At 36.0% G+C, this 69,578-nt stretch overlaps 9 protein-coding genes and 3 non-coding genes across 13 annotated transcripts; 5 read left to right on the plus strand and 7 right to left on the minus strand.

Moving 5' to 3' along the window:
• Positions 1-8,578: 8,578 nt before the first annotated feature.
• On the plus strand, positions 8,579-14,027 carry SULTR3;4 (sulfate transporter 3;4). Its single transcript, XM_086239557.1, has 13 exons — positions 8,579-8,955; positions 9,353-9,401; positions 9,512-9,719; positions 10,420-10,591; positions 11,139-11,204; positions 11,293-11,406; positions 11,514-11,630; positions 11,875-12,001; positions 12,097-12,383; positions 12,535-12,725; positions 12,871-12,956; positions 13,069-13,145; positions 13,242-14,027. The coding sequence occupies exons 1-13, from the start codon at positions 8,623-8,625 to the stop codon at positions 13,383-13,385; spliced, it is 1,971 nt and encodes a 656-aa protein (XP_086095683.1). The 5' UTR covers positions 8,579-8,622; the 3' UTR covers positions 13,386-14,027.
• A 1,170-nt stretch (positions 14,028-15,197) lies between these two features.
• LOC147287185 (structural molecules protein) lies at positions 15,198-17,524 on the minus strand. The gene is made up of 3 exons (XM_086239561.1): positions 16,599-17,524; positions 16,090-16,316; positions 15,198-15,633 (listed from the first exon to the last, which is right to left on the minus strand). Exons 1-3 carry the CDS (start codon positions 16,820-16,822, stop codon positions 15,626-15,628), a joined length of 459 nt encoding a protein of 152 aa, XP_086095687.1. The 5' UTR covers positions 16,823-17,524; the 3' UTR covers positions 15,198-15,625.
• A 2,883-nt stretch (positions 17,525-20,407) lies between these two features.
• Positions 20,408-20,481, plus strand: TRNAR-UCG (transfer RNA arginine (anticodon UCG)). Its single transcript has one exon. It is a non-coding gene; the product is annotated as a tRNA-Arg (tRNA).
• Positions 20,482-20,535: 54 nt separating this feature from the next.
• On the minus strand, positions 20,536-20,609 carry TRNAN-GUU (transfer RNA asparagine (anticodon GUU)). The gene has a single exon. It is a non-coding gene; the product is annotated as a tRNA-Asn (tRNA).
• A 1,800-nt stretch (positions 20,610-22,409) lies between these two features.
• TRNAR-UCG (transfer RNA arginine (anticodon UCG)) lies at positions 22,410-22,483 on the plus strand. The gene has a single exon. It is a non-coding gene; the product is annotated as a tRNA-Arg (tRNA).
• Positions 22,484-22,674: 191 nt separating this feature from the next.
• MFP1 (MAR binding filament-like protein 1) lies at positions 22,675-26,472 on the minus strand. Its single transcript, XM_086242606.1, has 4 exons — positions 26,082-26,472; positions 25,253-25,296; positions 25,006-25,146; positions 22,675-24,612 (listed from the first exon to the last, which is right to left on the minus strand). The coding sequence occupies exons 1-4, from the start codon at positions 26,347-26,349 to the stop codon at positions 22,909-22,911; spliced, it is 2,157 nt and encodes a 718-aa protein (XP_086098732.1). The 5' UTR covers positions 26,350-26,472; the 3' UTR covers positions 22,675-22,908.
• A 3,137-nt stretch (positions 26,473-29,609) lies between these two features.
• LOC147287190 (FCS-Like Zinc finger 10) lies at positions 29,610-32,320 on the minus strand. 2 transcript variants are annotated; one of them, XM_086241304.1, is made up of 3 exons: positions 32,159-32,320; positions 30,053-31,181; positions 29,610-29,970 (listed from the first exon to the last, which is right to left on the minus strand). In XM_086241304.1, exons 2-3 carry the CDS (start codon positions 31,072-31,074, stop codon positions 29,814-29,816), a joined length of 1,179 nt encoding a protein of 392 aa, XP_086097430.1. In that variant the 5' UTR covers positions 31,075-31,181; positions 32,159-32,320; the 3' UTR covers positions 29,610-29,813. The 2 variants fall into 2 exon arrangements, with proteins under 2 accessions (XP_086097430.1, XP_086097431.1); XM_086241305.1 differs by lacking the exon at positions 32,159-32,320 and having other exon boundaries at positions 30,053-31,347.
• A 1,968-nt stretch (positions 32,321-34,288) lies between these two features.
• On the plus strand, positions 34,289-36,368 carry LOC147287191 (uncharacterized). Its single transcript, XM_086240626.1, has one exon. It carries the CDS (start codon positions 35,065-35,067, stop codon positions 36,253-36,255), a length of 1,191 nt encoding a protein of 396 aa, XP_086096752.1. The 5' UTR covers positions 34,289-35,064; the 3' UTR covers positions 36,256-36,368.
• A 391-nt stretch (positions 36,369-36,759) lies between these two features.
• LOC147287192 (Pentatricopeptide repeat (PPR-like) superfamily protein) lies at positions 36,760-40,324 on the minus strand. The gene is made up of 3 exons (XM_086241739.1): positions 39,910-40,324; positions 37,892-39,736; positions 36,760-37,298 (listed from the first exon to the last, which is right to left on the minus strand). Exons 1-3 carry the CDS (start codon positions 40,001-40,003, stop codon positions 37,282-37,284), a joined length of 1,956 nt encoding a protein of 651 aa, XP_086097865.1. The 5' UTR covers positions 40,004-40,324; the 3' UTR covers positions 36,760-37,281.
• A 607-nt stretch (positions 40,325-40,931) lies between these two features.
• Positions 40,932-46,193, minus strand: LOC147287193 (heat shock 70 kDa protein 14-like). The gene is made up of 10 exons (XM_086240459.1): positions 45,972-46,193; positions 44,103-45,290; positions 43,741-43,971; positions 43,536-43,631; positions 43,230-43,436; positions 42,571-42,765; positions 42,338-42,484; positions 42,036-42,185; positions 41,825-41,955; positions 40,932-41,597 (listed from the first exon to the last, which is right to left on the minus strand). Exons 2-10 carry the CDS (start codon positions 45,270-45,272, stop codon positions 41,360-41,362), a joined length of 2,565 nt encoding a protein of 854 aa, XP_086096585.1. The 5' UTR covers positions 45,273-45,290; positions 45,972-46,193; the 3' UTR covers positions 40,932-41,359.
• Positions 46,194-49,511: 3,318 nt separating this feature from the next.
• LOC147287194 (RAD3-like DNA-binding helicase protein) lies at positions 49,512-63,549 on the plus strand. The gene is given in 24 exon segments (XM_086240888.1): positions 49,512-49,643; positions 50,186-50,442; positions 51,396-51,544; positions 52,452-52,533; positions 52,675-52,822; positions 53,071-53,227; positions 53,525-53,808; positions 53,972-54,017; positions 55,832-55,973; positions 56,061-56,215; positions 56,546-56,637; positions 56,718-56,816; positions 56,911-56,979; positions 57,675-57,761; positions 59,083-59,142; positions 59,246-59,367; positions 60,156-60,213; positions 60,284-60,389; positions 60,937-61,035; positions 62,002-62,078; positions 62,180-62,794; positions 62,995-63,140; positions 63,446-63,494; positions 63,496-63,549. Coding segments are annotated over 24 exon segments (3,255 nt in total). The 5' UTR covers positions 49,512-49,541.
• Positions 63,550-67,124: 3,575 nt separating this feature from the next.
• OFP14 (ovate family protein 14) lies at positions 67,125-68,309 on the minus strand. The gene has a single exon (XM_086242271.1). The coding sequence runs from the start codon at positions 68,152-68,154 to the stop codon at positions 67,273-67,275; it is 882 nt and encodes a 293-aa protein (XP_086098397.1). The 5' UTR covers positions 68,155-68,309; the 3' UTR covers positions 67,125-67,272.
• Positions 68,310-69,578: the final 1,269 nt, after the last annotated feature.

The raw sequence follows: 69,578 nt of genomic DNA on the forward strand, positions 1-69,578 counted from the left end.
GTTCGCCTTCTCCTCCCTCTTCCTCTCCCTGCCCTCCATTCTCTGTGAAACCTAACATCAACGCCGGATCAGGTCTAGGCAGACCCGAGCTCCCTCGCCGGTGATCCGCTGATTCTGGTGACGACAAGGTGCTGGACCGGTTGGGTTCTCCTCACCTTTTCCTCTTCTATCTATCCATGGCCTTTTCTTTCCCGGAAAACCCACAGAAACCCAAACGCAGCCCGAAGTCTGATCGTCATCTCCGACGGTGACTTCAAGATTATGGCGGCATCATAGCCGCTCTCCACTTCCAAAATCTTCCTCACGACGTGGTGAGTGTGATGGTGGTCTCCGATTCTCCAACTGACCACCATGGACGACAAATTGACCCCGAGAAGGTCCAAGACTTACCGCCACCGTTCCGGCGATTCTGATGGTGGATTGAAGTGGTTCTGGTCCCATTCTTATCCCCTCGACATTCTCTCTCTACTGGTATACAAATTTTGATTCAATTGCTTTGAATTTCAAAAGCCCTAATTTGAAAACCCTAATTTGAAATTGATTTGTGAAATGTATAGTTTGTGAATATGTTTTCATTGAATTTATTATTAATCAGATATAAATGTAGGTTTTTAATTGATTTATAAGTATATATAGTTTACTTCATTTATTGATTAAATAGTTTCAGTTGTGAAACAGTTTCAGTTCGTGAAATATGAGTTTTAGATGAATTTTGAATGAAATTGTGGTCCTGAAATATGATGAATCAAATTTACAAGTGGAAACAGATCTATGCAGCCACCAGAGGCAGTGACAGCTGTTGTGTACTCATCGCGCGTGAGGTGGTCGGAAATTCCAGATTTGGACGGTGACTACGTTGTCTAGGGTTTCAGTTTCACTAAATTCAATTTCAGTGCATTTAGTGAACTGATTTTGAATTTAATAAATGTACTAAAACTGAATTTAGTCTCTAGTGAAACACTGAATTGATATAATTGTTATTTTTTGTCAAATAAAGGTATAATTATTTTTTTTCGTAGAAAATAATGGTGTAATTATTTTTTTATTCTAGTTAATAATAATGTAAAATTAAATTTTTTTTGTGTAACAAAATTTCTTAAATTCAATTTCACTTATCCACGTCAGCGTGCGTCAGAGCGTATCAGAAGAGTAAAAAATGTATTATAAGTTTTAGAGAGTTTTGAAAGAGTTTCTAGATGAGTAGGGGTTTAGAGAAACTTTTAGGTTGGTTAGGGGGTTTAAAATTACGAACTAAAATATAAGTAAATATACGAATTCTATCTCCCTTTTTTTTTTTTTTTTTTTTATAGATGTCAATTTTTCTGAAACCCGTATATATATTATAAGCAAAGGGTATTGGATGAACCATTAGTAATTAAGCATTTTGCATTTGAACATTCATCTATATTAGTTAAATTGAGATCAACCTTATGAAATATATAAAGTTTGTTGGCCTTGCGAAAAAACTGATTACTTTTTTGACACAATGTGGTAATGCACATGTTCTAGCTAGACAAATTTCCAAGCAAATTTTTGAAAGCTCATTGCCAATGCATAATTGATAATTCTAAACATCTCAATTGCATCAGATGAAAGTGCAGTTTTTCTGTAGCATATATGAAGAAATCACATCATGAAATTATGCCTACTAAATCTACTTTCAAACCTACTTTATTGTCTCCCACACGCTTGCTTGATCTACATGCACATTGAAACAATTTCATATACAATGCAACGTACAATACAAATCCAATCACAATTCTTTTTGCCTAACAATTACTCGAACCACCCAGTGATTTGAGTTACCTATCACTCATTGGGTGCATATAATTGTTTTACTTAATTAATACATGAATTATCTGCTTTGATAGTATGAAAGAGTGAAAGAATTTAATCTAAAATTAATTTCCAATGAATGAAGAAATCCAAAAGTAATGTAAAGCTTCACATTTCTGACATGGGATTATCTCGACCTACTGATATGATAAAATTATATATTTTGATCCAATACTATATATCTGTGTCATGAAGTTTTTCTACCTCGACATCAATCTATAATTCTTCAATTAAGCACTTTCTCTAAAGGCACTTTTTCTCCATATCCTTTACAATATCATATAGAAATACAAATTGGCACTATTCAAACCCAAAAAGATCCTCTTTACCATTGAGATTAGTGATGGAACTATTGATGAGATCATAGTATCATTTTTTTAAGCTACCTTTTGGATACAGTGATCCAGATGGCACCCATACATTGGTAGCCAGCATGCTCTTTTTACTTAGTTAGGCACATTTAATATCTAAATTATGTTATAATTAATTAAGTACGTTCCTAAACAGGCCTAACACTGAAAATCTTCCATATATTAACTGCATGCGAGGATTATAAATGCTTTGATTACAGTTTATAGTAGCATATATAGATTGATTGATGGTACGGTAGGTCTAACTATTGACTCATTTAGTCAAAGAAGATGTGCTAGAACTGTCTTATGAGTTCAATCCTACAAAGCAAGCACCATTGTGTCATTATTTGTTTAGGTTATTACAGAGAAAATTAACCAGAATGCACAAGGGGACATTCTTATAGTCATGGTGGGTAGTCTGGTATGGGGTGCATGTTTGTCTACCCCAATCTTTCCATCCAATCCTTACCAAGCAGCTGCTAAAAAAGTGCACTTAATTTAAATTCTCTGTTTCTTTATGTCCTGAGCATCCCACATCCCCAATTACGACTAGGGATTTGGCAATTGTATTTCTGACTTATTATTTTGTATTTAAATTGAATATTGATTTCGATCTCCTCTAACTCGATTTATATTTTATGACTAACAAAGTAAATTTCTTTATGTCTTTATTTTTTTTTTTTCCACGAATTTCTTTACGTCTTTAATTAGAGCTTTTAGTTCTAGTGAAACAACATTTTACTACTGTAACAGTACGTTTGAAACTTGTCCTTCCACAATTATTGAGGAAAAAAAAAGTTATATATTTTCTCCTTTCTTTTCTTAAATTAGTGCCAATACTTTATACCCTCCTCTCTAGCTTTATTGATCAATGATTTTTTTTCTCCTCTCTTTTGACTTTTCCTGGGTTGATTGAATAAAAATTAAATTCAACCTTTGGCATTTTATATATAGGAAAATGAAATCATCGTTAGGTAATTTCATTCTTTGTGTACGTGGGTTCCAAAAGGTGGTGATCGATTTCTTGTTTTATATCTCTAGCTAATTGAGTAGATTCATCACAGTGATATGAACTTGCATGTCTTATAATCTTATTTCTAATTACCAAAGGGTCTTCTCCCTTTATATATATAGATAATAATTATATAATGGGGACGTGGTCCAATTATGTATGCAAATTATCTATATATACCGGCTCATTCAGGTGCGAACGATTGCACCCATAGCAGAGTACTCGGTGACCACTGCCGAGTGCTCGGTAATGCAAAAATTTCCTGCACCGAGCACTCAGACTTAGTTTATCGGAGTTTATGTTATGGTTTAACACTTCCACAAATGTTATTATATACCCTTAAAACCATGCGGAGGAAGCAGTGCTGCTTGCTTGTTTTAAAAAATCTTCGCTGAGCTCTCAGCGGTTCGCCCGTCCGCACCTGATTGAGGGCTCGTTTGGCACTGCTTCTTAGAAGCACTTTTATTTAGTAGCGCTTTATCATAAACGCTTATATTAAGAAGCACATATAAATTTTTATAAAACTTCTAAGTTGTTCATGCAAAAGCACTTGAAAGTGCTTCTTGAGGAAACACCTGTTAGGTGCTCAACAGGTGCTTCTCAAAAAACCCCTTAAAAGTACTTTTATAACTCAGAAGCACTTTTATTTATTTTTGTCAAACGCTATTAAAAGTGTTTTTACTAATTTGAAAGCGATTTTGATAATTCTAAAAGCAGTACCAAACGGGCCCTGAATATACTATATATATATATATAAGGCTCAATCAAAATATATATTATATATATAAAGGCCTTCTTTATATGTAATTAAGTTCTATTAACTAATAGAGGTACTTATAATTAAGTTAAGGAGTACTGCTAGGGTGCCCTAATTAATAATTTGTGCCCTAATGACATAGCATTGCCACATAAGCTTCAACAAAGACTATTTTATCCTCTCCTCTTATTTAGGTCCTTTGTTTTTCTTTACTTTTAATCTCAACCATACTATTTCATTGTAGTAGACCTAATGGACAAAATAATTTTAAAGAAAAAAAAAAAACACAACTACTCTTCTTTTTCTTTTTCTTTTCCAAACATGAAAAAGTCCCAAGTTTTTCTTCTCTAAAATTTCATCCAACTCAACTCTTTTGAAAACCTCAAATCTTCCAAATTCATCTGACTAAACCCATCTGGCTATCTCTATTTTTATTTCCTTTATTAATGGTTGTCGCTTTTCTTGGTCAGATTTGTTGAGATTATAATATAATCCTTAATTGAAAATTCATCACTTCTATATAGATCTTATCCATGGGGCCAACTTAGTTCTATCAAACCTTTTAGTTGTTCTAGTTGATGAAGAGCAACGATTAGGGGCTGGAGTAATATAAAGAGCTAGCATGAACTAAATTGGAAACTAGATACTCATCCTCTATTCCGATCCTAAATCCCAAACCAATCTCTTGACAGTAGAGATTAATGCTGGTATGGCTCGGACTGTCATGTGTGGCTGAAACTAATCTTTTGGGTTGCTAGTGTCAATGATAAAAGGGAGAGCACGATGAGATTCAATTGGGGAATTGAGGATGAGCTAGTCTATAGTTTTTTCTTTACTCTTTCAAAAATTTATTTTGTCTATTAAATATAGATCTAATGAAATAGTGTAGTTGAGATTAAAATTAATGGAAGACAAAAAATGATTAAGATAATTTTTTATTAATAATAATTTCAATCATTAGATTTTAATTAGGTAAGATAGTCTTTTAACAATAATGATGAGGCATATAAATAATGATGTGTACAAAATAATTTTGCCACATTAGATTAGGACAAAAAAATATTGGGCCCTAATAGAGTACAAAATCTGTTCCTAATTAAGATACTATAAGTTGAATGCTGTGAAGACTTAAGAGTACGTTATAGTTTAGTGCTCTCAGCTTTTTTGTTGTTTCAACATCTTTATATCGGTGAATGATGATGTTACATTAGAATGTAAGTAAAAAGGAAGACGAAAATAGACCAAAGTAGAGAGAAAGTGAGAAGAAAAGATGTATCGTTGATTGTTGAATGTTGATGTTTCGTTATAAGTTAAAAAATAAAGCGAAGAAATATACAAAAAAGCATTGATCAAGTGAAGAGAGAAAAAAGGGCACTAAAAAGAAGGTTGGAAGGGAAATTTGTGGAATCCCTCAATTTGTTTAACTTTGGCATCAATTGGGTGGCCCCGAGGCCCTCGATTGATTAGAGAGAGATTGAAATGAAAATAAAAATATAATCGGATTTGACTTCTTGGCATATTTGATAAATTCAATTTAAACAATTAAACCTGGCCAAAAAAAAATTTGGAGCAATAAAAAATAAAAAATTATGGAACTTCTAATTATATTATAAAACAATGCCATTTTAAGATCATTAATTAAGCGTTTATGATATAAGACGATAACTCTAAAACTAACTGATTAGCAACTTAATACAAAATTAATTATCATTTTAGATCCTCCACATGAGTAATTTATAATTTAAATCACGCGTTCATTTTTTAGCCCTCACTTCAAATATTATCATTACAAAAAAATTAATCAAATTATAAACTATTTAGTTATCTAATTGTGATCAATTAAATATACGAACACTATAATTCGATAAAAACATATAAATGATTGTTATTATAATTAAATGGCTAAAAGACTTCTAATTTAAAAGATACTTAACAAAAATGATCTCTAAAGTGGAGCTTAAAAAATGAAGAGTTGGGATTATGAGAATACATAATATGGTGAGTTCAGAATAGTAGTTAATTTCGTATTAATTTACTAATTAGTTAACTTTAAAGTATTTTTATATGATATAATATTTAAAATTTATATAAAAAAATAATTATATAGAAGTTTGAAACAATGTGGTTTTGATGATAAACACAATATCAACATCAAAACAATGACGAGGAATCCAAATTTAGTACTTAACTCAATGAAAGCTTACTCTTGGAGGCTCGGAGGTAGAACTAGGGGTGATTCGGCTAGGCCGACCACCAGGATATAAATCCTATTTGTTACTTACGCAGTTACACTACGTCTCTGGTTTTACTCTGATGTGACTGTGAGTGAGTCATTGTTCTTTAAAACCTTTAAGCTTTGCACTTTTCTCCTAATTTTAAGCAAATTAATGATAATCAAAGATTACTAAAACAATAGGGTGTGATTCACTTGTCTAATCATCGAAGAATATACACATCATAGTTTATACTATATAGTGGTCACTCATTTACTCGTAGTGTCGATTGACAAAAAAAAAAAAAGTGATTGTGTCAATACCTAAATTAAATCATCATAAACCGAACTTCACTGTCACAGGTTGTAAGCCAAACGAATTAATTAGGCAGCTGCCAAATTTATAGTTAGGGGAGAGAACCATTAACCATCCCTTTAAGATACGTTATAAACCAAACATTACTTAATTATATGAGCAATAACCCAATAATTTACTCACAAAATGTAAATTAGAAAAACCCCATCCTTAAAAGCATTTTTCTTAAAATCATTTTGGCCTCTTCCACAAGAACCCCATGCTCTGTCGTACAACTCGAACCCAATATCATAAGCAAGTTGAAGTCCCGTGTAAACCCAACAATTCAGTTTGTTTGGAATTGGGACAATAATGTCATTTTACTTGTTGCATGTCTAGGCTCAATAATTAGAATCGTTGTAGTTGTTGAGCGTGAATGTGAATTGCAAGCTTATTATGAAGGAATTTGAATATTCAATTCAAAATTAATTGACAATAAATGAATAAATTCAACTGTTCAAAACTTTATATTATGTTATGCAAGACTTTACAATTTGGGTGTGAGATATTACTCTCAACATGAATAAAGATGTCCACATTTTTCATTTTTTATAGGCATCCTCTCTTGATCTTTCCTCCAATAATAGTATATATTTTTTTTTTATCAATTGATGTGTTATTATCTATATCTTGTTAGAGATAAATAAGGTTAAAAATAACTCTAAATTTAAATTAAATAAAACATTGTCATGTGAACAAATTTAGTGACCTCAACAATTCTGTTCAGAACATGGATAATATGGAAATCAAGAGCAATAATATCTTATTAACATCCACACATGAATCATAGACACAATTAGTGTGCAGATTAGAATACACATTCCTAGATATTTTTGTTCATAAATATAACAAAAAGTAATGACCCTACATAACCAGAAATGAATCACAAGAGTATTCCGTAGGGCCCACCATAATGCGTGCTATATATCACTTCACCTGATAGTAATTCTGTAATTGTAGCACACAACATTTTTTTGGATAAATTACGGACAAATGATTTATGTAGTGTTAATTTATTAAAAGGAAATTATAAACTTGAAAATTACTGTGACATCACCAATATACATTCAATTGTACACATAACCTATGCAAATATATTTTGGGTGAAGATCAGAACACTATTTCCTACCACTTTCGTTATACATTATTACATTTTCCCCCGGTAGCTTGTTAACATTTTTCTATGATAACATCTTTTACTCTCTCTTTTATTTTTTTATTAACATCTTTTATAATATTTTTCTTTTTAATTGTGCGTCAGAAAAAAAATAAAAATAAAGCTCACCACATTACATTTAAGTTACTCTCTACACTGAAACTCAAAATAAATAAAAAAATTAATTGTTACTCAACATATATATATATTTTTTTATAACCGAGGATATTCTGGACTAGCTTTCGCACAACAAACTTTAACATAGTTTCAAAACTTACTTAAAAAATCCATTATTTTATTTCTTCAAAAAAAAAAATCACTAGCCTCAACAGAAACCATGGATGGCCCAACTGTTTTTTTTTTTCCTCTTCAATTCAAAGAAATGGTTTTTTTTGTTTGGCCAAAAAGAAATGGTTTAATGTTGAGAGACAATCCCTTTTTTTCGTTCAATTTTGGTGCTACCAAAATTTTTATTAAAATTTGTGTTTTGATATTAATATCTAAGTAGTGTTAGAAATTTTATAATTACACAATTTTGGATTCTAAATAATGTGGCAATATTTTGATGATTTATATGATTCATTCTACTACTTATTTATTCATAACAAGTAAAATATTGACACATGAAATGACAAATAATTTAAAAACCGTAGCATTATAGTACTTTTTTAGATTCTACCTTATTTTAAAGTAAAAGCACAAAGAATATACCAAACTGCCCTCATAAAAAAAAAACAAAAATAAAAACAAAAAAAAGAGAACTATCTAATAATTACCATCTTGACACTTGCCTCCTTCCCTTCCTCTCTTTTCTATTTCAAAACCTCTATAAATTCAAAGCCCACACTGTCATTTTTACTTCAACCTTCATCAGGGGTGGTGGCCTTAACAATATTCTGAGAGAGAGAGAGAGAGAGAGAGAGAGAGAGAGAGAGAGAGAGATGGGTGTGAACTCAAACAGAGTAGAAGACCTTCCACACCACCATGAAACCACTGTGAGAATCCCAACAGAGGCAGCAGCAATGCATGAAATTCATAGGGTCTGCTTGCCACCAAAACAGACCACTCTGCAGAAACTCAAGCACAGACTGGCTGAGATCTTCTTCCCTGAAAACCCACTTCACAGGTTCAAGAACCAAACTTGGTTCACAAAACTGCTTCTGGCTCTTCAATTTTTCTTCCCAATATTCCAGTGGGGTCCTGAGTACAATGTTAGGCTCCTCAAGTCTGATGTCATCTCTGGCCTCACTATTGCTAGCCTAGCAATTCCTCAGGTAAAAATTGATTCATCAATCTCTCTCTCTCCCTCACACTCCCACAAAAAAACAAACAGAGCCTCTAGAAATGGTGTTTTGTCATTTATTGCTGTTCAATGGACAAACAAGTCCAGGTTGTGTGCTTTGCATATATTCCATGTCCCTTGAATCATCATTCAATCCATTTTTAACTGAAATTTTTAATTATATTTATATTCTAATTATTAAATTAAAACTAGTTACATGATTTTTGTCTTTAACCTTCTTGTGAATGTTAAATTAATTAATTCCTTTCCATATGTAATATGATAGTATAGGTTTTATTTTCTTTGTATATACATGATTACAAATTAAAGACAACTCAGAATTTTAGTTAGGTGATACTGATACAAATTGTTTCTTAATAATATTGCAGGGCATCAGTTATGCAAAGCTTGCAAATCTGCCACCAATAGTTGGCCTATGTTAGTATACCAATATCCCACTAATAACTCTGTTTTATAGTTAACATGCATTTAATAATCAACCATAATAGCATAATTAATTATTTTATTTGGGGTTTAATTTCATGCAGACTCAAGCTTTGTGCCCCCACTGATATATTCAGTGCTGGGGAGTTCTAGGCATCTAGCAGTTGGTCCAGTTTCAATAGCATCTTTGGTCATGGGATCAATGTTAACTGAGTCTGTCTCTCCTACTGAAGAGCCAATTCTTTACCTCAAATTGGCTTTCACTGCCACCTGCTTTGCTGGTCTGTTCCAGACCTCTCTGGGTATTCTAAGGTATTAAATTAATTACAATAATTACTCTGTTTGTGAGAAAATGATAGTAACAGCAATTAAGCAATACAGCATACCATATTATGTAAACTTACTGACAAATACAGCTACGTATCATGTGCACTTCATCTTGCACAAGAGTTTTTGACCATTTTTACTTGCTGAAATTTATTTATTTTTTTATAAAATAATTACCTTTTATTGGACAGAGAATAGTCCAGGAAATATTCGACCAACTTAGAGAGATTCTATTACCTTTCATACAAAGTGAGAGCGTTTTTTTTTTTCGCACGTCTCCTTACCAATGATCTCAGTCTAATAATACGTGTACAAAATTTCTTTTTTGTTTTTCTAATTAACCATTCTCGTACATGTGTCCCAGAATGATTTTTTGATAAGAAAGAACCGCTTTTTTTTTTTTTTTTGGCTCTTTATATGTAAGCAGTCGAACAATATCTTTCTCTTTCTCTTGTACGATAAGTTAAATATATGATATGTCATGTGGAACTCATCATATAACAGTAGATATCACTTGTCTTTTATTAGAGCCTGACACATTGCATGGGCGTATGTACCCAACAATTTTTGTGAAAATAAGTAATCAATTTTTGTGCAAATAAATAATCATAAATGGTTGTGGCCGACAAAAAAAAAATCATAGATGGTTGACTTACAAGCAATTCTCTGCCTTGATGATTTACAGGTTAGGCTTTATAATCGATTTTTTGTCAAAGGCAACTCTAGTTGGGTTTATGGCTGGTGCTTCAGTCATTGTAATATTGCAGCAGCTGAAAGGGTTACTTGGGATTGTCCACTTCACAACCAAAATGCAATTTGTCTCTGTTTTGTCCTCTGTTTTTGACCATAGAGGGGAGGTAATGAAGCAACTTGTTCATTTTATTTTATTTTTAATTTTTGGACTGAAATCAAATAACTGTTTGATAGCATTTTGTGGGTACTGTTATTAGTGCTTTGAGAAAAAAAAAATTACTTTGAAAGTATCTAAGAAAGGATAGGATACTTTCTCATTGCTATCAAAAGGTTCCAAATATATATGTAAAATTGGTGGGTATCTAGATAACGCTTTATTGTAGCCAAGCAGGTGTCAACCTTTTTCAATTTTTTATAATTGGAGAATAATCTTGTTTACTTTATGTTCCCAATTGCAAATAGTTGGAGAATAATATCATCGTGTGTTTGGAAGTGTTTATACAGTGTCAAAAGGTTGTTTTGGTGATGTTTGACTAAATAAGCAAAAGTGTCTTTTTGATTTAATGAAAATTTTTATATTTTTTTTTTTCTTGAAAAAAAAAAAAATTTGTTTCGTACAGAAATACTTCCACTTGAAATGTTTTTTTATCAATAAATTTTGGTTTAGAGTTTAGAATTCAAAATTAGTGACATTGCTTTAATGATGTGCAGTGGTCATGGCAAACTATTGTAATGGGCTTCAGCTTCCTGGTGTTTCTATTCACAACAAGACATATTGTAAGCTTCTCTATACTTACTTCATTCACAAGTATTTGTCAATTTCTTCAAATTATATATAATCTTATTCATTTATTTATTTGCACAGAGCAAAAGAAACCCAAAACTCTTTTGGGTTGCTGCAGCTGCTCCATTAACATCAGTCATCATTTCAACACTTCTAGTCTTCCTCCTCAGTTCAAAAGCTCCTCACATCTCAATTGTAAGAACTTATGTCTAAGTTTGGTAATTTGATTTAAATACAAAACGCAATCCTATGAAGATTCTCATTCTATTTCTTCTCTAAATTCAATGTTTATTATGTTACAGATTGGCCATTTGCCAAAGGGTCTTAATCCACCCTCATCAAACATGTTCTACTTTAATGGCCCTTACCTAGCACTTGCTATCAAAACTGGCATTATAACAGGGATCTTGTCACTCACAGTAAGTCACCCAATTCTAGAAAGCCTTCTGTTTTTCTTGCTTGTTAATCTGCAAAAATTACTGCATGAGCCCGTCATTTATGACTTCCTTCTCACAACATGTATGTTGGACCCACTGTTATATAGAGGAAATGAGATCCACATCGTGTATGACGGGTTCATACAAGAATTCCTTGTTAATCTGGGCTCTTACCGAATAGTCCTATCACCTATGGCTACTAATAAACATCTTTCTTGAATTTTAGGAAGGGGTTGCAGTAGGAAGAACATTTGCATCTCTGAAAAACTACCAAGTTGATGGAAACAAAGAAATGATGGCCATTGGGCTCATGAACATTTGTGGTTCTTGCTCTTCGTGCTATGTTACCACAGGTGAAGATCCAATGATCTTTTCTTATTTCTCCTTAAAGCAATGCAAATGCAATGGCTTGAGCAACAGCTAAAAACATGTTCTTTTACTTTTTCAGGTTCATTCTCTAGATCTGCAGTAAACTACAATGCTGGAGCTCAAACAGCAGTTTCAAACATTATCATGGCTTCAGCTGTGCTTGTGACTCTGCTGTTCCTAATGCCTCTGTTCTATTACACCCCCAATGTTATCTTAGCAGCCATCATCATAACAGCTGTGAGCGGACTAATCGATTATCAAGCTGCATGCCAGTTGTGGAAGGTTGACAAGCTCGACTTCGTGGCCTGTTTATGCTCCTTTTTCGGTGTTCTTTTCATTTCCGTCCCACTTGGCCTTGCTATTGCGGTAAGCTTCCTAATTCCTAATCTCTTGTCTTATACTATTGATGTGCTAATTTTTTTATATACATTGGGAGGAATCGAACCCTTAACTTATCCAAATCGTAGATGATGTTTCTCTGTCATGGATCTCTAACATCTTCAACTATACAATTCAGGTTGGAGTATCAGTTTTCAAGATCCTCCTTCATGTCACCAGGCCAAACACTATGGTTCTAGGGAATATTCCAGGAACACAAATTTACCAAAATCTCAGCAGATACAGGGAAGCTCTAAGGATTCCTTCAATTCTCATTCTAGCAGTTGAGGCACCCATCTACTTCGCCAATTCAACTTACCTACAAGAAAGGTTAGTTCAGTCCCCTTCATAGGTATCTCTACTGTACATGTTTACATCTGTCTGTGCTCTATGAGGTGGATACATGTCTTAAACAAGCATAGATTCGAGCATATTCCTGCTCCAGTTATCTGATTTAGGGATTCTGCTACTACAGGATATTGAGATGGGTTCGGGAGGAAGAAGAGAGGATAAAAGCAAACAATGAGAGCACATTAAAATGTATAGTCTTGGACATGACAGGTATGTCACTGTTTGAACTTTGTGGTTTAGTCTTAGAACATTAGCATTAAGTAACAATGTGGTTGCAAGTGTTTTTTCTGCATCTCGCTTACAGTTTTACATCTTCTCTCAGCTGTGACAGCCATCGACACCAGTGGTACCGACATGGTGTACCAACTCAGAAAGATGCTGGATAAAAGATCACTTCAGGTAAGAATCAAAGCGTTGCCTTGAGTTCTGAATTTTCAGTTAGTTAGTGGTGGACATTTTTCTTATCTTGTGCTATGGATGTTGGTTACTTTCTAGCTTGTGTTGGCAAATCCCGTTGGAACTGTGATGGAAAAACTACAACAATCCAAAACTTTGGAGTCATTTGGACCGAACGAACTCTATCTCACAGTCGGAGAAGCTGTAGCCGACATTTCATCACTATGGAAGCCTCAACCATGACTTCCTAAAGGGCTTCAGTAGGACAATGGGATAAGAAGTAGATATATATGACTAACTCTGCATTTCGCAGCAGTCTAGGAAGAGCTCTAGTGAGGCCGCGATGTTTCTTGTGTTTTTCTTTTTGTGGGTAATCCAAGGCAAAGAATCATTTTGTTTTGTATTAAGAAATTTTGAAGTTTTTTCACGCTCCAAGTTCTGAGTCCATTGATTAAGCTTCATCTTTACTGCCTACTCAATTAAATTCTTGCTCACAGATGAGAGAGAGAGTGAGAGAGAGGGATAGAGAGAGAGAGAGGGAGGGAGGGAGGGAGGGATGGAGTGAGAGATAACAATGCATGATGAAGGAAAGCTCAACCATAAGCTATTTTGAACACCGAACAGCTTAAAGTATATATAAATGTGATGCAGGAATTTGCCAAGCAAAATCAGACAATTGATGAATGAAAATTTTATCCTACTTGTATTGTAATAGACCACTTGATTCAATTTACTGCAAAACCAGAATATTAAGGATGTTTCGCTGAGTCGAGGATAAGGAATAGGTTTAGCATTCCCTAAGAAAACATTCTCATATTTGCTAAGTGTAAACTACTTTGGATTTGGCTTTCCAATGGATATCCAAAAGCCACAAATTGAAGATTTCCCTAAACTATGACTTTATGATTTAATTATAATAACAACCATACCATCGTATCTATACTACGTAAGACACACCCGGCTCACTTCAATTTCAGAGGTGGTCAATAGAGAATATATACTGCATAAATAATCACACTAGCAATGTCGTGCAAGGATAAACAAGGAGACTTACAGGCCAAGGCAACAACGATTGTAGTACAAAGTCAGCTTTATGAAAAGATCACGATCACTATTGATATTGATATTGAGCTTGGAAAATGCAGACTTGGACTCAGAAAATGAAGTGCTTAAGTTGACTGGAAAATACGTTATCTACAAAGTCTGCATAAGATCGCATGCATTGGGAAGCAAAGCATATCTCTGCTACTGCAATTGAGTGAAACCACTCACTGAAATCCAATTTCCCTCTATGCTCTGAGACACAATCATCCAAAACGTACTTCAATTGACCTCCAAAATGTCTCCTCTAAAACTACGAATCAGCAGCCTCAATTTTTCTAGTTTTCTAACCAAGCATTTTTACCAAGGCACATGTTTGCCACAAATACCCTAGTTAATAAGCCTAAACAAGACAGGCAAAGGCAAAATTTGTCTTCAACTGCAAAGAAAATGGTGAACTTGTGTACTGTTAACATTCCATTGTAGCATGTAAATTCTAGAACATTCCCAACTTGACAGTCCACTAAGAGAAATTGATTTTACATTACATATCTATCTTTTGATAGAGAAGTTTCACAAGCACAGCTGTTTGAACGCCCAATTCGGTCGTTCAAATGCCCTCAACCTTTTTTCGTAGTGGAAGTATTTACCAGTCCCCTAGGAAAAATTGTTGTTCTAGCAGAAACAATTTGAGGGTTTAAATTGATCCTTTCTGGAGAATTAGACAGTCTTCCTGAACAGGCCTTTTATTGGTAGGTAACATCGATGAAGCTACTGCGAAAGCTACGACCTTAGGAAAATGGAGAGCAAATTAAAGAAATGGCCTTAATTCTTTCTGTACTGACCCCGAATCAAATTGTTACAACTTTTGATTTTATTTTTTTAATTGTTTTTAGCCATTCCCAACAGGGTTTATATACTGTATTACAAGGTTCTAGCATTCTGTAGAAAAATTTCAGTTTACCGATCATACATACTGTCTGAACGCACAAATAAATGACAAAATATCATGACAGTACTTGAAACTCATTCAGATCATAATAATAATAACAACTGAATTGACAAACAAAGCATATCTTTTGCGGCAGAAAAGGAGAGGGCAAAAAAGAAAAATGAACAATCAGAGGCAGAAAGAAGCATTGCTCTACTCAAAACCACCTAAAATTGTACATTATGATTTTCCTAACACAATGCATACCTAGTCTCACGTGCTCAAACCTCCCATCATTTATAGCATTGTGTCAAACTTCTACAGTTGTCCTCTGAATCTCTGTAATTGCCATCACCACCATAGACAAAAGAATCCACAGATTAAGGTAATGTTTTCACATCACTGAATGAATTTGGTATGAGCTTTTCCAGAAGTTCCTCTAAAGCAGCGGAAAAATAGGCACTATAATCCCACAAGAATGTTTGTTCTTGCCTGTTGAGTTTCTTATCAGTCAAACATCTGCATGGAAATCGTTCCAAATTAATTTTGCATATATTATAACAATCTTAGAAGAGTGGGAAAAGGCAATCATGCAATTCCTTTAACCAATTCTTATATAGCGTGACAGATGCTCTTACACATGTCAGAGAATGTATAATCTCATTTAATAAGCAGTCATTTAAAGGCAGAGCATCACTATCATTTTATCTTCATATAGGCAAAAGACATAGAGTTTATTTTCTTAAGAAAATACCAACAAATAGAAAAGAAAAATTGCAAGTTCCTGATGCATACACTCAAATGTAGCAGAAATAGCATGAAGTACATGACTAACATAAAATTGCACCGAAAGACAAATTTAACCAAATGAAAGTTCAGTCAGGCTGCAACTATTCAACAAATAAATAAACAATGAGAACTATATGTTGGGCACTTATAGTTACTTTAACATACCAAAAGGGGGAGAAATCTTACTTGAACGATATCGTGGTATAGGGATCTCCCGCAGTTCACGTCTAATGCAGAGATATTCACCTAGCAAAGCCATCACCGCAATTCCAGTACCATTCACAACCCACCATGTTATTGATGAAGGCCAACCCCCATAAACGATGCATATAAGGAGATGGACAATGTACAGGGTGGCTGAAAAATCTAAGCATTTCTTTGCCCTCTCAATCAGAAGAAGCAGATAACCCACGCTGTAAAGAAAGAAGATTCGCAAGTTAACTAAACTCTTGAAGTTGGCATAGTCAATTGTGTATTTACAATTGACGAACACAACTTTTTTTTTTCTTTGATAAGTCACAATTTACACAAACTTAATGAGCTGTACATTTACAAACAGAAATATCAACTTCAGAAGGGTTCCCAATTAGCGTTCCCAACCATAAAAGCTCAATGTACAGCCACACACCCAACAAGATGGAAAAGACAAAGGAACCAAATTGAATTTCATTTGAGAAGTAGAATTGAACTCTCACCCTGCTAGTGCACTAAGCAGAAACGAAGCAATGACGCACCACCCGGTGACCGTGGAGGCATTGAGAGTAGCATAGTCAAAGAAATACACAAGGCTCATTCGGGACACTCGAGTCCCAACCAGAATTGACAAGAAGAATCCAAGTGTAAGATAGTACAAACATTGAAGGCACACAATTTGGACAACAATGAGCCAAGGGTCCCATACCAATGCACCATAGAACATTGTCTACTACAATAACCTATTCCCACACAACCAAAGATCCTCACTCTCAAATCACTAAAATTTCCCCAAAAGAATGAAACAAAAAAACCCCAATTCTCAAGTGCTCACAACAATCAAAGCCAAACCCAAGTCTATAATTCTTGGAACAATTAGAGCCACACCCTTTACACCCTCTTGAGCTATAAAGTGGTTGACAACAGCCCAATGCTTAAAAAACAAGGTTGAAACCCAAAAATTCAATCTTGTTATATGAAAATTCTGGATTCTACTCTAACATTCATGTCACTGAAACCACAGTTTAACCAATTTCTGATAAAAATTTGGATGACTGGATCTGAAACCAACAAGACTAGAATCTAGGAATTTTCCCAGTAAAACACAAACGGAAAAAGTTGAAAACTTTCTCAAGTAAATACAAGACCTAGTTGGAATTTGTATGAAATCAAACGTGTACTGGGAGATTGAATTAGAAATCGAACAAGGCGAATCGTATAAGAGGAAACCTAGATAGATCGAGAAGGCGTGGATGAAGAAGCTGATCGTCGAGAGATCGGCGAGGGAAATTTGCAGAGTCTCTCCGAGGAAGCCTTCTTCTCTGTTTTTTAAGGAATGATGATATTTGTCTCTGGAGAAGATGCGTACTAATTAATGTGCGCATACGTGAACCAAAGCATGAGATTGAGAGCAGACTAGCAGAGACTGCTCGCTTGTTTCTTTTTTTCTTTTTGTTCTTTTTCAGATTTTCTAGTCCTTTTTTTTTTTTTTTTTTGTCAAAGGGATTTTCTACTCTAAAAATCAGAATTTCAATTTCAATTTGTAATAAAAGATGATAAGATTATTAGAATTTTTTTCCCTTTGATTTATTATGGGATATGTTGTAGTTGGCAAAATTGAGGGATGAAATTTTTGTATATGACGGTAATACCACTTGACGATAGTGACCAATCCATTAAAATTATACAAGTGTACAATTTAATAGATATATAAAACTTTAATTCTTAATCAATATTATTATAAAGTCCATTTTTGAACTCTTAATGATAATTAAACTCACTTATTTTACTCATATTCTAAAAAAGTCCACTTAATTAATCTTAAACTCATCTTTTAAAAAAACTGGTACTCTCTCTCTCTCTCTCTCTCTCTCTCTCTCTCTCTCTCCTTCTCTGATGGCCTCACTCTCTCTCCATCTTCTTCTCTGATCGCACCATCGTCATTCGGCGAGACCACAGTCATCTCTCTAATCTCTGATCTATGTCTATGTTCTCTCTTTTTCTCATCATCTGCGATCTCTCTCCCCTTTTTTTTTTCTCTCTCTCTTCTCTTCGAAACCTTGAAGGAGGTCGGCCACCTCCAGATCGGAGTTTGTCGACCTCTGATCTGGAAGTGGTGGGCGCGATCTGGAGGTGTTGGAAGCGATCTGAAAAAGTTGGGTGCAATTTGGAAGTACTAGGCAATTGTTACTGTCAAGTAGTAACTATCTTGGATAGGGCTGCCCTTTGGTTTGGTTTTTACCAAACCGACCGACTACTGACCGATTACCGAAAATTATTACTAAAAGAAACTGAATCGATTATTAACGAAAAAACTGAAATACATACCCAAAAAAACTGAAACAATTACCGAAATTTAGTTATATATACTTATATAGTATTATTATGTTAGTGGTATAATAAATATTAAACTACTAATATCTTAAACAACTATAAAAAAATATAATTGTATAATGTTATCATATTAATATTATCAAAAGTGTGAGTTAAGATATAGAGTCATTCTCTAATAAAGTAAATGTTATTATTTTTTGGAAAATAAGAATCTCATCTTTAGGTAAGTAATGCATATATATATATATATATATAAAAGAATGCTCTAAAACTAACTTGTTAGTAAGTTAATATAAAACTAACTACCATGTTGGGCCCACTGCACAATATAATCTTAAAATCCGAACCGACTATTTTTTAGGCCATACTTCAAAGATCATCCCTGTAAAAAATCCCTAAAATCAGAAGTCATTTAGTCATTTGATTATAACAACAACTATTTCTATGCTTTTATCGAAAACACTGATCGTTTATTTATTTGATCTGAATTAGATGACTACATAATTTTCGATTTAGTTGATTTTTTACAATGATGATTTTTTAAGTATGACCTAAATAATTGACGGTTTGGATTATGAGATTAGTTATGTGGTGGTCCCAAAAGCATGGTTAGCTTTGTATTAATTTACTAACCAATCAGTTTTAGAGCACTCCTCTATATATATATATATCTACTCATATTTATTGGTATATATACAAACTTACTTAATTGGATATGTACTAATACATATTATTAAACTAATTATACTAGTATATATTATTACTAATATTAATATTATTGCAATTAATACTAATACTACTATATTAAACTACCAATACTACTCGTGCAAATATATATTCATCAAACATTATATTTTATGCATCATATTTGATTAAATTTTAATTTATATTGGTATATAATAATTAGTATTATTATAATTAAACCGAAAATAAACCGAAAGTATCCGATACCAAAATTACCGAAATCGAACCGAAAATTAAAGTTTACCAAAAAATACCGAAACTAAAAAATACTGAAACAAAAAAATACCGAATTTTTTTGTTTTGGTTTTGGTAAGCTCTAATACCGATCTGAATCAACCGATGAGCAGCCTTAATTTTGGACGATAGTTACTATCAGACAGTGACAATTATTATTACTGTTAAAATTAAGAATTTTATTCCAAAAGCTTGAATTTTTGTGTTTTGTGTTGGTTTTATGCTTTTTTTGACATGTTTATGGAAGAAAAGATAGAAGATTTATATAAGTTGTCTTATTTTGGGGATTGTTACACAATGAGAATTGCTACTATCCAACAATCGCTATAATTGTCATTGTCTAACATTGACAATTCTCCTTAAGTGAAAAAAAAAAAAAAAACGGTGAAAAATGTGTTGGGCACGGTGAATTGCCACTGTTAAAGTGGACTGCATTAGGATTTGATTTTTGATAGTGGATCTTAAAAAAAAAAAAAAAAACCTATTTTCTAAAATGAACTTTAAAAAAAAAACCCATAAAATTATATACATATTATAATTTGAGTAAAATTGATCATATTATTACATGGTATTACGATCACATTCAAAAAGTATATTAAGAAATGTACTATATAGATAAACATAAAAGATGATAGTTTAAGAAGAAAAAAAAACAACTTAATGTAATATAAATAAATAAAAAAATATAACCTAATCATCAATATAGGATATTAACCAAGTTCTTAAGCCAATTCGTAATATTTTTTCCACAATATTGTGAAAAATCTTAAGTTCAAATTTCCTATCCTCCAAAACTTAAAAATATCCTTGGGCCTATTTTGAAAAATACCAAGACTAAATAGGACTATTTTGGTTAACTTGCTCCAAAATCCAAATAGTCATACATAGGAGGACTTGGCCAATAAGTGTCTCATAATCGTGAAAAATCAATTGGAAGCTCATTGTTGTTAGAAACAACTAAAATGATTAATATCAAAACAAGTTACATTACGAACACAAGGACCGCATAGCGCAGTGGATTAGCGCGTTTGACTTCGGATCAAAAGGTCGAGGGTTCGACTCCCTCTGTGGTCGTTATGCGTTATTTTGCTTTTGTATTTTTTTGGGTGAAAAAATATTTTAGAAAAACGCTAGAGAGAGGGGTCGAACCTCTGACCTTGTGGTTAACAGCCACACGCTCTAACCAACTGAGCTACTCCAGCTTCTTTGAAACATTAAGAAAGATTGTGATACTTACCATGTGTACTTTACGTGACCAGTCCACCAAGTTAACAAAGTCTATTTTATCTTCCAATTTGAAGAATCATAACCCTCTGCTGCTTTTATTATCCCCTATTTCCATGATTTAAATCAAATTTTGTTTACAAAATGTTATGCATATTACACCCCAAGTTATTAAGGCATTTAATCAATTTGTGGATATATTTATTTTCCATGGGAGTTTCATGTAACACCCCCGAGTACTTCCCCACAAGCACAATGCATCAGCAGTTTGCAAATTTTTCTACATCAAATATTAATAGTTAGCAGCCAAAAAAATGAAAATTCATGTATCCAATGAATAGGGTTGTATATGGATTTTTAATGGGCAGAAGTTTGTTTTCTTACTTGCTTTCAGAAAAGTAGTTCTTACTTTCTTTTCTTTTCTTTTTGGTAGGGCAATCTTCAAAAATTAAATAAGTACATGTCCTTAATTCAGCAAAAGCAATCTTCTAATTAAAGACTAGCTAGCTTGCCAACACAAATATTCACAACCACAATTTAAATAGGGATGAGGAACTAAAAGATAAGTGCATAATTGGTTGGCAGGCAACAGTAGACAATGTAGTGGGATAAAGGGTCAGCTAAATTAGAAAAAAGTGGTCTGAAGATGAGGGCTGGAGTGGTCTGAAGATGGGAGGTTAGCAAAGGATCTAGATTCCAGAAGATAGAGTGTTGGATGGGTTGAGATCTTTTAAACTCTAAAATGTATTCAGTAAAATAAAATTAGGGATAGCTCGGTCTACAGCCTGGGTTAGCCGCTAGTTGGCATTGACACTAGGTGGCATAATCAGCATTATTGTTAATCAAAATACAATTAGATTTTGTTTGGAAATTAAGATTAGATAGGACCGTTTTACTTCGTGATGAGACTTTTTCTTTTTGTTACATTGGAGGAAATCGAACTCTGAACGTATTCTAATTATAACTCATCACCCTATTCACCCTCACCACTAACCCCAATTGTTTGAGATGAACTTAATTCTTCCCAAAAGACTTTAATTTCTTCTTTTTTCTTTATGTAGGAAAATTAGAGGAAATTACAAATTTAGTCCAGTTATTTTATACCTAGTTTAATTTTGGTCTACAATCTTTTTTAAGTTCTGTTTTGGTCTACTAATTGTTCCACTTGTTCAATAAAGGTCCAGATTTGTTTTATCAAATTTGGCATGCCTTTTACCCTATCAAATCTCACTCAAATTCAGCAAACATATATACGTGTTTTAAAGCTATGTATTTCTTCTTTACAACTATATAAAAATCATTCAAATTGAAGTTCTAAAACTCAAGATAATTGACCTCAAAGTAGGGTACCAGAAACTACCAATTTTTCAAACTTCACCCAATCTCAATTCTCTTAGATTCTAATACTCTAAATTTGTTTTTATGACTAAGAAATATAAAATATAACTTATACTTCAATTATAATTGAAGAAAACACAACCCAAAGAATTTAAAGTCACAAATCTGGACCTTTATTGAACAAATGAAACAATTAGTGGACCAAAACAGAACTTAAAAAAGATTGTGTACTAAAATTGAACTAGGTATAAAATAAATGGACCAAATTTGTAATTTCTTCGAAAAATTAAGTCAATCAGCATATCATGTAATTCTGTTTTCTTTAATATAAGAGTCCCTTTTCCCTTCTTCCCAGAAAGATGCCCCAAATAATATTCGACAATATCCTCCACGGCTCCACACGAGTAGTTCAATGAAAAAAGTTTAAATAGTAACATATTGACCGCATAGCGCAGTGGATTAGCGCGTTTGACTTCGGATCAAAAGGTCGTGGGTTCGACTCCCACTGTGGTCGTTTGTACTTTGTTATTTTTAGTGAATCACGCTCTGTTTTTATCATCCCCTTCTTATTTCCCCACAAGCACAATGCACTAATGCAGCAGTAGCAGGTTGTGCATTTTCTTGGGAAATCTATATTAATACTTAAAATCACACTGAAAAGCCGCCCTCCAGCATTTGTAGGAAAATATAGAATCTTCTACCAAATCCACAAAACTCCAGAATTGATACTATTTACTGAACATGTACAAGGCAAAAATGGTTACATGCAAATTATCTTCACCCCTCAGTGTCCTATTTTTGTATAAGGCAAAGATATTGAGAAAATTTTAAGAGTCAGAGACGAAGAAAGCCAAAGAACAAGTGGCTTCAAAGTATGATACATGAATACTCAAAACAATGGGGAAAATAAGATCAAGGCAATCAAAATAGTTCACTATCTCATTGGGCAGCCTTTTTCCTCCTACCTCTCTTTGCAGTAACAGTGACAGTGCCTTCGTCCTCATCTTTCTGCGGTTGCTGTTTATTTACAAGATCTTTCGACGAATTTATTTGACTCCTTAGCCGCAGTATTTCACCCTTAGCAGATGCCAATTCCTCTTCCAGTTTCTTTACTCTCTTCTCCAGACTCGTCCTTTCATCGCCAAGTCTCATGGCAAGATTGTGGACATCTTCCATGTTTTCTCGGGCCTCTTTGGATGCATTCTTTTGCTCTGTAAGGGACTTGTAAACCACCTCTTTCTCATCTTCAAGGCTAGAAATTAGAGAATTAGCCTTCTCTAAATCTTTGGAAAGTAACAATGCATTTCGGTTCATCTCATCCAGTGATTTTGTAGCCTCTTCCAGGTCTGTTTCAAGAGATTTCCGGGACTCCTTGTCTTTTGAAATTTGCTTCTCCAAGGCTTGAAGTTCCTTGTTTAAAGAAGAAACTAGCTCTTTTTCTTCTCTTAAATCATTAGAAGCTCTTTCAGCTTTTTTATACACATCAACCAATTCGTTCTGCAGGCTATCACGATTTTCTACAACAGCTGCTAGTTCACGAGACACAATTTGCAGCTCCCCTTTTGTCTGCTTCAGAAGCTCTTTTGTTGCAGCAAGCTCACCAACAATCACGTCACCACTTGATGTAGCCTCATCCAGGCTCCTCTGCAATGATTCCTTAACTCCAGCAGACTCAGCCTGAACCCTAGAGATCTCAGATTCAAGTTCTGTGCACAAATTTTTTGACTGTTTTAATTGATTTTCCAGATTGGAAACTTTATCTCTGGATTTTCCAAGATCTTCCTGTGTGATCTGGAGTTCATGTTTCAGATTCTTTACATTGTACAATTCTTTATCCAGCATTTCCCTCAAGTTTTCTTTCTCACAGGTCAAATCAGCAATTAGTTCTTTGTTTCTACTTGTGTCAATCTTAGCAAGTTCAAGCTTTTCCTTTAGCTTCTCAAGTTCCTCTTCTTTTTCTTTCAAAAGCTTAGCATCTAAATCTGCCTTTTTCCCGGAGGCTGCTTTCAGATTATCGTATTCCTCCTGAATAGCATCAAACTTCCTTTTAGAATCATCTTTCTCAGAAGTTAAAGAACTCAATGTTGCATTCAATTCATCCACATAGAAATTCTTTGATTCTAATTCCTTTTGATTTTTCTGGAGTTCATCTTTCAATTGTTGGATATCTGAAAGTGCATTGGCTAGTTCATCCTTAGTTTGCTTGTAGGTAGCTCTCAACTCCTTCAACTCCAAATCCTTTTCAGCAAGAGAAGAGCTAAGAATTTGAACATTATTTTCTCTATCCTGGAGTTCTAAACTGAGCAAATCAGTCCTTCCCTGTAAGACTTCGATTGAGTGGAGCTTTTCCTTCAAATTTTCTTCAAGTGCTATCTTATCTTCCCCAGCCTTTGAAAGGTTGGTTTTAAGTTTGTCAATTTGAATTTTAAGCTCCCCAATCAATCTCTTCTCACCATTTAGCTCTTGTCCTAAGCCTGCAATTGTACTGTTTGCGGAATTAAGTTGGTTTATTAGTGCCATCTGCTCTTCTTTTGCCTTTCTGAGTTGCTTGCTCCGTTCTTCCTGTTCATTCCGTAGCTTTGATTCAAAGTTCTTCTCCAATGAAACAATAGCAGCCTCCTTTTCTTTCAGCTTGGTCTTCATCTGTGCATTTCAACCACAGGATATCGAGTTAAATCAACCAAAGCATCCAAAAGTACATTCTTGTAACAACAACAAAAAATTAAAGGAATATGGTTCTTCGAGCTCAGACAAGGAAATTAATTGGTAGAATATTCACTTTCTTTTTCCATAAAAAAGAGAAACAAGGGGGGGCCGGAGGGGGCCGGAGGGGGGGGGGGGGGATCAGTTGACAAGGAAGCATTTTAACATACAAGAAAATGGGAAAAAAAACAAACTAAAGGACAAAGTTACAAACATTATATTTGTCCTACACTTTTTGATGTTCCTTTTCAAAGGGACTAGGCTCCTTTAGTGTCTGGGTTATCTCAGAATTTAAAGAAAAGAACTTGGCTGTGGTAGTAGATAGAGACTTACAGATTCTACTGCTGCATCCATGGCTTTCTTTTCTTTCTGAGTCAATCCATAGAGTGCACCAAGTATACCAGAACTGAAAATACCAAGACCATTCAGGAGAGACAAAAAGGAATTTGGTGGTGCATCTCTTTGCAGTGCTGGCTGTTCAATGAATTACTCATTTTAGAACATTAAGCCTTATCACAAAACATTGAAAAAAGAAAAACATTAATTGGGATTTTATAGTGAATGTAGCAGAGACTCAGACCTCTGCTTTTTTATTCTCCTCTGGTGTCTTTAGCTCACTTTCTTCTGAAAAAAAGAAAAGAATAATGCATAAACCAGACATGAACCAAGACGAAAATGGGTTACAAACTATAATAATTATAACAAGGAAAACCAGACCATGCTAAGAAAAGACCTAAAATGCAGCACATTGTAAGAATCTTCATCAGAAATATATAAAGGTATACCTCACATGCCTAGCCTTAGGTGATTCATTCTCTTCAATGTATATTCAATGTACAATTAATCAGATAATCACTTATGTTTACAAATGGATAGTTCTTAATTGATGCAATCCCATTCTAGTATGGTGCCATTACATGAGCATCCTAGTATTGCCTAATCTCCCATAGATTTGAACTTCAGTTCCAACATCTTCATTAGCATCCCTTAAACTTAAATGCATTATCAAAAACCCTAATGCATTGGCAGAGATTTGAGTAACCAGTCACTTAAAAGAAGCATATACATCCTTAAAAGAAAAATAATTCCAATAAGTTGCACCAGAAATAAATAGCAATTGCAAATAAAAGTCAGAGAATAAAGAAAGTTTCTAAGAACGCTTACGTTCAAAGTTCAAATGCAATGACCCAATTGCAACAAACCTATTTATCTACAATGACAAATTAGAACAAACTCAGTAAGCATTTTATCTTTTCTTTTCTTTTTTTTTGCCTGAATAAGCTTTTGACATTGGAAACCCCATTACAATGAAACAATTTCCAAAACCCATTTCCCCAAATTCATAAATTCCCATCATAGCCAGAAGAAACCAATCAATCTTGAAATGCACAAAATATAGTTCAACTTACTAGTGGTCAAGCCTTCAAAAGCACCAGCCCTGAGTTGCAGGAGCGGAAGAACCGAAATACCCACAAACAAAATAGCCCTCCTCTTGCAGAAAACGGCGTCGTTTGGGTCCTCTTGGCGAAGAGACGCCATTGGCACAGTGCTCCTTCTTCTCTTGGTCTCTGCATTTTTGGAGGAGGGAAACAAGAAAAAGGGGTGAGAAGAAGAGGGAAAACGAGAGTGGTAGAGGGGAGAGTGTAAAAAGCAAGAGCTCCCCATCACAAAGACCATTGTTTTTTCCTGATTTCTTTGGTGGTGGAGATAAGGGGAGATAAGGGATAGAGTTTTAGCGCTCAAAGCTTTGCTCTTTGGCTCTATTTTTCACTTTTCAGCTTCAGTGTGTGTTCCAAAGACTGATGGTGGAAGATACATGTCCAACTGTACAACTACAGTACAAGCATCCATATTATTTTTTTTCAAAAAAAAAGATGATTTGTTTTTATCAGTATGAATATCCTCTATTTTTATTTTTTTAATTTATTTATGTGAAACCTGTTAGGTGATACCGTTACTACTGTATAAGGGCCCCTTCATGTATGAAAAGTTGAAAACAGAAGGCAATTATTTATAAATAATTTTTTTGTTTTATACTTTTTCATATGGAAAATCCCTTTATTATATATATATAGAGAAATTGATATATTGGTTGTCATTTTCTAGTTCCTGTCCAGTAATATGAACTCAATCATGCTAACTGTTCGTATGATTAATCATCTGGGCATAACGACAAGTCACACAAGGCTTAACATCATGTCGTTTGGGCCTAGACCCAAAAGCTAAGCCCCCGCTAGGCTCCGGCCTTCTAGGCCTTGACCTTCTAGGCTCCGGCCCCATAGGCTCCGGCCTTCCAAGCTCAAGCCTCCTGGGCCCCCGACCCGTGTCAACTCACTCGGATCCTCGAGGCCGGTGACACGTGGCGCTCGTACAGTACAAGTCACCACTAAGGACACGTGTCGTCACCGGATTGGTTGACACTCTTCCAAAGGTACTATAAAAGAGGTACCTTCTTGTCACAAAAGGGGACTGAAATCATTATTATACTATTCACTCACTCTGCTCTCAGATCTCTCTGAACACTGACTTGAGCGTCGGAGGAGCTTTGGCCGGCACCACACCGGTGCTCTTCCCGCTCACTTTTGTGTACCTGTGCAGGGTGCTTTGGATATCATTCTCTCTCATTACTCACCAGTCGGATCCAGCTACCCGTTCCTGCCCCACTTCGACGTGTCATCCGCTCAGTGGTGGGTCAACGGGCCTACGTGGTTCGACTCGACGTTGACTGCTTTACCATTTTTGAGCATCAACACTAACTTTATATTGGATCTGACTATTTGAGTCATGTAGCAAGCATTCGGGCAGCACCTACAATATTAAAAAAAAATCAAAAAATATGTCATTTTCTTTATGAAATACTAATTTAGTTTGTGTCAAAATCAAGTTTTTATAATTTGACATTAACTATACTTATTTATTATTCACATTAATATGTCGAGTGACACCAACTTAAATTTACGAACTTTACATAAAATGAGAGTTAGGTTATGGTTATGGTGTGATAATTGAAAATTGTCACTATTATCCAAGCCAGCAGGATGCACATTTCTCTTTGCAGTTCAATCAATAGGAACATGCCAAGTAAGAAAATCTGATTTTATCCTGAACTTGCGTATGCTATGTTGCCACGTGTAAGGTTTGTTGAACTTCATTGGTTTTCAATAACATAGCATTAGCAACCTTTAAAATGAGAAGTTCTAAAGCCCACTCAATCAGATTCTGCTCAGTAAAGTCTGTGCTCAAACTATATACAAAACACCATAGATAAGATAAAAACTTATGATTATGGCAGTCCAAGCATTGAGATAAGGTGAGAAAATGAGTTAGAATTAAGATAGGTCAATGGTACAATGCATCGGACGAAACCATACAAGACAAACCCCATGAGCTTGGCCATAGGCTTATGCTAGACTGGGGTTGAATGTGGAGAACATCTGCGTGCCAACCAGATTTATGTCATTCAAAAATGTGGATGCAAACATGGCTCTTGATGTATTCCACAACTTCACACTAACCGGTTGAAGGTGTGAATTTGTTCATTTGACAACTACAGAATGGCAAGGACTTGTGCCAACTTGAACCTGATAGAGTACTGAGAGCAAGGATATGTAACACAAAGGGATGGGGTTGGCCAAGATGTAACTAATGCACAGTATCTTCTCACCACACCACAGCATAGATTTTGCAAATTAAATTAGGCTTATTCGCGCCAATGCCCCCTGAAAGTAACTTCGATTTTCAATTTGCCCCCTGAAACTTCATTCCTCCCATTTTGCCCTCCGAACTTTACAAAATACTATATTCCGTCATGTCCGTCTATGGATCCGTCAAAGCAGCTGACGTGGCGCTTACGTGGAAAGGCATTTTGGTCTTTTACCTGACGCAAAGCTGAATCAGACTGACAAGATGCCAAATCAGCTCCACATCAAGATTAAGTGGGACCCCTTTGAATCTTTCTCTCTCTCTCTCCTTGAATTCTCTCTCGCATCTCTATCTCTCTTGGCCTCACACCTTCGCCACCCCTCTCTCCAGCGCGTCAGGGTGCGACCGGCCATGGCTAGCGACGAGCTTTGGCCCATCGAGCTCACCGTTCCCTCCTCTTCCTTCCCCTAGTTTCAGTTCAACCCATAAACCCCCAAACTCGAAATACTGCCCCGAATCCGATCCAAGCCTTGCCGGCGTTTACTCGCTTTTTCGGCGAAATTGGGACCGGTGACCCTATGGGTTTTTTTCCCCAGGCCACAACGAGTCCAGCCGTGGTGTCCCCTTGCTCCAACAATGCTCCATGACGGAGAATTAAAGTCACCAAGGCCTCCGGTCGACTTCGATCTGGGGCAAAAACGAGAGAGAAAGAAAGAGAGAGGGAAGAAGAAGGAGAGAGAAAGACAGAGAGAGGGATGAGAGGCTGGCCGATGGCTGGGTTGGGTGTTGCGCCGGAAAGAGGACTCGCCGGTGGTGGGACTGGCGACTGGGTTTAGGTGGGGGATTTGAATTTTTTTTTTTTTTGCCAATGGGGGATCTGAAAATAAAAAAATAAGTTTTAATTTTTGTGAGATAAAAGACCAAAATGCCCTTCCACGTAAGCGCCACGTCAGCTGCTTTGACGGATCCATAGACGGACATGACGGAATATAGTATTTTGTAAAGTTCGGGGGGCAAAGTGGGAGGAATGAAGTTTCAGGGGGCAAATTGAAAATCGAAGTTACTTTCAGGGGGCATTAGCGCGAATAAGCCATTAAATTATAGGGACGAAGTTGGTGATTCCCCAAAATGACTTTGCAATCGCTTGTATATCCCTGATCAATCTAATACACAATCAATGTGAGACTAAACACACAATTGCACAACCCAAACACAAACTGGAGTATCATAATATGTGAACATTCCATGATTTAAATTATCATATATCAAAAGAGAAAACATCATACCTCAAGAAATAATCAGAAATAAAAGGTCAGGTGTTATTTAAATATCGCATGGACAATCACCAATGAGTTCACCAGGTCCAAAGGGTTTTCTACATGAGCACTGGCCCACAAAAGAATTAGGAAACGATAGCGAGACGAAAAAAGATGACCAGGGCTTTCAGGAAAGCCACTTGAGACCCATCCAAGCAAAATTATAGACAACAAGACCTATGACTATTCTATGTCCTGACAATGCATACCCAATAAGAAGATATCTTCATGGTAGCTTTCAGGAGAGCTTCCTGCAGAACAATCACAAGTATTTACTGTTTCCTCTTCAGCAAAAATCTTCTCTGAATGACAATCAACACTACAAAATGCTTTCTCACCTCTGCAACAAATAAGAGAAAACCTCAGCCTCAAATATAAATGTGGAGTGGAGTAAAAATGGCAAATAGATGTTTGAAACAAACCTGCACATGTAAATTTCTTCTCCTTCCAAGTTCCTCTTGCAGGTGTAACAGCATCTCAAAACTTCACCTGCATGATCATTTGTCAATCCCTCCTGGTACTTAGCCGCTCGAGGTGATTCTATCCCCAATTTTTCTTTATCAAAATTGTTTACATTTGTGTGACATTCCAATATACAGTCACCAAAAATATGAGTTGTCTTACGGTTTGGACCATGAGAAATTATACAGGTATAATCCTCAGAAAGTTCTATCTCTCTTGCAGAGATAGAGGGTATGCATTCATGGGTAGAGCCGATGGGTACTGGAAGTGAACTTGGTTTAACATCCAATGAATTTTCTACTTGCAAACCTCTGCCTAATACTGAAGATGAACTCATTAAAGTTTTATTTTCTGAAGGAAGGCTTTTGAACCTGAAGTTTGGATCATGCATAGAGCCAATTTGTGAGGAACCCCTGGTGGAATCCAGCAAGCATGATGCAATTTTTTCAGATGGTTCAGATTCTAAAGGAAGTCCCACACTCCCAAAGAAAGCATTCACTCTATCTGCTTGGGGATTGAGAGTTGTGGTTCCAGAAAGTGGCCCAATTGTGTAGTTTCTACGTAAAGATTTGGATTTGATGAAATAATCATCTGAATCATAATAATGCTTTGACAAATTAGGGGTGTTAGTTCTCACCTGTGGTCCAAAAATTATATTCTTCCTCTTCGATGAACCAAGAACTTCAGTAGTTGCTTTGGTTTCATCAACAAGTGAATTGACAATGCCGAGGCCTTCTTTACTACAATCCCATTTCTTCCTATTTCCTTTTTGGGATGATGATCTAGCAGACCTAGGACTAAAGGCGTTGCTAAGATTTGAAAAGACTCGGAAATCCAGAGGAAATGTAGGGCTGCTAACTGAGTTAGAATCTGATGAACCTTTGTTACTAAATCCTAAAAAGAACCCAGGAATACTGAAAAGTGAGCTGCTTGTATGTTTCAGGATTAACATACCAGAATCAGCCATTAGATCATCAGGCATAAAGCTTCCACATGCGACATCGACATGTTTATCTTCCCCTTTAATGATCTAAAAACTTCACTCCTCTTGGGAGGAACCAGCAATTCCTTGCTTCACCAATATAAAACCTAATACAAAATTACAAATAGTACAAGACTGTAAATACCAATACTGAAAACAATGAGTGAAGATGCAGGGTGTAAGCAACATTGACCATTCACTTAGCTATACAAATGATTAAGCTTGAGTGCACAATATGAATAATAGGAGGTGGAAATGGTACTTGTATGTACTGATGACTAAAAGAAAAGAAGCAATGAGCAGATAATAATCAGAAAAAGAATTTAGGAGTAGAATTAAATAAAACCAACTGGTATTAGTCAGAAAGAAGAAGGTTACACCATGCGCATGCATCAATACACCAATATAGAAGGCAGAAAAAATCATTCATATATGGCAGATCCAAATAAGAAATTTTGGTGACACATAAATATATGTAAAAGCATGGATTGATGATTAAAATTAAAACTTTTCCAGATAATAACTAATCCAAAAATCCCAGTACAACCTAGAGGATACAGTTCAAAGCCTCAAAGGACACACTCAACTACTCAAGGAGCTTAGAGACCAAAATAAGTGCAGCAATAAAGAACCCATTTCAGCAAAGTATCTTCAATGTCCATTCACAATAATAGTATAATAATAAAATGAGATATGACTAACATATCTTAATTAAGTTAACAGATAACCCTTCGATTTTCCCAAAAAAATCCATAAATTTGTTTTTAAACTGGCAGGGAATGATAAAAGAATTCAAGGGTACCCAATAAATGTAGCAAATGCAGGCTCAAATAGAGTAACCGATTAATCAATCCTTCAAAAGCATCAAAGGGTACCCAATATGATTAAAATATGAATCTTTTGCACAACAGTAAACATCTGAAACATTCAAACCAAAATATGAATCTTTTGCACAACAGTAAATATCAAGACCCAATTTTGAAGTCTAAAAAAAAACCTAAAGCATCAAATGGATCAGTGAGAACAAAATACAGACCTATAGTCCATAGAAAATAGGAAAAAGACAAAAACACGGAAAACCCACCTAGTTTTCTTCTCCGGAAACTTCACTGATGAGGTTGAGAGACCAAAGTCTATAACTTGCCTTCTTCTTTACAATTCATATCCTTTTTCTTTATTGCATGCATTGAAACCCAGAGAAACAGAGGCGCTTCTTCACTGAGGTTTCTGATATGCTTCTCTTTCTCTCTCTCACACGCTGACACGCACATATACATACGAGCGAGTGAGTGACCAAAGCTTACGTATTGTAGGCAGCTTGGTATAAAACTACGTATATTCTCTGAGTTTGGAGTATAGCGATGGCGGCATATTTTTTGTGTAAATATTTACACTAACATCTCTGGCGGTTACCCTTTCAGTCTGTAAGAATAGAGGAACAAATTCAATGATTCTAGGATTTGTCAAAAGACTCAAAATACGTTGTACTTGGAGATTAGAATTTGACAATTTGTATTGACTTAAAAGTTAAAACACAGGAAGATAAACATTCGTAAATTAAAGGATATATCTGTTTTACTTTTAAATTCTTATTAAAAAAAAATTGAATTTAGTGCTAAATATAACCCATTTTTATTTATTTAGATTATCTACTTATCTAGTTATCTTGTTTAACTTATTTTAATCTTAACCGTTTAATACAAATTTAAAGATTTATGTAATTTTATTCACACTACAAATTCATATTATCCTTTGCTATCTTGAATGATAAATATACAACTATAATTAAACATCAAACAAAAATATACAAAGAAAAAACAAACAGAAAATCCAGATCCTTTATTTATACCACTAGTATAAAAGTTTTTTTTATGTACTAAACCGAATGAATGAATTAGTATAAGACCAAACACCTCTAGCTTGGTATTTGTTTTAAAATCAAATTACATAAGGACCTAAATCCTAAACTTTAGATCATTACCAACCTTGTATGGTATGTTAGCTTATTATCATAGTTGTAACCCAATAAGAAAGGGTCATTGAATTTCCCCCAGAAGTTTGATCCCCTCCCCACTGATTAAAAAAGAGAGTTAGCTTATTATCAAAATCCAACTTCATTCCTCTAAATCCTTTCTTTCAAATAGACTCTCAAAAGCTATTTTTCACATTCAAGTTCACATGTAAAAAATAAAACTTGTGCTCAACATGCCCATCGTATTTATTAAACACCCTTTCATTTTATTTTGTCACTTTTCTAAAACTATAAAAAAAAAAAAAAAAAAAAGTAGGAAACTAGCTTTTGGTAGTGTAAGTCATCCCCATCTCAAGAGGTGGTGCCTCCTAATTAAATTAGGGCGGCACCACCATTTTTGAGATATGGGTTATGCACGCTCATATTTTGAAGATGAAGACAAAGTTGATTGACCTTTCATATTTTTATTGTTTCTTAATTTGAGCATTTTTCTTCTATAATCAATTAATCATATTGCAAATAAGTAAACTTTTTTTTTTTGGTCGAATGCAAATAAGTAAACTAATCATTAATTTCGTTAAGCTTTGTGTCCATTGATAAAATTTCTCTTAATAGAAGCTCCAAGTAATGAAATTTGAATAAGGCCAATGCTATTCAGACCACCCTAAATTGCTAAGTTGACCACCCTATTTCAAATTTCCAACTTTACCCTTAAAACAAAAAAATTTCAATTTTGTTCGTTGGGTCATTCGACAGTTATCTACCGAAATATTTATGGTTATTCGACAGTTATCTGCTGAACATTGGTGGATTATTCGGTGGATAACTACCGAATGGAAATGAAAAAGGCATTCGACAGTTATCTGCCGAAATATTTGCATTTATTCGACACTTATCTGCCGAACATTGGTGGATATTTCGGTAGATGACCACCGAATGGATCTGGGTGATTTTATCATGTTTTTGCAATAAAGGGTAAAATAGAAAAAAAATTGAAAAAAATTTATTAGAGTGGTCAACTCAGCACAAAAGGGTGGTTTGCCTAGCCACTCTTTGAATAATCTCTTTAAGAGCAAGGGCAAGAGTTACCTTCCAAATAAAAGAGCAAACCCAACCTAACAAGCCCAAATCTAAGCCCAAGCCCACATAAAACAGTAAAGCTTACCGTTAAGTCCAAGCCCAAATTCCGCAGAGAGAAAAACAATTACGCACCAGGCGCATGGTAGAAGTGACCCTCTTTTATCCCCAATCGTTTACTCTCTGCCTTCTTGTCTTTTTCCTTCCCACATCAGTTTTTCCTGGAAAGAGACGAGTAATTGATTCCAATTCTAAGGAATTTCTAGTTAAAGCTCTTTCAGAAGCTTCAATTTGGCTCACGATCGAAGAAAATTTTGAGAAACCTTTCGATCTTTCTTTCAAGTCTGTAAAAACTTGTCCTTTGAGGTAAGAATTGGGGGCTTCATTTTTTTCATTTTTTAATTGAACTCTAGGAATTAGATTTGAGCTTAGGAATTTTCGGAATATGAATCATGGGTTTCTTGTTCGTGATACTTTTCATGAGTTTAGAAAGATAAATTTGGTAACTTTTAACTAAAAAGCTAAGGGGGTTTGCTTATCAGTTCATTGACTTAAGGGTATTGATTTCTCTTACCATGATTTTGATTGAAATATGGGTTCTTTTTAGAAAGATATTCGTGGGGGTTTTGCTGTTTAGGTAATTTGATTAAAACAAAATGCTGATTTTGAACTAGTTTTAGTTTTTTTTTTTTTTTTATATAAGTTGTAGATGATGATGATGATGATAACAAAGATTCATGGGCTCGGCTAATTTGGGTTTTTAGTTATGAAGGAGAAGTTGCTGATTGGAGTAAGAAACTAGGGTGAAAAGGAGTAATGGGTATTGGATGTTTTTGGAGTTTGATCCTATAGAAATAGAGAAACTAGTGGTTTGGAACTAGTAATCTTACAGGTGTATCTTTCTGTTGTGGGTTTCTTGTTAATCTTGAGTTCGTGCTGAAATGGATGACACCGAAGATGACGCAAGGTATCCTCCAAACTTGTATGGTGCGAATCACCAGCAGGGTTATGGTTCTTCACAACGCCAAAAGCTTCCTGTTCGAAGTGGTCCATATTCTAGGCCAGTTGGTAGTCACTATATTGATGATGAGGAGGAGGATGAGGATGAGGAGGATGAAGAGTTGGGTGAGGAAGAACAAGACAACAATGGTCAAAATGGTTATCCTTCTGTTCACAAAGATGTTGGTGATGACAACGATGAAGAGGATGATGAGGATGAAGAGGATGAGGATGAAGAAGATGATAATAAGAGCAAAAATTATAATAGGAGGGTTGATGATGTTGATTTGCAAAGGCACCCCAAGAAGCGGAAGTTGAAGAGTTTGATTTCGAGTTATGAATTTGCTCCTCGTGTACCAGCTCCATCAGCTGCAGCACCCTCTGCCCCAAGACAATCATTTGGTGGCCGGAATTCACTTACAGATTGGACTGAACATGAGACACTTGTTTTACTAGATGCTTGGGGTGACCGGTTTCTTCAACGTGGGAAAAAGAGTCTTCGCTCTGAGGAGTGGCAAGCAGTTGCGGAGAAGGTGTCAGAGGTGTCAAAGATTGAAAGGACAGACACACAGTGTCGTAATCGTTTGGATACCTTGAAGAAGAAGTACAAAAAGGAGAAGGCCAAGTTCGCAGAGACTGGTGGTGCCACTAGCAAGTGGGTTTATTTCAAAAAGATGGATATGTTAATGTCTTCGCCACAACAGCAAGCTGGCCTCTCTTGTGGTTTGGACTCAGGAGAGTATGTTTTCATGAACCCTAGAGTGTATTTGAATCGTGCAAATGGGTTGGATGAGATGAGGGATAGTCCAGGGAATTCAGAATCTGCTGAGGGAGTGGAGGATGATTCAGATGGGCTGCCACCCAAGAAGAGAAGGTTTGGAAGGGACAATGATGAGCGGTCTTCCTTTAGATTGCTTGCTGACTCTATTCAGAAATTCAGTGAGATATATGAGAAGATTGAAAATAGTAAAAGGCAGCAGATGGTAGAACTAGAGAAGATGAGGATGGATTTCCATAGGGACTTGGAAATGCAGAAAAGGCAGATTATGGAGAGAGCGCAGGCCGAGATTGCGAAGATGCAGCAGGGTGATGACGAGGAGAATGATGTCTCTGCTGAAAATGCTAGTGGGTGATATTAGCATCTATATGTAATTTTAATTAGTTCTGTTAACTGCTAGCTGTTGTTGTAACAATTAGGGGCTTTTTACCCTTTTTATTTATTGTGAGGAAATAAGTTGATGTTGTATCAGATATGGTATAAGAAATAAGAAAATTCGAATTACTACTCAAAATGCCATTAACACTCTTTCATCTCTGTTGCATGTTGCTTGTATTATATTTATCTACTCGTTTGCTAGTCATGTATTTCTACATTGATTGCCCTATCCAGCATTTTGAGCTGGAAAAAGATGTTTTAAGTTTTTGAGCAGGTTCATTCCTGACTGTATTTTGGCACCTCTAAAAGTAATTTACAATTAGAGTGACGCTATTGTCACTATCAATCTATTCATTCCATCCTTTATTTAAAAATATAATTACAACTTTATCCTCCTATAACATTACTTAAAATGACATGAAGATTTTAAAAGAAGATATAAGACTACTACCAGTCTACCATTGATGGCAGCGGCACTGCCATCAGCTGTAGATTGGGGTGGTGCACCCATAGCGTACCCATGGGGTGCATTGAAAGCTAGTGCATTATAAAAAATGAGTGGTGAATGAACAATTGAGATTCATCAGGGGGCGGACATACATGGTTTAAGTTATGAGTCATCAAAATTCCAATTGGATACATTACAACGTAACATAATCAATTATGCCTTGCAGTGGTGAATCCCTTTCATATTACTAGATTAGAAGCTACTGCATTTCAGCACTAAATTTGTGTCTCTTGAACAAGTTACATGAGGCAGTGCAGATTATGTAGTCGAAGAGCAACCCTCATTCAAATCATATGTACAAAGGTGACATTCGAATGGGATTTTCTATTATCACTTCTCAGGGAGTGGTAGACTGGTAGCCCTTCACTTTTCCCAGTTTCCATTTAATATGAAATTCTCCATTCCTCAACACTTTGTCTTCGTAATGACCAGTGCTTTCCTGGTACTTTTTTTTGGGTCAAATCCCAAACATGACAATACTTGAAATTTTGTCCCTTAAGAGGGTGTATAACCTGCAGAAGAATCAGTCACTTCATGAGACAGTTAAGCATATAGCAGCAGGTCTATGCCAGCAAGACTAAATATTTGATTACTATGAAATAATGCATATCAATCATAAAGCTCAAATTCAATTAAGAAAACCATTGTCATACAAATATTAGTCCAGATGGTCTATCATAACTAACAATTATGGATATGGTCTTTGTGAAACAGAGGAGCTTATTAATTACAAATAAACAAGAATACATTTAGTCCTATTGATTAATAATCAGTAATCACTTTATATGGCAATAAATTGCTATTCTAGGATACAATCGCATGTTCACATCACTTTACAGTTCTACTGGAGTATGTGCCTGTGCGGACACTAAAGAGCCATCAACACCAAAGGAAACTAGACAGTGATACAGGACTACCCCCCATAAGTATATATCAATAGATATAGCATTATTTGATTTGTGTTTCTTTCTTATAAGAAAATTCTTCAACCGTGTTAAATACGAAACAATCATTAAAACCGTGGAATGGATATGTAGTGTAAAAGAGCCTCAACATTAAATTATAAAATTCACAAACAAGTACAAGAAGAGAAACTATATCATACCAGATCCCTTTGAGGAAGTCTTATGAACATCATCAACCTTGCCAACTGCCTCAAGTATTGATGAGTAAGTGATGACATCATATTCAAAACCTTTTGAATTCATCTCCTTCATTAGCCTTGCAGCCTCTTCAAGCATACCAGCTCGACTGAGACAACCAAGAATAGTGTTATAAGAAACTACATCTGGTTCAATCTTAGAATGCTTCATCTTTGAAAACATTTCCAAAGCCCGCTTTGGGCCACCATTCCTAGCCAAGCCATTCAACAGAATATTATGCGAGTTTATGTCTGGAACACAACCATTTTCTTCCATCATTTTATGCAAGGAATGTGCTTCATCTATCATACCAGCCCTCACCATGCCTGACATGAGCGCATTATAAGCATATACATCTGGATTGCATCCGAGTTTCTTCATCTCGTTAAAAAGATCCACAGCTTCATCAAGACGCCCACATTTTCCGAAATGTTTAATCATCACAGCATATACCCTAGCACTAGAACGTCCACAGTTTTCTTTCAATTCTTGAAATAACTCATTTGCAGCTTCGTACCTCTTTGCTTTTCCAAGACTGTTGATCAGGCTGCAATAGGCAGCTGGACAAGGGGGGAAACCCTTTTCATCCATCTCCTCAAGAAGCAACAAAGCTTTCTCAACTCTATTGGTTTTGCAAAAACCATCAATAAGAATTGAATAGGTAAACGAGCTGGGAGCAACACCATTCGCTTTCATCGTCTCAAACCATGAAGCAGCCTCAGAAGTTGGAGCTTTGGAATCAAATAAAGATTTAATTATAGTGTTATATGTAACAACATTAGGTATGCAATGTAAAGACTCCATCTCATTGAAAAGCTTAATAGCATGTTCTATACGACCTTCCTTTCCCAAAATGTTTATCAAATTGTTCATGAGCACAACATCAGGCTCACAACCCTCCTTCAGAAGGTTTTTGTATATAGCATAAGCATCGTCAACCCTCCCAGCTTTCCCAAGCCCCTTTATCAATTCAGTGTAAGTATAAACAGTAGGCGGACACCCTTTCTCTTTCATCTCCTGGACTACACTTAAAGCTTTCTCAACCTCTCCCAACTTGAAAAAAATTGCCAACAGGGTAGTATAAATCTTTGCAGTTGGATGTAAACCATTCTCCTTCATCTCATCAAACAACCTAATGGCAGAATCATCACGACCCAATTTCCCAAATGCTGATATTAGTGCACTGTATGTCACTGTGTCTGGGAAACAATTACTCTCATTAGACATCTCATTATAGAGTTCATGGACCTTTTCATGATGACCTTCTTGCATGAGCATTATGATCATGGAGTTGTAACTGTTGGCCGTTGGCTTGCACTTGTGCCCTTTGACCTGGTAGAAGACAGATAGTGCTTTATTAACCATCTTAGCCCTGCCCAAAATTCTTATGATTTCAGATAATTCAGCCGGATCAATAACGCATGTACTTCTAACCATTTCTTGGATGGTTTTCCACATTTCACCAACCATACCAGCCTCGTCCAGGCAACGGATCAACGCCATGTACGTGATCGAATCATGTTCGAAATTCCTCCTCTTCCCAGCCCACTTGAAAAACTGAATCTTGACAATGACCTCAACATCAATCTTGAGAACGGCGAGAACCAATCGATGATCCACTCTCAGCTTCAGAACTTCCAGTGCCTTTTCTGCATCAGGTCCCCACTTGAAAATCTTCAAAATCCTTGTGAACCTCTCATCCAATGTCCTAACTGATGGGTCCTTCCTTGACATATTTCTACTCATGGGAAAGTCTTGCTTTTCGCCAGATAAACCGGGCAACCGAAACATTTTAACTATCTCATTTTCTGCTAAGCCACAACATAACAATCAGACTCACAAAAATGCCACTCTATTCAAAACCATGCTTATACCAAGGAAAACAAAAGACTTCATACAAAACCCAGTTGTAAAAATTGAATATGAAACAACTGCTGCACATATTTATGTTGGAATTGAGGCATGGGATAATGAAGCTTACCTGTTTGATTAAGTCTCGCACAGAGATGAGGCAAGGTTGATATTGATCGGTTTAAAGCAGACGACTTGGCAATCAATTTGGCCATCAGCCACATGGGTTTTGACCGAAATTACACCTCCAGGTTGCAAATTCTACTCGTACTTAACAGGTGAAATCGTATGGATAATTGTCTGTTGCGGGATTCAAATGCAAAATGCTGCGAGAGAAGCATACCCAACACTGTTTCGAGTCTGTTAGCTTCCGAGTACAGTTCACGACGTTGTCGTTTCAGTTTGGAAGAGAGAGAGAGAGAGATAGAGAGAGAGAGCACCAGGCAACAACTACTGTCGTTGCCACTGCCAACTACTGTCGTTGCCACTGTCAACTACTGTCGTATACAAGTGACAAATTGTATTGAGTTTCAATTTTGGGCCCAAAATAGTTTCTCTCGCAACATGTTTTGTACCTTCACTAACTTGCTAGCTTAACAAGTGAAGATATAAACCCAAACTAATTCACCAGATTGTTAGCTTAACACGTCACTCGCCTTTTTTATCTGATTCAAGCTGTGGTGTTGAGTTTTAATCTTCTCCTAAGTTGTGATCCGAACATCTTTTCGGCTTAAACAACAGTTGTCATGTCAACTCCATGTCAAAGACAAGTTCCTAGTCCTATGATCGATCCACCTCATTGTCAGGGCAAGAAGTTCTTCCACGAGGCATGTCCAATTTCAAGAACTTCTTCTATGGGATTCCTGATTATGACACGCATGAATTTCCAATTTTTGGGTTATTTATTTGGGCTTCCATCCCCCATTGAGTTCCAATTTTCAGAACTCCACTCACTTCGTTATTGGTGAATAAAGTGCTCGATCATTTACCCGCTGGAAAACATGGCCTATCAAGCAATGCTGCAATGGTGAAAGAAACGAAAGCCTCTGGTACCATGCTTTAGAAAATGGTCTATCAACACATTGGCATAGCAAATGGTCCTATGCTAACAACATATTTAGCTTCAACGTCCATGAGAAAATGCAAGTAAAATTGAAAACAAATAGAGAAACCTTCCAAATTAATAATTTGAGAGATAAGATTCAAGGCATAAGAAAAAGAAAGCAAAGACTGACATAAAGAAGAGTTGCAAAAGGAAAATGTTCATCTCTTTCCCAACACAGAGGAAAATAAGACCAAGGGTACATTTCTCTCGGAAACCCTTAAAAAAAATCTGGATTCTAGAGACCAACTGACTGTAATAATAACTAAACCGACTGACTGACAGACAGACCACAGCACAGAAACGGCTTTACAGACTCCTAAAAAAAGTATATCATCATCAAACACACCACGGGCCTCTCCCTCTTCCCTCAGTCCAAATTGTGTGTAAAGGCTCAACTGGAAAAATGTTCTTTTCTTATGCTTAGGAATCAAATCCAGCCACCAAAATCATAAAGAAGACAAATTACTCTACAGAATTACGCGGAACTTTGGGGAGGCTCTGGCTTGTCGGTTTCCATTGGTTCTGCAGAAGCTTGTGGAGCCTCGTTGCTGCCCTCAGCAGCACTCTCATTGCCGCCGGCATGGGCATTGGCATTGGCATCCCCACTCTGAGGTTGCTCACTTGCTTGAGGAGGTGGGGTGGTTGGTTGAGGTTCAGGAGTAGCTGGCTTGGCTGGTGCTGGTTTTGGTTTCGTCATTATAGGTCTACAAAACCTGTCCGTACAAATACATTAGAAAAGATTACTAAAGAGTTAGTAATCTAAATAGCAATGACTAGCGGTAAACAATCAAACTAAATAGCAACGTTCCAATCATGATTTTACGAATAAGCGATGATGCCAGACAACCACTTAGTATAAATAATCTCTCAAACTAGTCGGTTAACCAAAGAAAACCAGTTCACCCAAAATTTCTTCCAACATTAAATGCAGATAAGGTACCTGTCAAGTGCTTCAGCCTTCCGTCTCACATCAGCAGACAAGAGTACTGGGGTAGCAAATTTTGGGAGTGAATCCTGCTGCTGCTTTTTCTCTCTCAACCAAGCCTCAGCTTCGACACACTCATTTAAGACCTATACAACATTAAGAGGAATACTGTGAGTTAGGAAGAGATTGGATCGGGGGAAGAGCTCATCAAGTCCAAGTCCATTACCTTCTGTTTATCAGAAATATCAATGTGCTCGAATTTTGGATCAGTTGACATTGCAGCTTCTCTGTAGCTATTAATACAGTAAACAAGTTGATCAATCACACTTCCCCTCTCCATGTGCTCCTTGTATCGCTCTTCAATGGGGTCACCTTGCTGCAATGTGATAGGTCAACATCAAACTTGTAGCTCAAACAATGAAAAACAGTAAAATCATATTCTTTAAGATTGCTACCCATTATTTAACAAAGGGATATAGACCAAACAGAGAAGAGCACCAGGAATCATTAGAAGAACAGAATCCTCACCTTCTTAAGTTCCTCGAGCTTGGCAATGTAAACACCCTTGGTTTCATCTTCACCATCTTCATACAGCCAGTCTTCCACCTCCTGGAGTTTAGCAATAAATGCTTCCCTCTCTGAGTCTGTGACAAATTCCTGAAGCTTGTCACTGAGCTGGAGGCACAAAAGAGAAACTTGGGTTAGAAAAGAGAAATTTAATATAAGAACAAAATATGCCATGAACATAAGACAAAATATACCTTGTTTCTCATGTCATAAACATATGCTTCAACAGCATTTTTCTTGTCTTTTGTTTCTTCCATAACACGATCTTGTAAAGCCATGTCGAACTCCTTTTCTATTGCCTTCTGCACATCATCTGCAGCCATTCCTCCATAAACTAACTCTACCACAGGAATGTTTGTTTTCTTTACCTTTCTCTTCGGAGCATCAGCCTACATCACAAAAACTAAGTCAACAAGGGGTAGCCAACTACAGAAATAGAACCAGATAAACTAGTAATACATTTAATCATTCCAAAACATTATTTTCTAGGATCATCCAATAACATTTGACACAGACAATAATGCCTCCTCAGCAGTGAAATTAAACACAGATTGCAGATGGACAGAAAGAACACAAAGACTGTGTGCAAGTACAACCTACTTTGACACAGAAATCAAATGCATTCTCAGTAATTAACATTAAATGCAGATTGCACATAATGCATGACCTAATTAAATTAGGTCATTCATCCCCTTAGTCCACATAATAGTTCACTCAAACCCAAATAACTAAACTCTATTGCCTAAATCCCATTGTATACAAGGTTATTCCCCTCCCCCCAAGTTGAGACCAAGGTGAAACAACAAATAACTAACGGGAAACCCACATATGAAAAAAAGAGAAGACTACTGACCTTGGTATCTGTTTCCATCTGCACAGGCTTATCTCCTGACTCAGGAACACCATTTTCAGCGCCTGAAGCATCAGCAGTGCCCTTATCATCTTGCATGTTCACATCAGTCTCATTGGTAGATGAGGGGGCATCATCAGTCTCCATCTTAGTAGCCTCCTTTGGTTGCTCTTTTGTAACAGGAACCTCAACTTCTTCCTCTTCCAAAAGCTACAATAAATGCCAAGAAAAACCAAGCAGTATTAAAAAAATAAAAAAATCAACCAGACAGTTAGAACTAAGAAGCACAAGATGCTTTAACAAACTTACGGTCGCCGACTCCACAGACACAATCCCATGCAGATTCAGGCGAGCTTTGACCTTTAGTTTTGCCCGCTCGCTCTTAGTAGATTGGAAAGGACCAATCTGCATATGTACAGTGTAGTGAAATGTCAATAAAAACTTGACCAATAACCTAGCCTTAAGACAAAATTAGAGCATGCATAAGAGTTAATATTACAAGTTGACCACTCACCGTATATGTACTGATCTTTGCAGGTGCCTGCAAATCACTAAGATCGGCATACTGTACATCAACTGAAAACGTGCCTGATCTGTAAAATGTAAGAGCCTTGATACTTGGAAAAGGATTTCCTTTAGGGAAAACGAGAGTACTTTGGTGATTATCAGCTGCTGCTCCATTCTGGGCATCTGGGCCAGTACCTTTCCACGACAAAGAAATCGAAAATGGGAAGCTCTCATTCACCTTCAGATTAAAGTGCAAGAGTACATCAGCTTAACACTTAATTAAGTAGGCAATATACAGAATCAACTAATGGAAACAAGAACAAAGATTTAACAAAGTAAGAGTCAAATTATACAGGGAATAAAATTCACCTGAAACTCTCGGACTTTGAAAGTTGGACTAAGCATTGCACATTGCAAGGCACAACCCCTGGAAACACACTCACTTGCATTCATAGTTCGCCTAGGCTCCTTTTTGAAGAACTCTGTCAATATCTTGATTATAGCAGGAACACGAGAGCCTGAACCAACAACCTCAACTGTGTGAACATTCTCTAGTGTAAGACCTGCTTCAGCAAGGGCCTTCTCCAAAGGTCTCTTCACACGTTCCAAAATAGGGACACTAATTTGTTCAAATTCATCCCGCTTAATAAATCCCCTAACATCTTTCTCATCCATTAAACACTCTATATTCAAAGGAGCCTCAGGATTTGCACTCAGCACCTTCTTCAACTTCTCACAAGCAGCCCTGAGCCGAAGGCAGGCCCTTGCATTCTGGTGAACATCAATCTTGTACTCTTCCTTAAATTTGGCTGCAAAGTGGTTGAATAGTACTTCATCAAAATCCCTACCACCCAGAGACTGGTCAAATGAATGAGCAAGAATTTTCAGCTGGCCCTTCTTATAGCCAGCAATGCAAACTTGCATGCTAGCATGTCCAATATCAACAAAGGCAACATTCAATTGGTCATTTTCTGGTAAATCTGTCTTGTAAATACCATAAGCCAAAGCAGTCGCTGTAGTTTCATGAAACAAGCGAAGAGGGTGCAAGCCAGCAATTACGGCCGCATCCAATACAGCTCTTCTTTGAAGATCAGTGAAATAAACCGGAATTCCAATACAGCAATCTACAACAGCTGCATTAAGATTCTTCTCAGCTATACCTTTCAAATCAGAGAACACCATTCCCAGAACTTGGGTAGGTGTGAATGTCCTTGATTCTCCCAAATAACGGGCATGAATCAACGGATACCCATCTGGCCCTTCAGCAACAGCATAAGGCAATGACTTGATATCCCTTTGCAACACAGGATCAGAGAATTTCCGGCCAATCAAACGTTTAATCTGAGATATTGTGTTCTTAGGGTTCATCATAGATGAAGCAGCCCCTGCTGTCCCAATGAAGCGCTGCTTGTCACCGAAACAAACAACAGCCGGGGTTTCACGCTTGGACTCATCATTGAGCACGACATCAATACCTCTTTGCCTTGCCACAGCCACAATGCTGGTCTCATTGCCAAAATCAAATCCCACTACGCTCATCCTTGCAAAGTTATAAATCTGGAAAACAAACAAGAACCCACATTCAGTACACAGCTGAATTTTCAAACAAGTAAAAACTAAAGCTAACTGTTATATAATAACACCACCTCACTCAAAGCAAGCCGAAATCTACCAAAGTGATTGAATCATATAAAAACAAAATGCAACAAGTTTAATAGATTTCTTCACCATCGTCGCAGTGATTACAATATCAGAAACCAACGACATAGCAGGAAGAGAAAACAAAAACAAAAGAATAAAAAGCAGACTTTACACCTCTCCTCAGAATATTCAAACTACACAAAAAAGTTAATCAAACGCAATAGAAAAATCAAACCCACATTAATTACACAATGAACCTACAAATCCTCCACATAATTAAATGCACAAGCATAAGTATAACACAATCACAAAACAATTATCTGCTTATTATCATCATCTCAAATTAAGCTAATCGTATTGACCAACAACTAGCTCCAAAAACAAAAAAACACATAAATACAAAAATTCAACCGAAAAATTGAATCGAACTAGAAGAGCAAGCAGTTGTACAGTCAAACACATAAACAGCAACGTAGGCAAAACCCTGCAGTAAAATGTTCAAACCCTGAACCAGTATCTAACAGATCTAAGAGAGGCTATGTGAGAGAGAGATCTGAGTCTGATCTGATGCAAGAGCTAGGGTTTGGGGGAGCGTACCTGTTGGGAGCGATGCACAGAGACTGTGAGGTCGCGAAGAGTTTGGGAGTTTCTGGAGCTCTCTCTAAAACTCTTCGAAACGCTTTTACGAAGAAACAGAGAGAGAGGGTTGCGAGAGCAGGAGAGGGTTGTTCTACTTCTTAACAACAGACCTAAGGGCTTTGGTGGGCTTCTGTGGAATTTTCTCTTTTTTATAATTCTTTTTGGGGATGGATTTTATAGGGAGGTGGGAAGAGAATGGTCCTAGAGGTGTCTAGACTCTAGAGAGATACTTTCCTTCTAGAAACATCTTTGCAACACTTCGGAGAGAGATACTAGGACTTCTCAACTTTGAAGCGGCTTGAAAAATAAAATAAAAAAACTAGTTTCTTTTTGCTTGTGGTTTGGGTTTGGTTTACGGGCCTATTACTAGTAGGGTTTTTGGTCCACTTGAGGCTGATGGAATGGGCTTTCTTATGACCCAAAAAATAATGTGGCCTTGGTGACTTTAAGCTCTTTTCTTGTCGTACGGTCGTACCATCTCTTTCTCAATTTGCCCACCTTCATGTTTTCTTGTAGCAAATTTCCGTTTTACGGTTTTACCTTTAAAATCGAATTTTTCTTTAAAATTCACCCTTCCACGTGAGCTCCTCTCTCCGAACCTCCCCCGCTGATAGATAGAAGAGAGTAAAGTGTTAGCGGGGTGCTTTCTTAGGAATCACTTCCGCGTGTTTCTAGAATTCAAAAGCACTTTTAACTTTTTTTTTCCAAATGCTTAGTTATTGGGTTGGTTGGTGGCAGCTATGGCGGGTCGACGACGGGTCAGTGGCGGGTTCGGACGGGTTGATGCCCACTCCTAATAGGTTTAGTAAGATAAGTTAGTTTAAGGCTTATTCACGCAAATACCTTATTAAACTAACTTTCATTATTATTTTACTCACTTAAAGTTAAATTTTCCCACCTTACCCCTTGATCTTTACAAATCACTTTCATAAGCCAAGTTTCGTCAGCTCCGTCCATAAGTTCGTTAAAAAATCTGACATGGCGCCTATGTGGATGAGCATTCTAGTAATTTACTGGCGGATATAGGTGAATGAGACTGACACTATGATTGGGCGCCACGTCAAATTAAGAAATAACTAAGAAAATTAAATTAAGAAACAAACCAAATGAAAAAATAAAACTCAAAACAAATGAATAATCATATGGGTCCCCCTGGAAACTTGTTTCCAACCAAACATGACTCTCAAACATTTAATGTGATATATTCAATACCACATTCAAGACCCCAATTTCTCAATTCCCACCAAAATTCACATATTCATTAAAAGCAAGTTCCTTCAATACCTAGCTGAAAAACTCCCCAAATTCAAACCAAAATCAAACATGACCCATAATGAATATGTAGAATTCAGACTTAGTAATTATCAAGGTGCGAGAAGCTTCAACAAATACAATCCAAGCCCCAAACCTTCATTTAACCCATAGACCAAATTGACTGAAAAATCCAACGGAGTGATCTGATTGGAGACCTGAGTCGTTTAGAAGCTCGAGAAGAGGGAAAAAGACGAAGAATAGTCTAAGGAAGACGCTGAAAGTAGTGGTAGGTTTATGGGAATATGATGATTGTAACAAACCAAACCAAATGAAAATAAAAATAAAAGTAAAAACATCAAAACAAACCCAAGAGGCTTTGAATCTCTCCTCCACCGCACCCCACCACCGTCCACTCCTCTCTCCTCCTTGATCACTGCAGCTTCCTATCCTTTCTCTATGTTTCTTCTCCTCTCTAAATCTCTCTCTCCCTCTCTATTTCTTCACCCTCTCTTTCTCTCTGATTCACGTTAAAACTCAAGATCATGGGTTTCTTTACTCAAAAACCCATATTTGATCTCATTTTTTTCATTCACTCTAAGAAAACCCTCAATCTTAATCTTTTTGATTTGGGCTTTGAATCTCTATTTTTTTTTTCAAAATAAACACCATTAACAAAAAAAACTAATATTTGGTTTTTGGGTATCTTTACCTCAAAAATGAAGACTGGGCATTAGGGAGGAAGGAAGGAGAGGGTGATAGAAAGATAAAGAAAGAAAGAGGAAAGAGGAAGTTGTCGGTCAGTGGGAAAGGACTTCAACAGTGATGAAGCTGGAAGGAGAGGGTGGTGGTGGTGGGAGGGGGCTGGGTGGGGAAGGAGATGAAATGGTTCATTTGGATAGTGGGGGCCCACTTCAAGCTGATATGGAGCCAATTTGGCATGGTGTCAGTCTCACTCACCTTTATCCGGTAGTAAAATACCAGAATACTCATCCACATAAGCACCATGTTGGATTTTTTAATGGAGCCATTGACGAACTTGACATAATTTGCCTTATGGGAGTGATTTGTAAAGATCGGGGAGGGAAAAATGAGAAGATTTAACTTTAAAGGGGCAAAGTGAGAATAAAAGTTAGTTTCAAGGACATTTGCACGAATAAGCCTTAGTTTAACTAGTAGTGGCTTATTGAGTAAACTTAACAATTAAAAATTATGCATATAATAAATGAGCAGGTCAGTTAAGAAGAAGGTTAGATTCAAATAAACCACAAGTCATTCCAAATGTTCATCCCACCTTAAAAAAAAAAAAGTATAAATTTATAAAGTAACCTAAAGAGATGAGATTGAAATTAAAAATAACTAGGATCTTAGGGAACTCTTATGTACATCTAGGGTGTTTTGGATGTGGGAGTTTAAACTGGATTTTGGGTGAAATTTGAAATGTTTGCAAAACTATGTTTGGAAACTTAGCTAAAATTTGTAGATTCATAAACAACTTTAAAATATGATTTAGGGAAAAAAAAAAAAAAACATTACATTAAAGTTAGAGTTAAATAAGTGTAAATTCCTAAATTCCTAAATTTATAAATATTGGATTATGTAATTTTAATAAAAAAGCCACAAATACTACTACCATATTGCCATTATGAATAGCTAGATCTCAACAACTATTGCTACCATACTACTCATTCACCAATTAACGTATCTAAAAAGATATATTATACATTCAATAAATTAGATTAAAATTTTTTGTATGATGCATACAAATCCTAATACTATGAATCTCATACTTTTAAATTTAGTGGTATTAAATTTAAGAAATTGTTATATAGCATAAATTTTTTGCCATCATAATGAGTCGTATGCCAAATGTTTGGGTTATCCTCGTGTGTTTTTCTTTTGTCAATAAAAAGAAAAATTACAAAACAATTTGACTACAAACCGAACCTAATCGGTCAAAATTGATGCTCATGGTTCTTTGTTTTCTGGCTCCTTCGACTGGACTATTCCGTCAAGTACGGATACTCGTGGTTGCTTTGGTAATTTTATTTTCTCCAATTAAAAAGAGAAAACCTAATATCTCTCACGTGTCAGGCACGTGAAGAGACCCGTTCAGCTGAACAGAGCAAAATGGCGGGAAAATACAGTCTAACAGGCTTATATTTCTTTCCCGGCTTCTTTTAGGGTTTGTAGAATTTACGTTACCAACCGAACTCCTTATTTTAGTTGGAAAGAATTTCGCTGATTTTCTACTAACCGGCACCGGAGACGAGAAAGATGCCGACGTACAGTATCAGAGGTATCGATGTTGATTTCCCATTCGAGGCCTACGATTGCCAGCTCGTTTACATGGAGAAAGTCATTCAAGCTCTCCAAAGCGTAAGCTTCCCTTAAGCTTCATTTTGAAAGTTCATTTCTTGCTCATGAAAGCAGAAGATTTTTTTTACAAGGAATTAAATTCGTTTTAATTGAAATTTTGATGGGTTTTGTTTGATATTCAGTTTGGTGCTTTTTAAGACGTGAGTAAGTGATAGAGAAGTTTGTAAGTATATATTTGGATCAATTTTGGTTATGAATGCCAGTCCAAATCATAACAATTGAAGGATTTTGGAGTCAAATATGAGAATGTGCTTACTGGGTAACATGATTTTGGTGCTCTAATAGCATGAATCCTCTTTCTGTGGTTATACTTGGTATGAGTTTGGGTAATTTCTATTTGAAAATAGACTTATCAACATTTTTATCATCATTATTGTTGTGGGATGGCTTGCCCCAATCGACCCAGTGGTCCGAAACATATCTGGAAACAGGGTATTGCTGCGTATGTCTTTCCCTTTATAGACTCCACATTGGTAGGAGCCTTGCGTTTTTCCCATCATTGGCGTAGTTTGTGATTTGCATGTAAATGTAAAATGCTGCAGAGATGTAATGCACTGCTGGAGAGTCCCACTGGGACTGGGAAAACCCTTTGTCTTCTCTGTGCCACATTGGCTTGGAGGAAGAGCTTGGGCGTTTTCTCAACTGGTGCTAATTTGAAGATCAGTCAAAACCCAGGAGACAAATCAGGTGTTTCGTTGTCACAGTCCGTGACCAAAGAGTTTCCTACCATAATATATGCGTCCCGCACTCACAGCCAGATCCGGCAAGTAATTCAAGAGTTGAAGAGAAGCTCTTATAGGTCAGTCATGGGATCAGTTTGCAATTATTCCATATTGGTTAAACCTCAAAATATTATTACTGTTTATTATTTTTCATTTGGTCTATTATTTGTATCAATGCCACCTATTGAGGCACAACTCTAGTGTGATCTCCTGATATTGGAGTGTCACATAAATGAGTGTACAATATACCTCTTTCATTATTTATTTTCTACTCAAAATGACTATGACAATTTGTATTGTACATCATCTATTGCTGTTTAGGACATGCAATTTTACCCATTCTTTTGTAGTTGTTATTTCATTGTATTTTTCATATTTAAATAGTTGGTGTGATCTCAAAAATGGTACATTGTTCTAGGGTAAATTGCTGTGTACATCAAAGCCTATGTTCTAACAAATATTTGAGCCTTTGGAGCAACAAAAATTTTCATTAACCTCAGATATATTTTTATCTTACCACCATAGTTGTTTATATTGATGGTTACCTAATGATACGTATGATTTCTTGTCCTGGCAGAAAAAAGAAGTGCCTACTGCCTAGGGTACAAGAATTATTGAAAGAAATTTCTGAAGAATATTGTATTGTGATGATAGCCTTGGACTCAAGTTATGGATAGTTTTAACATATTTACTGACATTTGATTTCTTAGAGGTGATCTATGATACTCTGGAAATCTTGATAATATAATTGGTTGAGTTGTTGATGATTGCCTACTTGTTTACTGCAGTACATCATAGTGAATGTTGCAACTTTAATTATTGGCTGTTTAAATTAGTATTGACTGTTTGCTCGAATTAATAAAATTATGTTCCCTTAAAAAAATTAGTATTGTCACACGAAGATGATTTCTTACTAATCTTTTGAGGATTTAATGGTTTTGTGATTTTTTTTTTCATGTTATGGAAATCTTTGCCTGTTTTCCTTTTGATTTTCAAAATATTAGAAACTGAACTAATTCACAATCTCCAGGCCAAAAATGGTAGTATTGGGGTCTCGAGAGCAATTATGCATTCATGATGAAGTGAGTTTACTTCGCGGAAGAACACAGACAAATGCCTGCCATTTCCTCTGCAGAAGGCGCGCAAAGCGTTATTGTAGTCATTATTCTCGTGCTGCTGGTAATCTCTGTTTAACTCTGTGCTTGTTAGTCAAGATATTTACATCTATGGCAACATGACAGGATGAACATGGCTGCCCTTTCTGTTATATCTTTCAGTTGTTTTAATTTAGTATATATGCACACAATTTTATTTGTAGAACTTATTCTCTAGCATATTTAGTACCATGATCTATAATGGAGAACTTTTTAGCTCGACTGTAGCTTTAGGAGAATTCTTGTGACTTATAGTTTGATTTAAAGATGTCATTCCATTGTTTTCCGGTGCTTTAGATGCAATGCGAATGGTGATTCTGGGTATTTGTAAGTTGCCTGTAAGTTGGATGTAATGATATACTAAGGGCTGTGACTAAGTTATCTGGGTGTGGGAGAGGGTGGTAGGGGAATGTCATTGGTGGATGGATTGGAGAGTGGTGCCAAGAGTGTGGTGTACCTTTGTCAACAGAAAAACAGACCTTCTAAGATAGTCAAGATTCCACTTTCAAGTCTTAAAATGATTCCTTAGCTGTTATAAAGTGGGTTTTGAGCCAAATTATATGCTTGTTTTTCTTTCCCCAAATTCATGACGTTGTTTATGCTGCTTTACTACTGGCTTAAATATATGTGCATGTGCGTGGCTAAGGAATCTTTGAAAGTGAATAATGTAGATGAGTTCTGAGTTATGAAATTGCTTAGCCTAAATAAGCTGAACTAGTTTACTTTCTAAAAACAACCTGGACAAAGTCATGATGATTGATCTTTGACTAATATGAAAATTGTTGAATGGTCAGGAAGGTTTTCGAATTTATACACTCTCTTTCCATGTCATGTACTGCTGTAACTTGACTGAAATTTCCTTGGAATTTCTTTTGATGTGACAAATATTTAAGGAAATTTGACTTTTGTACATGCTGGTGGTTCTATTGTAGATTACTTGAAGAATAATCCCCATCTTGGAGATGAACCTATCGATATTGAGGATTTGGTTAATACTGGAAGAAAATCTGGGCCGTAGGTTCTTTTATCAATTTATTTCACCATAGTAAAATGACAACTTACGTTTCCCACCCCTTTAATATCCCTTGAAACCTATTTCCATCGTTGCTGAATATAGAATTAGCTTGCTTTTTACTTGTTTTCTCTTTCTTGTAGGTGCCCTTATTATTTATCACGGGATCTCCATAAGGTTGTCGATATCTTGTTTGCACCTTATAACTATCTTATTGATCATGGGCGTAGAAAATCCCTACAGATTGATTGGAAAAATAGTATTCTTATATTTGACGAAGCTCACAACCTGGTAAGGAAAGAGGAAACTGCAATGCTATTTTTCAAACAAAGAAACTATGATCTGTCTGTAAATCTCTGAAAACTATATATGCTGGGTTTTTTTGTTGGTCAGATATATATGCTGGTTTCTGAATATTTTATTCATTCACTTTTAGAACTTATGCAACCTGGAAAAAATATTAACTTCATATGCATACAGAAATAGTAATTTGAATTATCACATGAGTTGTGTGCTTACATAACCTAAACATGATGCAGGAAAGCATATGTGCAGATGCGGCTTCTTTTGACTTGCCTTCTTCGCTTCTTACAGCTTGCATTTCTGAAGCAAAAAATTGTATTGACCTTTCTACACAAAGAAGGGAAGAATCAACTGATAAATCACGTAATCCAGATAACTTTGCAATTCTTAGAGGTAAACCTAATTGGTCTGTTCATCCCAAACTTTCTATTTCTAATCAGTATTATTGAAGTGCATAGTCATTATACCGGTGATATTTTGTTAAGGCAGCTTGGCTTTTTAAATCCCATTATAGTGGTTTTCTGGTTTGGTCAACCCATTACTTGACATTATCATTATTATCTATAGTTTGGGATAGCATGCTTTTGTTATTTCTTGTAGTCATTTCTATGGAAACTCTAGTGTTTTTTATTTTTTAATAAAACTTTATCTGGCCATGCTTTTTACGAGTTAATAATGCATATCTTGCAGCACTTCTTTTGAAGCTTGAGAAACGGATTTCCGAAGTGCCTATTGAATCCAAGGAATTGGGATACACTAAGCCTGGGCCTTATATCTATCAACTCCTAGCTGATTTAAACATCACACAAGATACTGTACCTATGCTCATTAATATAATTGAGGACGCCACTATGCTTATTGAGGAAGATAACCAGCAGAAGGCAAAGCGCAATGTCTGCCGGCTGGAAAGCATTAGTGACATCCTTAATATAATTTTCAGAGATACGGACAATAATCATGCAAAGTTCTATCGTGTAAGTTTGGACATTGATTTGCTAGTTGTTATCACTGGGGACGCTAGCTAGAGCTTAATTCCAATTTTGTTTGCCTTGTTACTTTAGATGATAGTTTTATATTGTTATCTTTGTTGTGTAATAAACTAATGTCTGAATATGGAACACTGTTCTGTTCAATTAGGTTCATGTACAAGAAGTGGAAGCTAGTGCAATAGATGGTTTAAAGGGTAAGCAGAGACTTATATTTCTGATATTTGGAATTGAAATTCATTATTTCATGTAATAGTAGTAGATATGTTTTTTGTGTTCAATAATGAGCTTGTTTTTGCATTTTTGACTTACCAGTTATCATACCACGTAATGAAAATAATAGATTTGAGTATTCCTGATTTTCACGTGCAGTCATTTCATATGACAAATAATAGTGTTTCCTTTTTCTTTTGAATCCCACAAGTTATTATAATATTTATGAAAAAATAATGATCCACCCTTTTAATGGTTCCCCCCTCTCCCCCCACCCTCCCCTCCAAAAAAAAGGAAAAGAAAAAAAATGGTTATAATGTGTTCTAATGAAGGTTTGGATAAAGCAGCATAGTGGCATATGTGAATGCATATCAAAGAAAAACACAAGAATGCTGTACTTGGGTGATATTTGCAATAAGGTGGATGCTCATTAACTACATATGTGCCCATAGTGCTAAAAAGAAACTTTTGAGAAAAATGGGGAAATATGGGTGTAATGTCATTGCCATGTTCTTCTTCAGGAAAAGATATCTGAGAGTTGCATTCAGATGGTAAAATCAATTTAGATCTCAAAATGGGTGGGCTCTGGGGTTCAAATTTCAGGTTGCTTCCACAGGTAAGTTGCTCTAACCAAGTCATAGGACATGATTTCCCTGCATTATTCCATGTCAAAATAGGCCCAGATTAGCTGAGGAATGTACTTTCCGAGTTCCTTGAATTTAGAACTGAAAGGTGTTGCCAGATGTGAGTGTAGTAGACAACACCGAGGGAGAGTGGGGGAGAGGCAAATATGCTAAGACATGATATTGGAAAGACAGGTTCAAGTTGGAGTTCCTTTGATTTTTTAAGCCCTTTGCTGGAATTTGGCGATCCAGTATATTGCTCAAAATTGTCAGGTGAACAAAACATTTTATTATAAAATTGTGGGTTTCTCACCTTGTGTTGAGATTATAAAATCCCACATCAGGTATTTCAAGTCTTGCACCACAATATATAATATACTGGCCTTTTCTCCCATTGCAAATTGGTTTTAGGTTAGATGCTCTAACTTTAAAAATAGGCCTTAAAGTAGCCCAAGCAAAAGAAGATGTAGACTTCAGTTGGGTTTATTCTTCATGCGACTTAGCTTGCATTTCAATGGAACCTGCCTATGTATTTAGAGTGTGGAGTTCGTTTGTCCCCCACTTAGTGCAAGCAGCAAGCTACCATATCTTTTTTTGTATGCTACAACTACATCTTGTATTCTACAAGATGAATTTTTAGTGTTTGGATCTGTATTTAAAGATTTATGTCTTGTGATGATTATGAATGAGTGTGCATAGAGTATCTCATTAAATTTCAGTTCGTGAAGGCCTGAAGGGGAAAACAAGGAGTTAGGCACTCCTTTCAAGGCCAATCAAATGGATGATGACAAAGAGAGGAATTTTGTGAAGAATCCATATATAATCCCCCCCCCCCCCTTTTTTTTTTTCTTCTATGCAACCTAATAGAGCATTACAGAGATGGATTTCTAATTGTTTAACAGTATTGTATTGTATACGGGAGTGGGAGAGCCATAAATGAGCTGATCAGTATGCTGGTTGGGCTTTTTCTCCTTGCTGTGAATGAACTGATTAGTTTGCTAGTCAAGCTTTGTTTTTTGTTTTTTTTTCTTGTCTTATTTAGGGATCTGAACTGGACTTTCTAACAAGCCAAGTAGATTGACCTTTTCAGATTAAGCATTTCATATTGATGACATGCGATTGATGACATGCTTTCCCGTATAGTGACAATTGTGTTCTTTGTCCTTCGGTTCTAGGTAAGGCATCCAGGACACTCAGCTGGTGGTGTTTTCATCCTGGAATTGCAATGGAGGAATTCTCCAAGATGGGTGTGGGCTCTATTATATTGACATCTGGCACATTATCTCCCTTGGATTCATTTGCACATGAACTGAAACTGTAAATGACTTTTGTGCTGTTTATTTTCCATTTGGATTTTCTGTGGCTGATATAAATTCTAAAAAAGAGAATGATGTTGTGTCCCAGAGATTTCCCTGTGCGGTTGGAAAATCCTCATGTTATTACCTCAAGTCAGATATGGGCTGGAGTTGTTCCAGCTGGCCCTTCTGGTCACTGTTTCAACTCCTCTTATAGAAGTCGTGATTCTCTCGAATACAAGCAGGATCTTGGAAATGCTATTGGTACGTAATATAATCACTGGTAATAGTAAAATAAATTGATGCTCTAATTGCTATTTATGATGCTACTGATTTGGACACCACCTATTTTGATAAATTGGGAAAGGTTAGTAGTTTCTTTGAACCCCTGTTCCTCAAAAAAAAAAAAGCTTCACATTTCAATCTTATTTTATTGCGATGAAGTGCTGGTATGAATTTATTGCACTTGATATAGCTATTAAATTTTGCCTGTATGCAGTTGATGTGTAAATAAGCATCGTATTAGTTTGGGCATTGATTCTATATGTTAATTAGCAATTGATATTTGGATGATTTTTAATTTTCATGTTTCAGTCAATTTTGCTCGGATTGTTCCTGATGGATTGCTTGTATTCTTTCCATCTTACTATATTTTGGACCAATGCATTGGGTGCTGGAAAAATATGGTAAGGAACCAAATACATTCTGTGAAGAGGTCAAATTGGTTTGCTTTTATCTGAGGATAGAATATGTTCTGTTGATGCAGAGCCATGCCAATTCAACTACAATATGGGATAGAATCTGCAAACATAAGAAACCTGTTATAGAACCTAGACAGTCTTCATTGTTTCCTTTGTCAATTGAGGTGACTGGCATGACCCACAACAATCATCATTTTTTCATATTTATATTTATATAGTCTTCCACTCACATGTTCCTTCTGATTATTTTTCTGTCAGGACTATATGGCTAAGCTGAAGGACACCTCAGCTTCTGGTGCAGTATTTTTTGCTGTTTGCCGTGGCAAGGTATGTCTGGTTCCTGACTTTTCAGAAATACTCACATCTTGGGCTCTAGCAGACTTCTGCATGTTGTGTTCATTGATAAAGATTGGAAGATATTTGTTTGTGAACATTATGCATTAGGGGTTTTTGAAAGCCTCCTAAGCTATATACTGTATAAATTGCTTTTAAACAAAACCTTTTTGTATTTGTCTGGCATCAATCTCACCTTGTGATGCTTAAGTATCAACTTATTTGATAAGAGCTTTGATCATATTTTGTGAAAGGGCTCTTGTATCTCAATTGTCACAAAAAAAACTGCCTTGAAATGTGTTGTCATTTGTACACCAGTTCCAAAGCAATACTCTCTTGTGCTCAATATACACTTTTATGGCCTTACCTGCACTGTACATATACATACATATTTTCTGACATGCACGATAAGTTAACAGATGTAATGATATATCCAGACACTAGCTGCTCTAGACCGTCTATGTGGCTAGCAAAGTAGACATTAATGCTGAATTGCAGGATTTCTCTGATTCCAAGAGTCATACATTATCTTTTCTTGGTTTAGGCTTCCTATCTTTAGTATTAATGAGCTTTTTCAATTCCTAATAACAATTTTATTCTACTATATATATATATATATATATAATCTCTAGACTGTCCCTCTGGAAAAATAAACTAATGATCATTATTGGTTGTGAATAATTTATCAGGTAAGTGAAGGATTGGATTTTGCTGATCATGCTGGAAGAGCCGTAGTCATTACTGGTTTACCATTTGCTACAAGGAATGATCCTAAGGTTGATAATACTTCCCCTTTGTTTCTCCTTCAGATTACTTTAATATATGTGTGTATCATCGTAGTGTTGGCTGTTTTAAGAAGTTGAAATTGAGACTGGCAGTTTTGTAAAGCAACTCTAATATTGCTATTGGTACTGAATCATGCTGTAATTTGTGATTTAATTTTTTGAGTTGCTTGATTGCAAGCATTGATGATGATTGTTGAACATGATATGAAAATTAATGCTTAGTAGTGAAGTGTTGATTTACCTGAGTCTACCTCTCAAATGTGATGTTGGCCCAGTGAAATTATTGATGTTTAGACATTAGATAGGAGTCTGCTGCACAAGTATGTAGATTGGCGACAGATTTAATCGGAGTTACTGAGCTTTTATCCTTCTTATTTGAACCTTATATAGGGAAAATAAATATTATGCATAAATTACATATTATTATAGATTGATCTGATAAGCATGAACTTTTTATTTCTGTTTAGACTTTTTAAAGTTAGAATGTCCAACCCAAAACCAATTGGCAATGGGTGAAAAGACTCATGATTTTATATATTGTGATGCAAGGGTTTCAAATACCTAGTGTTATATTCTCAAAACTCCCCTTCACATGTGGCCACATTAAGCTAAACATGTAACTGATTATATCGGGTGACGCGGAGCACATGTGGCTATATTGGGATTAACACATGGATGATCCAATGGGTGTGTATAGCTCTATATGACATTTAGCCCAACTAATGTCGGACTAGTAGTCAACACTCCCTCTCACGTGGAACCCCTCTTTTTAGGTGGTTAACACGTGGACAAGTGATCCCTCCTTTGGGTGATTGGATGTTTTATGTGCAGTCCCTATAAAAAGTAACCTACAGTTGGTGGCCCTGATACCGTGTTAAAGTTAGAGAATTCAACCCAAAACTAATTTGTAATGGGCTAAAAGACCCATGATTTTATATATTGTGACACAAGGCTACTACATGAGATTTGTATTCTCAACAAGACTGAACTTTGTATGTATTATATATATACACAACTAAAAAATATGTATGCACGTATATAATTTTGTGTATAAATTTATGTTTCATGGTAATGATTAATATTTATCTGGATATAATGTGTTTGACATGTTTTCTCTCATTCTATACTAATTCATTACTGTGGTCCATCAGTAACTTTTTACTCTGATGTCGCATGATATGATAGAAAATAATATCAGGCACATGCTATTAAATTTGGTTCTTATGTTTGCCGTTTGTTATGTTTACATGTATAGTTCTGGCATCTTATTCAAATTTCCATACTGTACATGTGATGTGACAACATAAAACAGGTTCGTCTGAAACGTGAGTACTTGGATCAACAGGCACATTCCCAAAGGCAAGTATGTAAGGTAATGTCCAGTATTGCTTGATACGAGATGCCATTTTGAATTAGTAGGAGCTTTCCTTATTGATTTTTCCAATTCCCCTACTAATTTTATCGAAACACTGAAGTTGCAGGTTCTGTCTGGAGAAGACTGGTATAATCAGCAAGCATCACGAGCTGTGAATCAGGCTGTTGGACGTGTAATCCGTCATCGTCATGATTATGGAGCAATTATTTTTTGTGATGAAAGGTTTTTTTTTTTCCCTTCTGTCTCACTATTTGTTAACAGTTTTCAGTAAAGTTTCATGATGTTTTCTTCTCATTTATATTAGAATGTATAATGATGAAATGTAAAATCAACTTTACCTTGTCAACCAGATTCCAGTTTCAAAATGCTAATGTGTAAATAATCATAAACTTGTTTTTACAAATCCTCACAAAACATGGAGAACAAACCATAAAGTTATAAACTTCTATTGTAATGTTTCTTTCTTGACTAAGCATAGTTGGAATATTTACTTTAATACTTTACACAGTTATGACTTTAATTTACCAATTCTGAAGTCCTACAATATCTTGAGCACTTTTTACTACCTGATTTTTTATGAAAATGATAGAATCTAAATTCAGTTGGAATGTAAAATCTTCATTGCAGTAGTCATAAATTTGCGTTGTATGGGCATTATTACAATTCATTTGCAATATATGGATTCTAAATTATTTATTGCTTTAATGTTTTTGATTTTTACAGAGGTATGTAGAAGATACATAACCACTTCTTTGGGTGATTTATAATGTTTATGTGGCTTACCCATTTTATGATAACCGTTTTTATTTCTGTTTTCATTAATAAATGGTTATCAAAAACCATGTTGGACATAGACTCACAAGATTATAGTAAAAACGTTTGCCACTCTTAATATGTTTTCCTCCGTAGTTTTCTTTTCATTGGTCTACACAATCATTTATGATTTACAATAATGAACTCTTGACTTGTATGTATATACGTATTTTATTTAACTTTGGAGTTATTAACAGGTTTGCACATCCAAATCGTCAATCTCAAGTATCGCTCTGGATACAGCCTCACATCAAGGTGCTTTTTGTTTAGGCATAAACTTTTTGATGTATATAAAAACTTTTGTACTTATATAGTCTTTTTTCAGTGTTACTCCAAATTTGGGGATGTAGTATATATGTTGACCCGATTCTTCCGGGATGGAGGAGCTCGGGGTCCTACAAAGCCGAAGTTATTACAAAGTGAAAAATGTGGTAAGAATAGTGCACTTGAAGGATAAATTTCCATTAGTTTTCTTGAGATCTGGGGCTTTTAACAGTATGGTTAATGTTGTTCCCAAAAAATCATTTTGAAGCACACATTGTATCTACATTCTTATCTTGTTATAAGTACAAACTTTACCTCGCCAGGTCCACATGTTTTATGTGTTATGACCAATACTCTAATTGGTCGGGAAAAGTTTTCATCGTTTTGTCATAATGGGGATGACTTCTTTGATAAAATCATTTATGTGGTTGTAAAGTTCGATCATTTTATATGGATTCGCATGCAATTTAAATGTGGAAATCTGGTAAAGGTATCACCACAGGCATCTTTGAATGAAGGAAACCCGCTTCCTTCAGGTGGCCTTTCTAAACCCCTAATAAATGAAGAAAGCATCAAGCAGTTGAGACTTTTTCACTACCTTTAACAGTACCATTGGCTATGTAAATTTAAATATTTGCTTTAATGTTTTCTTTTCATCTAGCTTACACACCCTATCATTCGTCAAACTCACCTTTCTGACATGTTTTCTTATAGACGCAATTTCTACTACAAAATCAGTACTTGATGAGCAGATAAATGAAGCCCCATTGGATGATAGACCATCTTCTTTAGGTTCATCTACTTCAGTTCATGGTAGATCATCTCTCTCTTGCCTGCAAGTTCCCCTATATGTATAAACTAGACTCGTGCTCTGGCTTGTTTTTAATTCAGTTTTGTTGACATGAATTTCTCTTCCAAAGATTTTGTGGTCTGTGGATTTCCACCAAACAGGGCATGGTGTAAACTTGCATTCTCTTTTCATTTGATTCAAAATTTTCTTCCATGTATATGCTAGGATGTAAAATGGATATGGGAGAATGCTCTTCATTGCCTTACTGTTATGCTTTATCCACCTGGGAATCTTCAATTGAAATTTTCAAGACTGTCTTGTAACATTGCATCTGCTTTACTATTTTCCCATTTATCAGCAAATGATAAAATTTACTTGAGTCAATTTTCATGTGGCATTGTGTCTGCTCTTGATTGTCTTACTGTTATGGTTTTAGTACTTATCTGTGCTAAAAAGTTTCAGCAATCTGCAATTTTACAATAAAATGAAGATTTTATGTAAGTGTCAAATTGCAGATTGCTGAAACTTTTTGGCACAGATATGCACTGCCAAATTCTTTTGACTATTGGTTAATAAAGAGGAAGAGAGCTTGTTATTCTATATAATGCTCGAATGAAGCTCAATTATTCAGAATCGTAGTGTGTCTAAAACAGGGATATTTATGCCCATTAGAAAATTGACTATGTTTCCAAATATTTGAGTGATGAATGTCAGTTCATTTGTGATCATGTTGCCTTGATTGAATGAAGAAAATAGCTGGTTTCTCCAAGAAAGCATTTACATAAAGCCACTTCAAACTGGAACCTTAGATACAAACTGTATGTTATTATCCGTTAGCTTTTTCTTGAATTTCTTTCCAGTATTTAATCTGAACCCTATTGTCATGCCATTTCCATTGCCGATATGTAGAGTATCTTTTTGACATGCTTTGTGATGTGACAACCTTTGAATGCTGCAGCCAATATTGATTTTTTTTACTTCTTTTGCAGGAAGGCCAAGGATAATATGTGATTTGAAAACTGAGCAACCTCCGGGCAAATTTTACCTGGATAAATTTCTCCGTTGGGTAAAATCATTACCCCTGCAGACACTCATATTATTATGTAAAAGTTATGTCAGAACTTGTTTTATTAGTGTGATCTGATTCTTGGTGATTTGTACTTGCAGACAACAGCAGTGGGTCAAGACTGCCCTGTAAAGTCAGCATCTTCCCCACTTGAAGCTAGAAGCGAAAAACTTTTAAGCCTGTTGGGGGAAGTCCTTCCTGCCAATCGCTCATCTCTTACTTGCTGCAAGGATCAGTCTGTGTCACTGAAGTGTTCAAATGATCTATTCCGAAAGGAGAAAAAACTGCTTATTTGTGAAAGGGAAGCTATGCAATATCAAGATAGTAAAGTAACTGGGTTTCCTGGTAAATCTACATTAAATGAGAAACGAGGTGAAGGACTGATAACGCCTTGTTCTGCAAAGAAGTGTAAATTAAGCACAGAGCATGGTGCAGTGCAACATATTGACAATTCTAATAAGCATTCATCTCGTGCAAAAGATTTTGAGTCATATGGCCTTTTTTCCACTACTAATTCATTGAGAAGTGAGAGTTCACATGGATCTGCCAGTGCAAGTGCACAAAATGCTCAAGTTGGTTCAGCGTTGCTGCACAAAGACAATAGGATCATGCAAAAGGGAGATGCTGAATTTCTTCTTAAGAAAAAAGAGAGTGTAATATCCAGCCCTGTGCCTTCTGGTGATGAGGAAACCAGAGGATCTGAATTTCTAGTTCAGGTGAGGGTTCTGATGATGTAAATTTGTTTTCCATAGCTATGCATTTGAATTTCTAGAACTCTTCTGGCTGACTTGTGTTTGGTACTGTTTCTTCTCTGGAAGTACACAGTTTTCCTGTTTAAGTTGTCAATGAACTTTGGACGAAAAAAAGTTGTCAATGAACAACTTGGTGTTGAAGATGTTTTCCTTATGCCTTACAGGTTGAACAGAAACTTAGTGCTTCGGAATATACAGAATTTGTCAATTTGATGAAGGCACTTAAGTCCAAAGCAATGAAGATAAATGAAGTATTGCAATCCATTGCAAGATTGTTTTCTGGACCAGAGAGGCTTCCTCTTCTGAAAAGGTAATATTCCTATCTACGCTAAATATATATATATATATAGTCATGATCTCCTACTAATTGGTGAGCGCGAAAATTTATGTTTGCCAACTGTTGGTTAAAAAAGAACAGCCGACTTTAATTCCAAAAAGAAAGTACTTCATTGGAATTTGAATTTCAGCCATTGGATTTTAATCCGATGGTTGGCGAGCATAGATTTTGTACTAAGCGGTGGGTAAACGATCAAAACTGTGCGTGTCTATATATACTATGAGTTTGGCATCTCATATTTGAGGTTCTCACTATTTTTCTGTTGCAATTGTCAACAGATTTAAGGATTTTCTCCCTACAAAATTTCATTCTACATATGAGCGCTATTTCATTTTTTCAAAAAAATGATGGGTTTCTCGACTTCCGAGGTAAGGAACTCTAAACTTCTTAAAAAGCTGAAATATAACGTTTGTTTCTAGTGATGATATATATACCCACACATAATGTTTTCTTGCTAGATTGTGTATTTAGACCACAAAACAGACACAAAGTTGCTCTAATTTGATAGGTTGATAACTCCCTACATGTATTCCTAACACATTAAAAACATAAAAGACCGCCTCCTTAAGAATAAGTCGTATATTGCAATTTTAAAGAGTTGAGACGGTGTTTTGAAAAATGAATTTATTGAGGTGCCTAGCTGCAATTTTCTGAAGAAAGTGTTCTAAAAAAGTACTTGCCATGCAGGAAAATGAAAATTTGAAGAGGGTCTATGCGCTTGTTTGGCTGCACAATAGTTAAAAAGCGACCCTACTTTGCAGTGAAATTAGAGTCCAAGCCTTATGCCTCAACCTTTTTTTCCCGTCGACTTCAATTAATGTTGGAGAAAAATTGGATTATGGATATTTCACTAAAGCAAAGAATGAAGTGAGTGACAAGAAAGATTAGCGAGTGACCGAGCGAGGCTGGCAAGGTTGTCATCCTCTGGGCATGAGAGAGAAGGGAAGAGAGGGAGAGAAAGAAACAAAGGAGAAAATTCTCATGAGCAATTGAAAAACCCCAAACAAAACAAAGCATGCACAACATTGCCGAGGCTAGAACAAAAAGATAGAATGTAAGGTGAAAATGTGAAATACATTGTTGGACAAAAATAATTTCTTTATAAAAAAGAGTAGTCCCCATTTTAAGATATATTATTTTTGTTTTCATCTCAAAGATGTTCAAATGGACATCTCATTCTTACTTAAATATAGTCTTTACATAAATGTGAATATAACATTACATGCAAAAGAATTCCTTGTGAAAAAGATGTTACGTTTAAATGAATTTTTCATAAAAAATAATGCTTGGGATGTCGATATATGAGCAATAGAAAAAATAAAGTGTGAGTGCGTGTTTAGAGACTACTGAAAGGAAGAAACTTTTATCTTCTCAATTACGAAAAATTACAAGAAGAAAGACTTCGAACCCTTCGGTGGGCTCTTTTTGCATTATGGACTCGTCTTTAACAAACTTTTCTCCTTTTTGTTTGCCTTTGATTATGTTTAAATGAGCTTAAAGCCTTAAATGGATAATATTTAAGAGAGATGGGAGAAAATGAGAGGGAAAGAAAAGGAGAGGATCCAACTCCTTCATAGTGAATGTAGGTCTAGGGGTGTGTAGGCAAGCTCAATGGACCTGTCTAGATGTGGAAATTTATCGCAAAAGACTTCAGTACTACTTAAAGAAATATTCACTTAATATATCTAATGATAAAATAATCATTTATTCAATTGACAAACTCTCTAAGCCCACCTTGAATCATCTTAACCGTCTCGGTCTCTCTAAGCACAATCAAACATCCAAATTTTGGCAAATCTCATGTGCAACTCCACCTTGAGCATTAATTGGTTCTTGCAACCTACTCTACCTCAAACCCGATCAAGTATGCTCCACCTAGCTTGGGCTCTAAGAATTTCCTATGAGCAACTCCACATATTGGGCTACTCTACCTATTGGCCAATTAAGTCTTCACTAAAAGACCTCGACGCAACTTGTTAAGGAAATATCCTACTTAATATGCCCAATGATAAAAATCACTTTTTTCATTTTGCTTTCAACAAAAGGAGAGAAACCAATAGCTAATTGGAGATAATCAAACCATGAACCTTACCTAATCTAACCCTTACCCCATCCACCCACCACTTCGGCTAACCTCAAGGATTTTTCTATTTAATATTGGCGGGGGCTATTTTGACCACTTAAAATGACTGAGTTGACCACCCTCAATATTATTTTAGAGTTTATTCCAATTTTACCTTTAGACCAATTAAAGAAAAAAACAAAAAAAGCTCTCCCCACCAACACAGGCACACAGACACAGCCACCACCCCCCCTCCCAACCCACACTCTCAACCCCACCACCACCCCCAACCTTTGCCGGCAAGGTCGCCGGTAGCTCGTGACACCTCCTCTCATCTCTCTCTCTCTCTCTCTCTCTCTCTCTCTCTCTCTCTCTCTCTCTCTCCTTCTCTCTCTCTCTTATCTCTCTCTATCTATCTCTTTCTATCTCTCTCCTTCCCCTCTTCCTTTCTCTCTCTTTCCTCTCTCCGATCTATTGGGTGCGATGGCGGTTAAGTGTGGTGGTGTTGGGTGCAGTTGAATCGGTGGTGTTGGGGGCCGGTTTGGCTGGGGTTTGGAGAGAGGGAAGAGAGAAATAGAGAAGATAGAGGGGGGAGAGAGAGAGAGAGAGAGAGGAGAAAAGGTAGGGGTTTGGACTGTCGGCGACCTTGCCAGCAGTGTTTGGGGGTGATGGTGGGCTAGGTTGGTTGGTGGTAGGCTAGGTTGAGAGTAGTGGTGTTGGGTGCGATGGTGTTGGCGTTTGACTATGGTTTAGAGATAGGGAAGAGAGTGAGAAGAAAGAAAGAAGAGAGAGATGAGAAGAGGCATGAGGTTTGGATCGCCGACGACCTTGCCGACGGCAGCTGGGGTGGTGGTCAACTGGGTTGGTTGCATTTTTTTTTTTTGTTGTTGTCTGGGTTGTTTGCATAGGGGTAAAATAAGAACAATGTGAAAATTATTTTAGGATGCTCAACTCAACAATTTAAGGTGATTAGAATAGTTTCCGCCTTTAATATTTAGGGTCCTTTAATTAGAAGTCCAAAATGAGAAAGAAAGTTAAGTCAAACCCTAGCCGGTTAAAAATTTAAGCAGAAACCCAAACTGTCCACCGAGCGTTCGGCAGATGCATCAGCGTGAATCTGCAAGCTAAAACATGCATTTACAACCTAAAATATGTTATCTGCAAGCTAAAAAGATGCATCTGCAATCTAAAAAAAACATCTGCAACATAAAAAGATACATTTGCAACCTAAAAATGTGCAGATGCAGATGCAGATGCATCCGTAGATCTCTCGCCAAGTTACCAAGCGCTCGACGTGCTGAGGCCTCAGCAAGTTACCGAGCGCTTGGTAGTGAATTTTTTCATCTCCACCTGCGCGTATACGGACAAATCATTGGGCTGAAACTTAATTTTTAAATTGGCTGGATTTGTAGTTAAAAATCTTTCAAAAACTTGATTTATGAATAATTTATTATAATATTTAATGTAAATATCATGTTGCATTCTCAAATTTGAACATTTTCAAGTTCTATAAACTTCAGGCTAATATAGATACTATATTTTTAGAACGAAAGAAAAAAAAAATTAAATACTATATGTTGCCTCGGTGCCTCCTATATATCATTGGTCCATCATACTATATATCACCATATGCTAGAATAATGTGGTGCGGAAAAAACAAAAAAAGGTCCTATATATCCGAGCACCGGGGAACATGCAATAGACAATACCTTATCGAAATATCCATAGAAATCTCACCAAAAACCACAAAACCACAAAACTTAATTAAACAATAAACAAAGTGTTTGATAGTTTGATTAATTTCTTGCAAATTACATCATCTCATACTAATTATAAATTTATAATACAATTAGCATATATAATAGTGCATGTGAGGACTACCGAGAATAAAACCCAGAATTAATTAATTTTGTGCCACACCAATCTTGATGTTCTTTCTTTGCTGAAATCCATGACCCTCCTTTTTTGTACGTTACTGGGCATTCACTTTCCTCCTCCTTTTTGTCTCGAATTTCAAAAGTTTCCTGATCTGTCTGAATTAATCTAACGCAAATCCACAACCAAATCAGCAAAGGCACTCAGTATGAACCTGTAAGACTTTTTCTCATTCAGGTTCAAATAACAAAACAAAAGCTCCTCCATGAAATTCCAATCCACCTTGGCTTGATTTCGCAGCCGGGCTTCGACCATCTCGTGCATGGAGCGCCTGAAATCATCGTACGGGCTCGGAGAGTACGTTAAAACCGCGATGCAGTCGTTGGGAAGCGTGACATGATCATCATCACCACCCATGCTGCTTGAACATTGTGTTGTTGTTGTTGCAGACTCGTTTAGGGTTGGAGTTGACAATATCGAGCTCAACCCCACTCCGTCCTCGGACGTCACTGTCGTGCTCGTCCGAGCCTCCTCCATGACCGAGCTCGACAGCCGGCCAGGGGTCACAAAGAACCTGTTGGAGCTGCAAAGATCCATGGCCGGCGGATCGATGTTGAATCGAGGCGATTCGAACAAAACCCCTCCAGGGTTTTGGTCATTTTCATTAAGATGATCAGAAGGTCGAACTTTTTTTAGGTGTGGAGTTGTATCCCAAAAGGCTTCAGAAGAACGATCTTCTTTCAAACACGGGGCAGAACGAAGTTGACGTTCTTTACTCCTTTTTTCATCTTCATCCTCATTGTCATCTTCGCCATCTCTCAAATAAAGTGACCTGAAATTTTCGAAGAGAAACTCATCGATGTCAGAGAGTGTTGCTGCATCGTCGTCGTTTTGGGCCTCGTTTGGTTCGCGATCGATGGCAAACGATAGGGTTTTGGGGTGCTTACAGCCTGAGCGGATCCATTTTGTAGAGGGCAATAAGATTTGTGGGGGTGGTTTCTTTATCTTGGAGAGGTAGTCTTGAAGACACTTCTGGAGTTTCTTGGGCATTTTCTTTCAAACCTCTTTGTTTGGTTTGATGGGTTTGACTGAGTAACAGAAAACTTGGGGGTGGAGTAGTTTATAAATAAACAAGCAAGGAAAGTAACATAGAGATACAATTGTTTTTGAAAAACGTTCTTTAATGGCATTAAATTAGATGGGAATTTTTCAGATTTTGGGGAATCAAAATGTATAAAAATTGATTGGAGGAGGATGTATTACTTGACTATTGCTCCAAGATTTTGACCATTTCTGAAAATTTTGCATATAAAGGAGATATATATAATATGAGAACTTTTTAATTAGGATTGTTTTGGAAGCAAAGTAATGGGGTTTTCTTAAAAATAATAAATATGTACCTCAGACCATTGGTGCTGAATCTAAAGATGGCATGCCATTGATTTTTATTTGAGGGGTTTATGTGAGATATTAATGTCATTGGCTGGAGTTTCTATTGAATGGCCGGTAATAAGTTGGGGATTGATTTAATTACTTTATAAGTCAACTAATTTAAATTTCGAGAATTGATAACTGTTTCCTTTTGTTTGAAAATACTAATTAATGTAATTAATATATCCTTCACAAACATATATTTTTTTTCCTAAAGATGTTATCTTTGTTATTTGAACTTTTCTTTTTGGTCTATAATATTTCACACCTGAAGTTTTTCGTGATAGAGTGCTGGAATTTTCTGTCAACTAGTCTTGGTTTTTCCAGCTTGCAAGTAAATTCATTTTGTCTCTGTTCAACACTCCTAGCTGGCCTCTGCTACATCAGTATACTGTGTGCTTTGACAATTATCCCCAATGATTCAGGTGCAAGTGTATCCAGCCTTCATTTGCTCAACCTTGGACTTCCCCGCCCACTATATATCCAAAAGAAATTAAAAATAAAAATAAAAATCTTGACTTGCTTAAACCATAAATAGCGACATTGCTCTATCTATTGGCTAAGATTAAGCTAGCATTTCTAATCTAAAGCATCAATATAAGACAAAAATATCATGTTTCTTCTTTTTAAATTAAAATATTTTCAAGATTATAACAGATGAAAATGATTATTTTTGAAAGGTGCTTGGATTCATTATGTTACGTTGTCTTTAACATTTTTATTAAACTGTTTCTTTATACGAATTATGTGTTTTACATAAAATACAAGTTCCGTTCTAGGCTTCTAGCTACATCCATTTAAAATATTCTTAGCGCGCTGAAATCATTTATGTGGACTTTGAATAATTTGGGACTCGTTTCATTTGAATACGTAGGCTAATTAAAATATCAAAATACTCCGTAAGGTTGAAAAATTATTATGTATAGTCGATGAGAAAAACTTATCTATCTCTCCATGTGATACCACATGGTATTTCCCCCTCTTTCACTATCTCTCTCTTCTCTCACTCTCACTTATTTTTTGTCTCTATCTCTCTCTTCAAG

The sequence above is a fragment of the Dryas octopetala genome, chromosome 4 (assembly GCF_963921425.1).
Source record: "Dryas octopetala chromosome 4, drDryOcto1.1, whole genome shotgun sequence".
NCBI lineage: Eukaryota > Viridiplantae > Streptophyta > Magnoliopsida > Rosales > Rosaceae > Dryas > Dryas octopetala.

What these genes read in the sequence shown, in the direction of transcription:
- LOC147287185 (XM_086239561.1), bottom strand. Translation starts at nt 16,822, where the DNA reads ATGTTCTATGGTGCATTGGTATGGGACCCTTGGCTCATTGTTGTCCAA. An exon ending in CTGCTTAGTGCACTAGCAGG is followed by an intron (nt 16,317 to 16,598) that starts GTGAGAGTTCAA and finishes CTTTCTTTACAG; the next exon opens with CGTGGGTTATCTGCTTCTTC.
- MFP1 (XM_086242606.1), bottom strand. Translation starts at nt 26,349, where the DNA reads ATGGTCTTTGTGATGGGGAGCTCTTGCTTTTTACACTCTCCCCTCTAC. An exon ending in TTTTGAAGGCTTGACCACTA is followed by an intron (nt 25,297 to 26,081) that starts GTAAGTTGAACT and finishes TCTTTTTTTCAG; the next exon opens with AAGAAAGTGAGCTAAAGACA. An exon ending in TGGATGCAGCAGTAGAATCT is followed by an intron (nt 24,613 to 25,005) that starts GTAAGTCTCTAT and finishes TGAAATGCACAG; the next exon opens with ATGAAGACCAAGCTGAAAGA.
- LOC147287190 (XM_086241304.1), bottom strand. Translation starts at nt 31,074, where the DNA reads ATGCCTGATGATCTAATGGCTGATTCTGGTATGTTAATCCTGAAACAT. An exon ending in GAAGAAATTTACATGTGCAG is followed by an intron (nt 29,971 to 30,052) that starts GTTTGTTTCAAA and finishes TATTTGTTGCAG; the next exon opens with AGGTGAGAAAGCATTTTGTA.
- LOC147287191 (XM_086240626.1), top strand. Translation starts at nt 35,065, where the DNA reads ATGGATGACACCGAAGATGACGCAAGGTATCCTCCAAACTTGTATGGT.
- LOC147287192 (XM_086241739.1), bottom strand. Translation starts at nt 40,003, where the DNA reads ATGTGGCTGATGGCCAAATTGATTGCCAAGTCGTCTGCTTTAAACCGA. An exon ending in TGCGAGACTTAATCAAACAG is followed by an intron (nt 39,737 to 39,909) that starts GTAAGCTTCATT and finishes GTGGCTTAGCAG; the next exon opens with AAAATGAGATAGTTAAAATG.
- LOC147287193 (XM_086240459.1), bottom strand. Translation starts at nt 45,272, where the DNA reads ATGAGCGTAGTGGGATTTGATTTTGGCAATGAGACCAGCATTGTGGCT. An exon ending in AGCTCGAGGAACTTAAGAAG is followed by an intron (nt 42,186 to 42,337) that starts GTGAGGATTCTG and finishes ATCACATTGCAG; the next exon opens with CAAGGTGACCCCATTGAAGA. An exon ending in ATATTTCTGATAAACAGAAG is followed by an intron (nt 41,956 to 42,035) that starts GTAATGGACTTG and finishes AATGTTGTATAG; the next exon opens with GTCTTAAATGAGTGTGTCGA.
- OFP14 (XM_086242271.1), bottom strand. Translation starts at nt 68,154, where the DNA reads ATGCCCAAGAAACTCCAGAAGTGTCTTCAAGACTACCTCTCCAAGATA.